The sequence below is a fragment of the Melanerpes formicivorus genome, unplaced genomic scaffold, assembly GCF_026170545.1.
Source record: "Melanerpes formicivorus ecotype bairdi unplaced genomic scaffold, bMelFor1.0.p_v2 SCAF_32, whole genome shotgun sequence".
Taxonomy (NCBI): Eukaryota; Metazoa; Chordata; class Aves; order Piciformes; family Picidae; genus Melanerpes; species Melanerpes formicivorus.
This window is the reverse complement of record NW_027142384.1, coordinates 8,772,781-8,844,191: the sequence shown is the minus strand read 5'-3', so window position 1 is coordinate 8,844,191 and position 71,411 is coordinate 8,772,781. Positions and strand designations below refer to the sequence as shown.

The 71,411-nt window shown below is 46.7% G+C and overlaps 1 protein-coding gene across 2 annotated transcripts; it reads right to left on the bottom strand.

Annotated features, from left to right (window-relative positions):
- Window positions 1-28,253: 28,253 nt before the first annotated feature.
- CRISPLD1 (cysteine rich secretory protein LCCL domain containing 1) lies at window positions 28,254-65,156 on the bottom strand. Of its 2 annotated transcripts, XM_068155587.1 has the most exons (15): window positions 64,954-65,156; window positions 63,715-64,037; window positions 47,321-47,439; window positions 46,893-47,025; window positions 44,359-44,474; window positions 43,064-43,164; window positions 40,227-40,409; window positions 40,072-40,132; window positions 39,880-39,946; window positions 38,713-38,843; window positions 36,752-36,795; window positions 36,590-36,662; window positions 32,692-32,767; window positions 29,422-29,552; window positions 28,254-28,385 (listed from the first exon to the last, which is right to left on the bottom strand). In XM_068155587.1, exons 2-15 carry the CDS (start codon window positions 63,970-63,972, stop codon window positions 28,334-28,336), a joined length of 1,545 nt encoding a protein of 514 aa, XP_068011688.1. In that variant the 5' UTR covers window positions 63,973-64,037; window positions 64,954-65,156; the 3' UTR covers window positions 28,254-28,333. The 2 variants fall into 2 exon arrangements, with proteins under 2 accessions (XP_068011688.1, XP_068011689.1); XM_068155588.1 differs by lacking the exon at window positions 64,954-65,156 and having other exon boundaries at window positions 63,843-63,916.
- Between the last annotated feature and the right edge of the window lie 6,255 nt (window positions 65,157-71,411).

Here is a 71,411-nt window from a genome sequence, read left to right as displayed (position 1 = left end):
CCTCATCTCCAGTCTCAATCTCCCCTCTTCCAGCTCAAAACCATTGCTCCATATCTTGTCACTACAAGCCCTTGCAAAAGTCCCTCCCCAGAATTCTTATAGGCCCCTTTGAGGTACTAAAAGACTGCTCTAATGTCTCCCCTGAGCCTTCTCTAGGCTGAACAGCCCTAACTCTCTCAGCCTGTTCCCATAGGGGGGGTTCACCAGCTCCCTGATCATCTTTGTGGCCTCCTCTGGACTCTCTCCAACAGTTCCCTGTCCTTCTTGTATTGGGGGTCCCAGAATTGGATGCAGCACTCCAGGTGGAGTCTCACAAGAGCAGAAACCCTTTCTGTCCTGCTGCTCTCCCTGCTTTGGATGCAGCCCAGCACACAGCTGCCTGCTGGCTGCTATTGACCATTGCTGCATCCTGGGGAGTTTGTCACCAATTGGCACCTCCAAGGCCTTCTCCTCCAGGCTCCTCTCAAGCCACTCCCAACCCAGGTGCAGGACCTTGCACTTGGCAATAGCAGGATGTTTGTCTGATAGAAAATGGAGACTAAAGGAGTGAAACAAAACCAATTGAAAGTCAACTGCTTTGAGATAAAACAACCTCTGTGTCCTTTCAAGTCATAGTGATCCCTCTGCAAGCAAAGTCCCAGCCAGTTTTGCACGAGCCAGTCTGGTTTCAGTTTGGAGTCAGCTATGTAAACAGCAATTCTTCATCAGAGTATTTACTTGTTCTTGAGTAATCCAGCCAGCTTAAACACTGCACGTCTGTTTTCTTGTTACAATTGTGTCTCTTTGTTTGATAATTTCGTTTTTCTGGGAAGAGCTAATTTAAAAACAAACCAAAACACAAAGAAAACAAAACCCCAACAAACCAAAAAAAAACCACAAACAAATCCCACAAAGCAGATGGCAGGGAAGAAAACACCTCCAAGACCCTGTGCATGGAAAAAGTTTCTTGCTTTATTATTAGCTCCCCTAAAATTAGCAACCTGCATTTTTCAGTCTGGCTTCTCAGAAAAAAACCAATTGCTCTGAACAGCTAAAATATTAAACTGAAATGGGGATATGGGAATATATTTTACCTTTTGCAAAAGCTTGGTTCAGAGAACTTGACCATTCAAAAATCAGTGATGAAATAGCGCAGATTTGGGGCAGGTTCTTCTTTTCCATGTCAAGCAGTGAGGCAGAAAAATGAAACTGGAATGTGGGTTTGGACGTTGGGTCTACTGATTGCTTCCAAAAAGGAAAGAGGAAGCAGAGTGTCTTGAATATCAGTTTAAGTAAGAAAACACATTCTATACATTCCTCTCCTGATCACCATTCTTAACTTTGTGCCACAGCTAAGAACTATGGCTTGAAATGGTTAAAAAAAAGAGAAAAAATCATCAGTTTTGGGGCTTGCAAACTGAAGTTTTGACCCTTAAGATAATTTCCAGGTTAACTTTCTTCAAAGGCCATTTGCATTCCAAAGTCAACATTCTCACTTGAAGGCTCCTCTAACAGTTTGCAGAACTGTCTAGACTTCCATTTCAAACACCCTTCTTATGTTCCAGCTACATGAATAAGCACTTTTTTATCTCTTTTTTTTTTTTTTTCTTTTCTTCTTTTTGTTTCTTGCTTCAATCTGGCATTTTCCAGCAGATTAGGCACGTAGGAATGTTGTTAAACTTTCTACACTGTCAGTAAATATTCTTAAGTTTGCAAACCTGCAATAGTAACACTCCTAAAGTACAGCAGAAATGTCTTTTTGGTTTTTTATTCTTCCAGCAAAGAGGCAGAAGAGAAAGCCACAGCAGGTCTGACCCCTTCACACAGCAGCAGGATGTTCCAGGGTTCCAGCACCCTCACAGTAAAGAAGTCTTTCCTCATGTTGAGGTGGAATCTTCTGGGTTCCAGCTTGTGCCTCTTGTTCCTTGTCCTGTCACTGGGCACCACCAAACAGAGCCTGGCACCTTCATCCTGACACCCACCACTCAGATATTTATAGACATTGATCAGATCCCCTCTCAGCTTTCTCTTCTCCACACCAAACAGCCCCAGGGCTCTCAACCTTTCTTCACAGGAGAGATGCTCCCAGCCCTTCATCATCCTTGTAGCTCTCCACTGGACTCTCTCCAGCAGATCCCTGTCTCTCTTGAAATGAGGAGCTCAAAACTGGCACAGTATTTCAAGTTTGGCCTCAGCAGGGCAAAACAGAGGGATAGGAGAACCTCCCTAGACCTGCTGGATACACAGTCAGTAGTGGAGGAGTAGTAACAAGAATAGTTGAGTATGTTATTAAACCACCAATTCTGAAACCAGATCTGCAAAGTTCAAAAGCCTGACAGCACTGCTCTGTTTTATGTGAAATGTGGGAATAAAAGGAAATTATTCTTCACACACTAATAGTGAAATAGTCCTCTTCTGGAATTTAAGTCTCAAACAAGCTCCAGGTCTGAGGGGAGTCACTCTGCACGGGAAATATCCCTGTTTACCAAGATTGTCTTTCAATCAAAGTTCTACTTACACACCAGGATGGTAAAGGACACAAATACCTGCTTGAAGATGGGAGAATCTTTCCATCATGACTGCAGGCACCCACACCCCCTTCTATCTCCACAGGGCTGGGAAAGGTTTTGCCAAAGTTTATTCATGGTAATTCTAGACTTGCCATTTTTTTCCTGAGGTTTCTGTGGTTCTTGTTGTCAGAGGTACCAACAGAGCAACCAAGTGAAGGAGCACATATCTTCTATTTGCTGTGTACAGCATGAACAAAATCCAGACTTCAGCACATTTTTCAAGCATTTGTTGCTTCATAATTTCCTTCCTCCTCTTCCATTCCCAGCCTTTGTATAGGTTGTATGCATGCCAGGTGTAATTTTCAACAAAGAAACACTGAAATAGGAAATTCTCCACTGTGTGGTCTTAATGTTGAGTCTGCAAATTCTGTAGTGCAAGTCTTGCACATAAAAGATATGCCCAAATGGCAGAAGTCAGTAGGGAGAACAGGCATACTGCAGTCTGCAAGCAGAACTCACATCAGTCACTTCATGTATTAGGATCAAAAGGCAACCCTGAGAAACTACAAGATGCACAAAACCAACCCAAATGAGAAACAAGAGTGGTCTGATGTTCGGAAATGGTAAAAAGAAGGAGCATGAAAGAAACTGGGGTGTTCCTAGGTGATTTAGTCTGGCTGACTCTGCTCTACCAGGGGCATTGGACTAGATGATCTTCGGATGTCCCTTCCAGCCCTTACCATTCTGTCAGGTCCAACCCCCCTGCCAGAGCAGGAGCACCCAGGGCAGCTGCCTCAGGAACGCATCCAGGTGGGTTTGGAATGTCCCCAAAGAAGGAGACTCCACAACCTCTCTGGGCAGCCTGCTTCAGGCCTCCAGCACCCTCAGAGGGACAAAGGTTTCCCTTCTGTTCCCATGTCACCTCCTCTGATCCAGATTTCCCCCAGTGCCCCCCCATCCTTGGACATCCCTGAGCAGAGCCTGGCTCTGTCCATTCACCAGGAGTGAGGGCAGCCCTCAGGATCCTCTGCTCCAAGCTCCAAGTCCCAGCTCCCTCAGCCTGTCCTCACAGGGAGATGCTCCACTGCCTGCAGCAGCTCTGTGGCTCTGTGCTGGACTCTCTCAGGCAGTTTCCTGAGGTCCTTCTTGGAGCGACAGGCCCAGAACTGGACAGAATATTCCAGATGTGGCCTCACCAGGGCAGAGTAGAGGGGCAGGACAAAATCCCTTGACCTAATGACCACAGCCCTTCTAATTGACCCCACAATGCCATTGACCCTCTTGGCCACAGGGGCACATTGCTGCTGGTAGTAAGTCTAAAGCCCTAACCCTCCCTCAAGCCGAATTCAGCCTTATCACTTTGTTCCAAAGAGGCACCTACCAAAATGCCCAATGACAGGGCAAGGGCCAGCAAACTAGAACACAGGGGGTTTCATTTAAACACAAGGAAAAGGTTTTTCACTGTGAGGGTGCTGCAGCCCTGGAGCAGGCTGCCCAGAGAGGCTGTGGAGCCTCCTTCTCTGGAGATTTTCAGAACCCACCTGAATGCAATCCAGGACAACCTGATCTAGGTGAACCTGCTCTAGCAGCAGGCTTGACTAGATGATGTCTGGAGGTCCCTTCCAACCCCCCACCTTTCCCCTCCATGCTGGCATTTTAGGATCTTTTCCTTCCCTCTTCTGTCTATCACAACACTCAGAAGCAATAACTGCTGTTACAACATTGAAAAATACAGAAGTAAAATTAATTGGGAAGCAGAATTTGGAGAAGAAAGCAAAAGCTGTCTGTTGGAATTTCTTGTAGATGTTGTTCTCATTTTTTATTTTCCAGATTTCTCATTGACATTTCTGGTATCATTGAGTTTTATTGCATAGTTCTAAGAGACACCTGTAAACTATGGACTCCCAGAATCATTTCCCAGGGATGTCCAAGGACAGGACAAGAGGCACTGGGTGCAGCTGGAACAGAGGAGGCTCCACAGGAACAGAGGGAAAATATTTTCACTGTGTGGGTGCTGGAGGCCTGGAGCAGGCTGTCCAGAGAGGTTGTGGAGTCTCTTTCTCTGAAGACATTCAAAACCTATCTGGATGTGTTCCTGTGTGACCTGCTTCAGGTGATCCTGCTCTGGCAGGGAGGTTTGGACTGGATGATCTCCAGAGCTCCCTTCCAATCCCTGACATTCTGTGATTTCAGCTGGAAAAAGACCTTCAAGCTCATCCAGTCCAACCATTCTCTGACTCTACCAAGGCTGGAGCTAAGCCATGTCCCTCAGCACCACATCCCTGCCCCTTTGAAACACCTCCAGGGATGGGGATTCAACCACCTCACTGGGCAGGCTGTGCTAGTGATAGAGAACCTTTTCAGTGAAGGAGTTTTTTCTGTTGTCCAACCTAAACCTCCTCTGGGGCAACCTGAGACAATTTCCTTCCATCCTATCACTTGTTCCTTGGGAAGAGAACACTTACCTTGCTCCAGCTTCCTATCAGGGAGTTGTAGAGCACAATGAAGTTTCCCCTCAGCCACCTTTTCTCCAGAGAAAAGAACCACAGCTCCCTCAGCTGCTCCTCAGAACCACATTACCAACACTCAGTGCAGCACTTCTGTCACTGTCCATCTGTATTCTGTTCAAGGCTTTACTCTTGCCAGAATTATATGGCCACAGGAAAGGATTTAAGGATGAAAGGTGTGAGTGGGGCATTCATCTGAGAAGTAAGACTGGACTTTCATTTCTTCTTCCAAGCAGTGGTTCTGAATTTTAAGCAGTGAGCAGAATTTCAAGGCAGGAAACCTTTTATAAGGAATATATTTAGAGATGCAGTTAAAAGACTTTAGGATTTCAGGTTAATAAACCTGATCCTAAACCTAATGTGAAATATTACATCCTTGTGTATATATATATATATATATATATATATATATATATATAACACCCTAATATATACATATACACACATATACCTATCCTAATATATATATATAAAACAAAACAAGCCACCCCCCCCACCAAAGCCCCAATCCCCTGCCCAAAAAAATCAAACCAAACCTGCCAACCCCCTCCAAAGATCTAATTTAAAGTTTCACTGCTATTTCAATTGTTCTGTACTCCAGAATTCTGCATAGGTTTTTGCTGTCCCCATATTGTAAAACCAGCTCAAGGTTCCTACTGCAAATTTCATTATCCCTCTAGCCATGAAAATTTAATCTCACGGTCAACAATAGGAACCACAGAAGAGAATTTAACGCAGCCTGAGCATTAATCTTCAAGGTATTAAAACATTCCTCAGGTAGAAAAGGAAATATTTTTATCTCCTAAAGTCACACTGAGTATTGGCAAAGAGAATGTTCATGTTTTCTTTTTCCCTTTGACTTCAGCAAGAGTTGTTGGGCATACTGTAAAGAACCGCATCTGAAGTCGCCAAAGAAGTGTTTCCAAAGACTTAGCAGAAGCTCTTCTGCTCCTGTTCTGCCTAAGAATTTCTTATAACAAATGATGGAAACGCAGCTCAAGCAAAAGGACTTTTCCATAACTGAGACTTTTCTACAAGTCTGGGGGTTGTTGAAAGTTAAGACAGAGGTAAATAAATTCATCACCAAGCATCACTTCCTTTGCCTATGATTTTTTTGTTTCATAAAAGAAAGAGGAATAGAGGGATAAAAAACCCAAGAAGAATAACTAATCAGGTTGTAATAAAAGGACACCAAAGAAGTGGCATTTTTCCTTCCCAGGCCACTTTTCTTAATTCAAAATTAAGCCAAGCCAAACCAAGCACTCCCAAGCAAAACAACCCAAATCAACCAAACTAAAAACCAAACCAAACCAAACCAAAGCCAACCATCAAATATACAACAAAACACAATAAAAACAACCAAACAAAAAGCCAGCAAAAAAACCCACAACCAACCAACCAAAGTCAATCAAAACTGCTTTAATAGTCCCTAATGTAAAGATACAAATGAAGTATCAGAGATGTTGAACAAAATATTTAATGCTGAAAGAAAAAGGAGAGAGGGAATGTAGGTGCCCAGGGTAGAATATTTCTGCATCTAAAAGTTTTTTGGTAATCACTTGGAACATTGCAGAAAGGAGAAGTCTGCAAGGATTCAGTCTCCTCCCTTCTGTTATCTTCCCAGAAAAACCTGATGTACCACTCTTGTTCTCATCATTGGCCTTTCCCAAGCAGAGTTGCAAGCTGGCTTGGAAAATCCAGATGGTCATCATGGTGTGCCATTGTTGGTTCCTCTAAAAATTGGTCTGGAAGGGACACATATCAATCCATCTGTTTAGCATAGAATCATTTCAGCTGGAAAAGACCTTTAAAATCATTGAGTCCAGCCATTATCTAACTCTATCAGATCTGGTGCTAAGCCATGTCCTTCAGCACCACATCTCAAACTGGCTGAGTTACTATGCTGAAGCTCCCCAGGCAGGTGGCTGAATCCCTATCCCTGGAGGTGTTTCAAAGAGGCAGAGCTGTGGTGCTGAGGGCCATGGTTTAGCCCCAGCCTTGGCAGAGTTGGACTGGATGAGCTTCAAGGTGTTTTCCAGTCAAAACCATTCTATGATACTGTTGTTTAGGACACGATGCAAGGTATGGGCAGAGGATTTATTGTGGTTTGTGTTGAAAAGATACAATCTTCATGACAGAACTGAGGTAAAGCCACAATAGAATGTGGCAGCTGTGCACATCTGCAGCAGTGATGTGATTTTATTTTCCATGTCTGATGAATCTTTACACAGCAGCACCTGCTGTTTGCAGCTGCCACTTGAGATGGGGTTTGTAGGGAAAGTCCATACTGTTTCCCACCTCACCTCCCTCAAGCCCTAGTCCTAATTCCATGTTTATTTTTCATCATCTGAGGCAAAAGAAGCTATGAGAACATACCTCTCCCAGACCAATAGGGAGGAGAATGCTTTGTGTATCTATTAATTCTTACTAGCTCAAAGGGAGAGTTCATAGATTCATAGCATTCATGGAATGGTTTGGGTTGGAGGGGACCTTAAAGATCATCCAACCTGGCCTTGAACCTCCAACAAGGGGGCAGCTACAGCCTTCCTGGGCAACCTGTTCCTGTGTCTCACCACCCTCACTGGAAAGAACTCCAGTCTCTATCTCCCCTCCTCAAGCTTAAAGCCACTCCCAAAGTTGTAGGTGTTGTCACCACAGCACCTTGCCCTGTCCTCACAACCCTGCAGATTTGCTTCCCTCCAGAAGGTGCAGTATTTTTCCGTAGAATCCAGTTGGTTTAAGGCTTCAACCTCACCCCATTAGTGTGGGATGCAAGGTGTGGAACTGCTCTATGGCATTACTGTGTCCAGTGAAACAGGTCTTGGTTTTCCACTCACTTCAGAGAGCTCTAAAGAGGCACCTCTGTGTTAGGTTCTGCAAAGCCCCCTCGCTGATATTCCATCAGTCTCATATTATTTTAAAGCCCTCTAACACTGGAGCCCAGAGGGATGAATACAGTTTTGGTTTGGTTTTGTTTTTATGTTATTATTTTTTTTTCATTTTCAGTGGAAAAGAAACTGCAGCTGAAAATAAAACACAGTTCCTGGATAGTTCACCTACTGTGTACCGAGGATGGCAAAACTAAATGGAAGCCATTCAGAGCAGGTTAAAGTTGGCCACAGGAGCAGCTGATATTGGAACACTCGCAGAGAGCCCATGTTGTTGTGTAGTTTATGGACTGCTTCACGAAGAGCAGAAATAAACACAGCTCTGCACTTTAATTCTAGGGTAGATTTGTACCCTACTAAACTAAAGACCCCAATGACGTCGGTCCCAAGGAGCTGGCACCACCTCTGTTTTTGTTTGAACAGGCATCGATGAAAGATGATTCAGCACAGAAGAGCTGCACCATACAGCATGCTTGTTTGTTGTCTACATGGGAGTTATCAGCAAGCACTGGTTTCAAGGACTGAAGTTATTTTGTATTTCCCTATTTTCACTGTGTTTCAAATAATTCAGCTTTGAAAATAAGAAGTCCTCAGTTATGGTGCTATGGAGCATGTCCAGAGAAGGGCAATGAAGCTGGTGAAGAAGTGTTTGGAGAACAGAGCTGGTGAGGAGCAGCTGAGGAACGTGGAACTGTTTAGTCTGGAGAAAAGGAGGCTGAGAGGAGACCTCATTGCTCTCCACAACTCTCCAAAAGGAGGTTGCAGTGAGGTGGGCAGTAATCGCTTCTCCCTAATAGCAAGAAACAGGGTGAGAGGAAATGGCCTCAAGTTACACCAGGGGAGGTTAAGTTTGGATATTAAAAGAAACTTCTTGACTGAAAAGATTCTCAACCACTGGCACAGGCTGCCCAGGGAGGTGGTTGAATCTCCATCCCTGGAGGTGTTTGAAAGAGGCAGAACTGTGGTGCTGAGGACCATGGTTTAGCCCCAGCCTTGGCAGAGCTAGAGAGTGTTTGGACTCAATGATGTAAAAAGGGCTTTTCCAAACAAAACCATTCATTGATTCTGCCATTCTCTTACATTCAGTTTTGGGGCCCTCACTACTAAGACATTGAATGGCTGTCCAGAGAAGGGCAACAACCTGCAAAGGGTCTGGAGAACAGGTCTAGTGGGGGAACTGAGGTTGTTTAGCCTGGAGAAAAGGAGGCTGAGAAGAGAACTCATTGCTTTCTACAATTTCCTGGAAGGAGATTGGAGCCAGGTGGGAGTTGGTCTCTTCTCCCAAGTAACAAATGATGTGACAAAAGGAAATTGCTTCAAGTTGCACTAGGCAAAATTTAGGGTGGAAATCTCTTAATTGCAAGGGTTCTCCATCACTGGGACAGGCTCCCCGGGGAGGTGGTTGAATCCCCGTCACTGGAGATGCTTAAAAGAGGCAGAACTGTGGTGCTGAGGGCCATGGTTTAGCCCTAGCCCTGGTAGAGTTATAGAATTGTTGGACTCAAGGATCTTAAAGGTCTTTTCCTAGAAAAACAATCTGTGATCTGATGGTGACAATCTAAAGATTGCTTCCTCATCACTGTGCCCCTGCAAGGGGACTGCATAGCTCTGGTGAAAACTTGGTGCATGGTTAAAGCATTTTTTACCTCAAAAAAGCAGAGAATGAATGGTTTAGACACAAAAGCATTCTAGGAATGGCAGCTTTATTTCTTTTTCCCTGGAAGTGCTGACCTTCCTTGGATGCTACAAGAAGCCAGGACAAGGACTTCAGAAGCAAGGACTGAGCTGGATTTAAGAGTTGTATTCAAGTAAATGTCCTTTGCAAGTGTTTGCACGCTCCAATGTATTTCAATCTTTAATTTGAGGAGTAACTCGGAAGCAGTCACTCTCATGTAGTTTCTCTCATAATGATAATGTACAACAGGAGCCTGTCTCATGCAAATTCTTTCTGTCTTTGTTTTCTTCTGTGAACCTAAGTGAAGAGACAAGAATGGTGTGGTCTTCACCCTGCCCTGGACATATAACTTGACATATGACTGATCATTCAAAGAGTATTTGGATGCCTGACATAAATACATTCGTAGCTATTCTTCCATGGGAACAACCAATGATCCTTCACACTGGTCTGCCCAAGACCTCATCCAGCCTGGCCTTGAACACCTCCAGGGAGGGGATATCCACAGCCTCCCTGGACAACCTGTTCCAGTGTCTCACTACCTTCACTCTGAAGAATTTCTTCCTCACCTCCAGTCTCAATCTCTCCTCATCCAGTCTCCTCCCAGCCTTCTTGAAGCCCCTTCAGGTACTGGAAGGCTGCTCTAAGGTCTCCCCTGAGCCTTCTCTTCTTCAGAATTGTGGTGGGTTGAAATTACCCCCAAAATAAAATTGCCAGACCAGCTCAGTTGGAAGCAAATGAAGCTGCATTTACAAGCAATACTACAATCTAGAAACATGAAATGCAATGAATGTGTACAAAATATACCACATTTACAGATGTTTACAATTTAGAAACAACATAAGGACCTCCCTGGACAAAACCAGGGGGCTACCAACAGCTTCCCTCTCTCTGCTCCCTTCCCCCCACCCTCTACAAGGGAAAAGAGAGAGAGAGAAGACCAGATGGTAGCTTGTTAGTACTTAGACACAACAAGAATACAGCCAAGGTCTGCAACAGCCAAGCAAAAGCCACCAGATGGTATCAGCTAGCGTGAAGAAGCCAAAAAGTGACAAAGTGAGTTTATACAACTCACTTTATATTAGTTATCAGACCAAGAAGATTATCTAGACTTTATTGTTGTTTTTCTTTTGCATCCAATGGTAATTTCTTTACACTCTACCATGTTTTGCTCAAGATCTGTGGAAAATTTCCTAGGCATCAGCCTAAAACTACCACAAGGATGAACAGCCCCAACTCTCACAAACTGGATCTAGCTGGATCTGCTTGCTGCAGAGAGGGTTGGACTAGATGATGTTTGGGGGTCCCTTCCAACCCAGACCATTCTGTGGTTCTGTGACAACATACCCCCAGATGGCAGATCTCCATGCCTCAAGGAAAGTCTGTCCTGCCTACACCCATATACATGACTGCTTTTGTCTTGACCCATACAATGTGGCTGTGCCAGTTCTGTTCACAGATTGCAGCAGGTTGGAAGGCACCCTCAAAAGTCATCTTGTCCAACTCCCTTGCAGACAGCAGGGACACCTCCAACTACATCAGGCTGCCCAGGGCCACATCAAGTCTGGTCTTGAATGTCTCCAGGGACACCAACTAGATCAGGCTGCCCAGGGCCACATCAAGTCTGATCTTGAATGGTAAAAGTACAGCTATTTTAAACACCCAGAGCAATGCTTTCAGGACCAGATGTAAGCAGGCGAAGACGTTTGTTATGTTATACAGCAAAGTTATATAGTCTGTCAGAGGGCACAGGTGTCACATCTCAATTGGTTATTTTCTGCTGGCATGCATGTAATTAAGGCATACAATAGGTGAAAATAACAAAACAATATTTTAACACATCCAACCACATTCTGCCAAGCTTCTCTCCTTCAGTTACAAGGTGTTTACATTACTCTCAGAGTCAAAGGCAAAACATAGCTTTCTCTAACTGAAGCAAAGGCAAATCTTCCCTATAGTCCTACAAAGCTATCTGAAAACAACCTCTATTACAACTTCCAATAGTCTTCTAAAGCTATACAAAAACCTCTTCCAACATTGAATGTCTCCAGGGACACCGACTAGATCAGGCTGCCCAGGGCCACATCAAGTGAGGTCTTGAACGTCTCCAGGGATGGGGCCTCAACCTCATCCCTGAGCCACCTGTTCCAGTATTTCACCACTCTCATTGTACAGGACTGTGCTGCATTTCTTGGCTTGAGCAGAAGTGAATTCTTAACTTTAAGCAAATTTTGTTGGGGGATAGAACATTCAAGCTACTTGGTCTAACTGGGGCTTTTTGTAACACAAAAGACTGCTAAGAATACTTATGAGCAATTTCTAAGTGTAAATAAGCAGTGCATAGCTAGCGGGAGTCAGCACTAATTATGTCCAAAAGCTGGTGGCAATGACAGGAGCAAAATTCCCGTTCCATGATGAATTCCTCAGTGTTATGAACTCAGAAATAAAATAAACAATTGGTGGCCAGTGGAATGACCTAAAGCCAAAGTGACCTATTTCTGACTGTGGGAACCACATGAACTTCTGAGACAGGCTGAGGCTTACAGGGTTTTTTTGGGGGGTTGTTTTTCCTTTTATTTGTTTTGTTGTTGTGATCTTGTGGGAGAGCATTTCCACAGACACAAATGATGGGACCTGATGATCTCTAAAGGTCTTTTCCAACTGCAATGGTTCTAGGATTCTATGAATGCAATGAACTCAATGCATGCAAGAGGACAAAGCAGTATTACTGCCTGGAAGTATGAACTTGCTATTCCACAAACACAAGAGACTATCTCACATCTTTTGTACCAGATCTTCTAACAGGAAAAGAATATTTCAGTCTTTAGCATTTTTAGGCTCAAACTGCCACACTGAATTTGCTCAGATGAAAAGATTTCCCCTACCCAACTTATTCAGAGCTTTGCCATGTAAATTGTCTGGTCAGACTAAATAAAGGCACTCAGCTTTATTAGCTAGAATAGAGTCTAAATGGACTGAAAATTGTTTCAAGGAAGGAATGCGCTAAATTATTGCTTTAGAGATGGAATCTTCTAAAGAGGCCCAGGCAGGACAGTGTTTGTGGTTGTAAATATTCAGATATCTTTAAACATCTGTTTTCCCCAATCAATTATTTGCTGTCTCACACTCTGCACATATTTCTCTGTGCAGCATGTGTTCATCTGGGAAGTGGAATTTCCTTCACTTACTCTTTAGTCAGCTATCCTTCACACTTGCTTGATGAGCTTTTCCCCACCAGGGATTGATCATTCATTTGGTATTTCAGCCTTAGGCAATTCAAATTAAAGCTGTGTTCATTAATTGTAATTATTCTCCTATGTCACATGCTATTTGCCCTGAATGAATGAATTTAGTGATTACAATCTGGACAATGGCTTAAAGAGGTCACTAGAGTTTGAGTTTCCCAGGAACAGGCATTCATTTAATGAGCAGTAAAAGATGAAAACTGCATCCTGAGGGTGCTGGCAGCACTATCACAGAATCCCAGCAGGGTGGGGGTTGGAAGGGACACCTCTGATGATCATCTTGCCCAACCTCCCTGCTAGAGCAGGGTCACCTGGAGTAAAACACACAGGATCACATCCAGGTGGGTTTGGAATCCCTCCAGAGGTAGAGACTCCACAGCTTCTCTGGGCAGCCTGCTCAGTCATAAGGGGCCATGTGGGATGAGGCTGGTGTGTTTCTGTCACAGTGTCACAGTATCACAGTATAACTAAGCTTGGAAAGGACCTCGAGGATCATCGAGTCCAACCTATCAACACAGCCCCCATGACTAGACCATGGCACCAAGTGCCACGTCCAATCCCCTCTTGAACGCCTCCAGGGATGGTGACTCAACCACCTCCCTGGGCAACCCATTCCAATGACGAATGACTCGGTCAGTGAAGAACTTCCTCCTCACCTCGAGTCTAAACCTCCCCTGGCGCAGCTTGAGACTGTGTCCTCTTGTTCTGGTGCTGGTTGCCTGGGAGAAGAGACCAACCCCTTCCTGGCTACAACCACCCTTCAGGTAGTTGTAGAGGGCAATAAGGTCACCCCTGAGCCTCCTCTTCTCCAGGCTAAACAATCCCAGCTCCCTCAGCCTCTCCTCACAGGGCTGTGTTCAAGGCCTCTCCCCAGCCTTGTTGCCCTTCTCTGGACACCTTCAAGTGTCTCAATGTTCTTCTTAAACTGAGGGGCCCAGAAATGGACACAGGACTCAAGGTGTGGCCTAACCAATGCAGAGTACAGGGGCACAATGATTTCCCTGCTCCTGCTGGCCACACTATTCCTAATGCAGGCCAGGATGCCATTGGCCCTCCTGGCCACCTGGGCACACTGCTGGCTCATATTCAGGTGGCTGTCGATCAGCACCCCCAGGTCCCTCTCTGTTTGGGAGCTCTCCAGCCACTCCGACCCCAGCCTGTAGCTCTGCATGGGATTGCCGTAGCCAAAGTGCAGCACTCAGCACTTGGACTTGTTGAATGCCATCCCATTGGACTCTGCCCATCTGTCCAGTCTGTCTAGGTCCTTGGAGGACAAAACCTCATCCTCAGCAGGTCATGGCTAATATGCATGGACCTTGAAGCAGGTGGCCTAAGGGACACCCTTTTCTTTTTTTTCTTTTTTTAGAGTTAAATTTACACTGGCACTGAGTGGTTTGATAGGTGACATCTCTTCTTGGTACCTTGGCCTGCAACAGAGAGGTTCAAACTGGCAGTTAACTACTATTGCTTTGTGCACAAATCTGTGGGGTTTGGATTTGTAATGAATATCTTTTTTTTTTCATAGGGATTATGTGCTGGTTTGGTTTTGGTTTGCTTTGCTTTTCCATTCATGTGCAGTGTCTTCTCCATCCCCATCTCATGCTTTTTGGCTGCAGAGCTGAGCAGGAGGCTGGAAGTGAAGGCAGCCAAGCCCTCCTGCAGTCCTGGGCTGGGAGACTGAAGGTGGGCAGCCCTTTGCTTTCACCCTTCCATTGTTTTTTCTCAGTCCCTTGGGTAGGAAACAACATCCCTACAGATGGGAACAAAGAGGTTTGGGATGAAATGATAACCACACTTTTCCCAAGAAGGTTTGGACCAGAGGATCCTTGGGGTCCTTTTCCACTGGTGTTCAATGATTCAATAAGCAAAGCAAATAACTGCATAAGGCAGCTTGGAGACATGGTATCACAAATGCAAGGTTATCAAACAGGCTAGTTGTATAATTTTACATAATTTGACTAACTGAGGTGATTGAGTTCTGAGCTGCATGTGATAACTTGGATATAACTGGTGTCCCCATCATAAGAAGGGCACAGAGCTGTTTGAGCAGATCCAGAGGAGGCCACAAAGATCAGGCTACATAGAGAGGTGGTAGAGTCTCCATCTCTGGAGATATTCCAAAGCCACCTGGGCATGTTCCTATGTGATCTTCTCTGGGCGATCCTGCCTTGGCAGGGGGGTTGGACTTGATGATGTCCAGAGGACCCTTAGAGCCCCTATCAGTCTGTGAGTCTGTGATTCAACTAATCAGACAACTAATACCATTCTCTTATAGCTTTATTTTAACATCTTTAGGTGGCACAATGCCTCAGCTTCTGAAATAAGTGGTCTTCAAATTAATTATGGCCTAGAGTCATTGGGGAAAGCCCCTGGACCACAAGTGGTCCAAGAAAGGTAACTAAGGAAAACACACCTACTGAAAGCCTGCATCCATTATCCATAGACCTGCTCCCTCTAAGGGAAAAATATCAGGCTGTGCTTCTTGTAAACATCAAACTCCTCATCTATGCAACCTAGAATTGTAGAGTGGTTTGGGTCAGAAGGGACCTTAAAGATCGTTTTGTTTCAGCCCCCTGCCACAGGCAGGGACATCTTCCACTAGATCACATTGATGAAGCCTCATCAAACCTGGCCTTCAACACCTCCAGGGAGGGGGTATCCACAACCTTCCTGGGCAACTTGTGCCAGTATCTCACCACCATGTAAATGTTGTGTGGTAAAAAATTTCTTCCTCGTCTCCAGTCTCAACCTCCCCTCTTTCAGCTCAAAGCCATTGTCCCTCATCCTGCCATTCCCAGCCCATGTCAAAAGTTCCTCCCCAGCTTTCCTGTAGCCCTTTCAGGTACTGGAAGTTTGCTTTAAAGTCCACTCGGAGCCTTCTGTTCTCCAGGATGAACAGCCCCAACTTTCCCATCCTGTCCCCATAGCAGAGGTTCTCCAGTCCTCTGATCATCTTTGCGGCCTCCTCTAGACCTGCTCCAGCAGCTCCAGGTCTTTCTTGTGTTGGGGATCCCAGAACTGGACACAGTGCTGCAGGTGGAGTCTCAGCAGAGCAGTGCAGAACAGAGGGGAAGAATCCTCTCCTGTCCTGCTGCTCTCACTGCTTTGGATGCAGCCCAGGATGCAACCTAAATTGTTTTAACCAAGGTCTTGACATGAAACATTTTTTTATTGCACCAGGTCTGCGTCTAACTGTCACTAGTGGAAGTACAGGCTGAGCAAGATGACAGATGGGTTAGAACAAACTAAATAGAATGTGAAGGGAAAATGCATTAAACTTCTGTTTAAAAGTGGAATGAGCCTCACAGGTCAATGCTTATAATCCTGATCTATGGAGGTAATGAATTCCAAGATGGTCTTTGGAGAATACCTTTGTTGAACTAAGTGCAAAGCTTAAGGTCATTTGACCAATAACTGGCTAAGCTAAAGGAAAAGTTTGGATCTGGAAGAAAGACTTCATGTCCAGGGATTAATCTGCAGAGAGTTTCCTAATTTAAAGGCATGTGGGGAGAACTTTTACATTACAAAAAGAAAATGACTCCCATTTCATAGCCAGTACTATGAAGAAGTCCACTCCCTACCCACTGTATTGCAGTTATTATGATGCCTCCAGAAGTTCCTCTGAGTGCCTCCAGAAAGTCACTTCCTGAATCTTCATCATGAATGAACTTAGTGTTTGCCATCCCTTGGCATGGTTACCACAGAGATAATTTGTCTGAATCAGTGCAGTCTGAACAATGGAGTAAATGGAAAATTCTTCCCAGCGAGAAACATTCCATTTCATTCCAGGGCAAAGATAACTCAGATGGTCTCTTCTGCCTGCCAAGCAAGATGGTTCCATTGTTCAGCACTTAATAGGCACTGTAGTAAAGGACATGAAGGCTCCAGTTCTGGGCCACTCAGTTTAGGAAAGATGTTGAGTTGCTGGAATGTGTCCAGAGAAGGGCAACAAAGTTGGTGAGGGGTTTGGAGCACAAGCCCTATGAGAAGAGGCTGAGGGAGCTGGAGTTGAGGTTATTTAGCCTGGAGAAGAGGAGGCGCAGAGGAGATGTTATTGTTGTCTACAAATACCTGAAGGGAGGTTGTAGCCAGGTGGGGGTTGGTCTCTTCTCCCAGGCAACCAGCACCAGAACAAGAGGACACAGTCTCAAGCTTTGCCAGGGGAGATTTAGGCTGGATGTTAGGAAGAAATTCTTCATAGAGAGAGTGATTGGCCATTGGAACGTGCTGCCCAGGGAGGTGGTGGAGTCGCTGTCACTGGAGGTGTTTAGGAAGAGACTGGATGGGGTGCTTGGTGCCATGGAGGAGATTGGACGTGGCACTTGGTGCCATGGAAGAGATTGGATGTGGCACTTGGTGCCATGGTCTAGTCATGAGGTCTGTGGTGACAGATTGGACCTAATGATCCTCGAGGTCTCTTCTAACCTTAGTGATACTGTGATACTGTGATATGGTTTAGTTGATTAGATGGTGTTGGATGATGGGTTGGACACGATGATCTCAAAGGTCTCTTCCAACCTGGATAATTCTATTCTATTCTATTCTATTCTATTCTATTCTATTCTATTCTATTCTATTCTATTCTATTCTAACTCCAGGGAGGGGGCATCCACAACCTCCTTGGGCTACCTGTTCCATTGTCTCACTCTAAAGACTTTCTTCCTCATCTCCAGTCTCAGTCTCCTCTCTGCCAACTTAAAGCCGTTGCCCCTCATCCTATCACTACAAGCCCTTGCCAAAAGTCCCTCCCTAACTTTCTCATAGGCCCCTTTCAGGTGCTGGAAGCTTTATGGTAGAATATTCACCATCGATATTAAAGCACCTAGCACTGAAAGACCTGAACTTTAGCAGAGCAACATTTTTGTGGGGAGGAAGTCTTTTCCTTTTGAAAAACAAATATTTCTTTACTCACACATTACAGACAGTTTAACCACGGGTCTCTGAACAGCACATCTGTTCCTGCACCTATGGTGACGCACCGTGTGGTGACAGGTCCCATCTATTTATGTCAGGTAGGCCACGTGACAGCAGTGGGACACCAGGCTGAAGAGAAGGGGGAATTCTTCTCCATGTAATAGAGAGGAATATATACATCACTGGGAATATGCATGTTTGGAGGTGTCTGCCAAGAAGAAATGGATGCCTTCACATGAAACAGAAAGATCTTGGATCCAGTGCTGATTTCAGTGGCACTTTTGGCCAGTTGAGCTCAGGATGTGGACTCATGAAGGAAAAAATGTGTGGATGTGGTATGAATGCAAAGAGTTTACTCTTACCTAAATAGGGTATTGATGTCTTCCTGGCTACCTTTAATACCACAGTCCCATTAGATATTTGATTCTGATATCTAAATTCTTCTTGTCTTATTCCAAGGTAACAGCAGCTTCTGAGAGGTTTTTAAATGTGATCTGCTGCTACTTGTTTCCCATTAGGGATACTGGAATTTTAAGTGTCTGGTGTTTCTGATCTCTTGAAATGTTTCCAAAATGTTTCTGGCTCAAAACCAAATAACTTGGCCTACAAATATCACATTCTTTTGAGTTCAGTCAGCAGTACTGACTGCTAGGATCATCAGAAGGTCTTTAGTAATGTGCTGGTTTGTTCACTGGAAGTAAGAGACTGAAAAAAATCACAATTCCGATTAAAATCACAGAAGCAGACAGAAACTTTAACCATAGAGAAAAGAGAAATTAAAGTCAGGTCCACAGCTAAACCTAGTTTATTCACTATGCACCATTTGGAATGGAAGATCAGTTATCCACGTCTAAAATCACAGAATCATTAAGGTTGGAAAAGACCTCTTAATATCATTGAGTACAACCGTCAACCCATCACCACCATGGCCATAAACCATGTCCCCAAGTGCCATGGCCACACATTTGTTGAACACCTTCAGGGATGGGGACTCCACCACCTTCCTGGGCAGCCTGTGCCAATCCCTGACCACTCTTGCAGCTAACACATTTTCCTTAATCTCCAACCTAAACCTCCCCTGGCACAATTTCAGGCCATTTCTTCTCATCCTGTCACTAGCTACTTGGGCAAGAAACTTCTCAACATATAAATGAGTGACCAAGAAAAGAAAAACAGTCTTACAACCTCTAAAATTTCACCCCTCAGTGTTTTGTACATGTCCTAAACAACAACCTCAAATAATTCTGTGAATGTTTTCAGACAGGCATGGCATGACAAGGGCAGCCCAAAAGTGAAGTAATAAGAGGCTTTGTTACATGCCACTATGCGGCGTCAAACTGGAAGAGGCTAAGTTTAGATGAGACATTAGGAAGAAACTCTTCTCTGTAAAGGTGGTGAGGCACTAGAACAGGTTGCCCAGAGAAGTTGTGGAGGCTCCAAGCCTGGCAGTGCTCAAATGCAGGCTGGCTGGAGCCTTGATCAACCTTGCCTACTAGGTGCTGCCCCTGCATGTGGCAGGGGGCTTAGAACTAGATGATCTTTAAGCTCCCTTCCAACCCAAATCATTCTGATTCTATGCTCTAATCTTCCTTTCAAACTCTAATAAATTTCTCATGCTTGGAACCAAAAATGTTTCATACTCTCCTTTAAAGAGACTACATGTGGAAGAAGACAACCTAGGTATGCAGAAATGTAATACAATAAATTCTTGGCACACTCCAGATGAAGCTCAGGGACATCCGCTCGCTGTTCTGCTTGCTCTCTTGATGCCAGATGACCTTACTGGAAACACATCCGGCCTTTTGAGAGTTCAAGAGCAAATTTTGCAAGCATCTATGCAGTAACTGAAGGACATAAAATTTGCCCTGTTTAAGACCCTCAAAGTAAACAGAAATATTTGGAGTTTACATGCAAGCTTGCCAGCATAAACACAGCTAACATTAGCAAATTCCCTCTCTGCTTTTGCACAGGCTTCCCTCCCTGCAGCAAGGTGCCTTATGATACTCACTTTCTTCATTGCAAAAAGCCTATGAAACACTGCTTCTGAGGTAGTTTCATGCATGAACTTAATGCAAAACAAATAGTGAGGCCACACCTTGAGTACTGGGTTCAGTTTTGGGGTCCTCACTACAAGAAAGACATTGAGGTGCTGGAGTGTGTCCAGAGAGGGACAAAAAAAATGGTAAAGGATCTGCAGAACAGGTCTGGTGAGGAGCAGCTGAGGAAACTGGGGTTGTTTGCTCTGGAGAAGAGGAGGCTGAGGACCTTCTCACTCTCCACAGTTCCCTGAAAGTTGGAGTTGTACAGGTTGGAGCTAGGTGGGTGTGGTGGGTTAACGCCTTTTTCTGAAAACAAAAGAAGAAAGCAGGGTGGAGGGCTTGCGGGTACTTTACACTCCCTGAAGGGCGTTTCCCCCTGGGAAAGCTGAGTCTGTTCCACTCCCCCCTCCCTGCCCAGCTAGTGTATAAAAAGCAGGACATCATAGCTGTTGGATCTCCTTTTTGGCTCCTGCCTCTGCTGGATGAGAGCTACTGCAGCTGCCCTCATGCTCCTCAGCCACCTGGCCAGACCTGATCCTTTTCCCTGCTGCCTCTGCACCTCCTCAGAGAAAGACTGGTTTTGTATTATTCTTTTCTGTCCCCCTCCCATCCATTCTTGTTCCTTGCCCTTGTGAACCTTTTTTTTCCCCTGTTATTGTCATATATATAATTTGAAGAAAAAATTATCCGCCTCTCTACTTCCAAGCTGACTCCAGATTGTTGTTTAGTGGATTTGCTCCTTATCCTTTTTGTTTTCCCTCTCCCTGTTTGGAGGGAGGAGGGGGGGGGAGTGGGGAAGAGATTCTCAGCCTTTTCCCCATTTGAGCTTTTAACTCTCAGTTAAGGCTCAAACCACTACAGTAGGTGTTGGCCACTTCTCCCTAGTAAGAAATGATAGGAGGAGAGGAAATGGCCTCAAGTTGCACCAGGGGTGCTTAAGGTTGGATGTTAGAAGAAATTTCTTCACTGAAAGGGCTCTCAACTGCAGGAACAGGCTGCCCTGAGAGGTGGCTGAATCCCCATCCCTGGAGGTGTTTCAAGGAGGCAGAGGCGTGGTACTGAGGGACATGGATTAGCCCCAGCTTTGGTATAATTAGAGAATGGTTTGACTTGATGACCTTAGAGATCTTTTCCATCCTAAATGATTCTATGATTATTTGAATAAAGAATGTATTTCCAGAGGTGCAACCTTTTTCTTCTTAAAATACAAATTCACCTATTAAAGTCAGGCACAGTGCTCTGTTCCAGCCTTCTCTTGAGTGGCACCGATGTGTTCAATTCAAATTCAAAGGTAATTGCATCTTGCATTTTATAACTCACTTGTCAGTCAGTCAGTGGTGCTAGATTTTGAGCTTCTCATTTTTGTCACAGGGTGGCACATCTCCAAGGAAGAATAGTCTACTCTCTCATTTCCTTAACTTCTCCATCTGCCATTTACATTCTCTGTTCTTTTCAAAATTCTAAAGAGGTGTTAAGCTGCCCTTTGTGCTTTTGCAGCCAGCAAGAAAACATCCACTGCCAGTCATAGCCTTGAGGATCTGCAGTATAGCACAAAACCCTGAGAGTTAAGTAGTCACTTCAGAATTTTAAGGCTTGGCATCTATTCCACAACTGGGGCCCAATTATTTCTGCTTTTACCAAATTATCCTCAAGCTTTGCTTAAATATTCTTCAGCTCCTGCCTCATTCCTCCACAAGTGATGTTAGAATAGAATAGAATAGAATAGAATAGAATAGAATAGAATAGAATAGAATAGAATAGAATAGACCAGACCAGACCAGGTTGGAAGAGACCTTCAAGATCATCGTGTCCAACCCATCATCCAATACCATCTAATCAACTAAACCATGGCACCAAGCACCCCATCAAGTCTTCTCCTAAACACCTCCAGTGACAGTGACTCCACCACCTCCCCGGGTAGCCCATTCCTAATGGGCAATCACGCTCTCTATGAAGAATTTCTTCCTAACAACCATGAAGCCAGCTGAATTAGCAGTGGCCTGTCTGAATATATCATCATTGAACTTTCAACAAATCTGTTGTCTACAGAAAAATTCCAACCCATATCCAAATTTACCACCATATATTCCAGAAGAGATCCCAGAATTATTTTCTCCCATGAAACACCAACATGGAAGAAAGGGCAAAGGCACTTTAGAGTCAACAGGCAGTCTGCTACTCTTCATGAAATCAAGAACATCAAGCAAGTCACACCCATTTATATGAAAGTCATCTGAAGCTTTGATGGCAAGAATGAATGCAGCTAGCCTTGCCTCTCTACCAGACAGAGACTGTCCCACCTGGGTATGTTCATAGATTCACAGATTCATAGAATAGTTTGGATTGGAAGGGACCTCAAAAGACATCCAGTTCCAACCCCTCTAGCATTGGCAGGGATACCTCCCACCAGCCCAGGTTGCTCAGGGCCTCATCCAACCTGTGCACTGGAGCAGCCTTCTTGGGAAGGAGAGGGTGGAAGGTGGAAGGAGGGAAGGGGCTAAATCCTACCAGCTTCCTTGTTAAATCCATGCCTGGGAGTTTCTGAAAGGGCTGAAAGAAATCATAATGCAATTGCATCCGCTGCTCACAGCTATTTGCTCAACAGCTGCTGACAAGTTCAGATGATGTCATGCTCCCAGCATCTGCATTGTTGCTGGAGTGAGTTGCTAATTAAATCCCATGCTGAAGGAGCAGTGGTTGGGTATCAAGCTACTCAGAGATGGTCTCTGCACCTTAGGGAACCTTTCTGCTTCAGATCTCTGTGTCCTTACTGAATGCACAAAGTCCTTTGTAAGCAAGTCTTCTCTTTCAGGATTGGGTTGGGTTTTGATTCCCCTCAGTCACCTAGGGCATTTAATGGCCACCTACATAGAATCACAGAATCAACCAGGTAGGAAAAGACCTGAGAAATCATCATGTCCGACCTATTACCTAATACCTAACAGCTCATGACAACTAAACCATGGCTCCAAGTATATAGGACGTGACGAATGCTGCTCCTCTGGCAAAATGTGTCCTGGCAAAGTCTCATTAATTTATTGACACTAGGAAATCATTCTGGCAGTACTTTGCTGGGGCAGGACCTGGATTGTAAGAAAAAAAAAGAAAAGAAAAAATACCAGGGGTGGAAAAGCTGCTTGAGAATGCTGCTCCCAAAATCATCCTGAGAAAGCAGGGAGCACACATCATCTGCTCAAGGCCTGCACAGGAACTCTTTGGCCATGCAGATGTTTTTTTTTTCACTGCCTGGTGTCTAAAGAAGTTGTAGTGATTAACTCATAGGCTAAGAATAAAATCCATAGGCAGGGTCTGCAGTGAGCTTGCTGGATACATTAGAAAAGTCCTTCAACCTCAGCAACGTTTAGAGGTCCAATACCTGTGCATGGTGCCTGTTTGCAACTGAACCCACAGAAGAGAAACAGTTCCCTAAGATCTGATTACAGATCCATAGAATAGGTTGGTTGGAAAGGACCTGAAAGCTCATTCAGTTCCAACCCCCTGCCATGGGCAGAGACACCTCCCACCAGCCCAGGTTGCTCAGGGCTTCATCCAACCTGGCCTTGAACACCTCCAGGGAGGGGGCAGCCACAACCTCCCTGGGCAACCTGTGCCGGTGGCACCCACCTTGCAAGGAAAAGCTGAAAGTCTTGGAGCTGTTTGGCCTGGAGAAGGGCACTCTGAGAGGTGACCTCATTAATGCTGATCAACAGTTAAAGGATAAGTGTCAGGAGGATGGAGACAGACACTTTTCAGTGGTGTCCAGTGACAGGAAAAGGGCAACGGATACAAACTAGAACACAGCAGGCTCCGTGTAAACATAAGGGGAAAAAAATCTTCACTGTGAGGGTGCTGGAGCCCTGGAGCAGGCTGTCCAGAGAGGTTTCTAGAGTCTCCTTCTCTGGAGACATTCAAAACCTTCCTGGAGGTTTTCCTGTGTGAATTCCTCCAGGTGATACTCCTTTGGTAGTGGGGCCGGACTAGATGATCTCCAGGGGTCCCTTCCAACCCCTGCTGTTACAGTATCACTAAGGTTGGAAGAGACCTCAAAGATCATCAAGTCCAACCTGTCACCACAGACCTCATGACTAGACCACGGCACCAAGTGCCACGTCCAATCCCCTCTTCAACACCTCCAGGGACGGTGACTTGACCACCTCCCTGGGCAGCACATTCCAGTGATGAATGATTCTCCCCATGAAGAACTTTCTCCTCACCTCGAGCCTGTTCTGTGATTGTGTGTCTGTAGACTGCCCCCACCTAAAGAATGAGAAACATCAACTAATCCCTACTAATCCCTGCACTGAACTCACTGACCCTGTAGCCAAGCTCTGCTCAGTTTGAGGCCTGGATCAGCAATGGCATGACCAGCAGGATCAGGGCAGTGACTAATTCCCTGGACTGGGCACTGGGGAGGCCACACTTTGAGTCCTGGGTTCAGTTTTGGGGCCATCACTCCAAGGGCAAGGAAGCTGGTGAAGGGTATGGAGAACAGGGTTGGTGAGGAGAAGCTGAGGGTTGTTTAATCCAGAGAACAGGAGGCTGAGGGGAGACCTCATTGCTTTCTACAGCTACTGAAAGGAGGTTGCAGTAAGGTGAAGGTTGGCCTCTTCCCCCTAATAACAAGTGAGGAAATGGCCTCAAGTTGCACCAGGGACAGTTTAGGTTAGCTGTTAGAAGAAAATTCTTCACTGAAAAGGTTCTTACCCGCTGCCACAGGCTGCCCAGGGAGGTGTGGCTGAATCCCCATCCCTGGAGATGTTTGAAAGAGGCAGAGATGTGGTGCTGAGGGCCATGGATTAACCCCAGCCTTGACAGAGAATGGATGGACTGGATGATGTTTCAGGGCTTTTGCACTTGAGCTGATGCTGTGACTCATTGGTGGTGGACTGTGTGACATGACTGACACCATTTCACTGGGGCAAACCCCACGTTCCCATGTGTCTCATTTGCACTACTGTGCTTCACAATTCCCACCCTGACTGCTTCAGAACGCAGTCTGCTGCCTTTCTGAGGACACAAACCCTCTATACTGTTAGCACTTGGACTGTGCTAAAGATGCCTTTGTTCCCACACCTGCCTGTCCATGCTCCTGGTACAGCAGGGCTGTTCCCCTCCTCCCCTCCCTCCCTTGCCTCTCTGTGACTGCACAGGAACAGTTTCAGAAGCAGAGCCCTGCCAGGAACGTGCCATCCCTCCAGCCCTGCTGTGCACTGCCACCACTCTCAGCCTCTCAAGATTTTATCTTTCTTTGTACCTCCCACCTTTGACTAGGAAGGAAAAGAGGCCTTTGTGCTCTTGCTGAGACTCAAAGCAGCTGGCTTAGGTGGAGGAGACATTATACCTGTGTTTCAGTCACTTCTGTCGTTAGGCTTGAGTCAGGAGACTGAGTGTTGAGGAGTAACTTCAACTCTACAGATACTTGAGTAGCTCCAGGGTGGAGCCCAGTTGTGTCTCTCAGCCACTGCATACCATGGAATCAGTAGGGTGAAAGAAGCTAGGTGCTTTATGGCAGCTTTTTGGGGACACAAACTGCACTCAGAGATTCATAGAATGGTTTGAAGGAACTTAAAAGATCATCCACTTGCAACACACACCTCCAACACCTCCCACCAGCCCAGGTTGCTCAAGGCCTCATCCAGCCTGGCCTTGAACACCTCCAGGGGACATTCACAGCCTCCCTGGGCAACCTGTTCCAGCATCTCACCACCCTCACTGGAAAGAATTTCTTCCTAATCTCCAGTCTCCATCTCCCCTCTTCCAGCTCAAAGCCATTGCCCCTTCTCCTGTCACTACAAGCCCTTGTCAAAAGTTCCTCCCCAGCCTTCATGTAGATCCCTGTCAGAGTAAGGAAACAAATCACTGCACCTGCACAAGCAGCAGATCAGCAGATCTCCATCAGTGCCTTTATCAGCAAACCACCAAACCCATCCATCTCACTGTTTCTTCCATTTAAAAATGTAAGTTGCTCTCATTTCCCCCCCAGTTGTTGCTGGATAGGAGAGGGCCTCAGAGCTCCTCACAAACCCACCTCCTCAGCTCAGCAATAGCTGTGCTGGAGCAGGACCTTCACCTCCAGTCCAGCAAGCGCTCAATCAGTTCATACAATGCACTGCTTTGTCTGCTGGACTGGGCTGAATCCCAAATCTGATATTAAGTCCTTTGGCATGTGATGACCTCTGTCCCTGAGCTCACAGCTCTTGGGAACCTTCTAACACAGAAACAGAAATCCTTATTCAGAAAACATGATCTTTCTGAAGGGAAAAAGAAACACCTACCTACCAGCACCCTGAAACAGATGGACCTCAACAGATCTAAGGAGTGAAGATGGAACTGGCTACAGAGAGATTAATACAGTGATGGTTTCAAACTTGACTCTGGGCTCTGCAGTAGCAGCACTTTCTGAGAAGCCAAGGCCAGCTTGCTCCTTTCATTGCACATAAACAATCCCAAGGGAGTGATTAAGCCACTGCAGGACTCACCACTTGGCCCTGCTGAACCTCATCCCATTGGCCTCAGCCCATTTAGCCAGTCTATCCAGGACCCCCTGCAGAGCCTTCCTACCCTCAAACAGATCAACTCTCCCTCCCAATTTAGTGTCATCTGCAAACTTACTGATGTGGTAGAGGTTTTGGAGAAGGCTTTGGCCTTATGGGGTTCTGTGTTAAGCCCAGACTATGGATTTTTGGGTATTCCATCTGCCTTTGCACTGCTTTGCATTGTAGCTTGTAGTTATTAATAGCAGCTTGCATTTAACCTTCCACTATATTCTGTATTTCTGTCCCAACCCTTTGTGGAGTCTTTTTTAATTACTTGGAGAATACTTTTAGAGCCTGTCCTCCTCCACTGCTACTTAAACTCCTTTTAAACTGAAGACACTAAGAAAATGTTTAATGTAACTATTCATTATTTATTTACTGTCTTCCAAAGAAAGGAAACATTTACCTTGCAGAACAAGTCAATATTGGGTAGCTGTTCTTCTCTTTTTCTTCTTGAGTCAGGACAAAGAGTTCCAAAAGAAAGGCTGTCAAAGGTCCTTTTACTATGTAAATTAATTTTATTCAAAACAAGATTAAAAAACCCCTAGGAGAGCTGGCCTAACTACATGAGGTAGTACCTGTAGCACAACAGAGGACAGCATTCTGAAGGAAGGAGGCTACCAGGGACTTCACAAGTTGGATGGAAATCAAGTCAAGGTGAGAAATGAAACCTAGCAAACAAAGTGGAACAGCTGTTCAGTGTTAAAGCACCAATACACTTCTCATAGAAAGAGACGTGGGATCTCCACTGCATGTTCTTCCAGACTTCTGCCAGAAGATGGTAGAGTTAAAGCACAAGGCTGAGCACCACAAATACATTTTTTATCCATGGGGAAGCAACAGATGACATTCCTGTCACTGGGCTCCATACCATGATACCTCCTGGCCTGCAGGAGTATTTGACAGATCATGAGGAGCAGGGTGAGCCTTTGCTACCATGTTCTGGAAGTGTTTTGGGGACATTTGCCCTCATATTAATGGACACAATGGATACCATGCACAGCTTAAGGCCTCCAGCTTGCAGGTTTGAATGCATGCCCACATTTCCACACCTCTGCTGAAACCCAGTTTGGGTGAACTGAAGAAGCCACATGGCAGAAATAAAGCACTTCTGTTTGTGGGACTGATGGTTTAGTCCTTAATTACAGATCCTTCTTGGACCCTTCACAGCTACCTGTGTCTGGCTCCACTCCTCAGACCTTTTACAGTTACCTGGGTCTGCCTCCACTCCTCAGACCCTTCCTGGTTCTGTCCATCTGTCACTCACTCACCCATCTCCAGCTGGCTGTGGCTGTGAAGGGCTGGGCTACAATGACTTGGTTGTTGCAACAAAAAGAGCTCGGCAGCGTCCGGTAAACTTTTTGGTCACATATTCAAGAAATAAACACAAATGGCCCAGACTCAAACATGCTGAGACAAGCCAGGACTTCCCTGTATTTTCTATCTCCCCTTTGCTTTCAAAGTGTGAAACTGAAACCAGCCCAACTCTTCCTTTGTGCTTGTGTGGACAATGCTGCTGTAAACCCCCAGTTAGATACTTTTAGCTCACCTGAAGGCATGATTTACAATACTGAATCACTGCGATGTCTCCTTTGCTGTACAGTGGAAATAAACCCCTCAGGCCTCCCTCTGGTACAGTTGTGAAGGTTACTGTTAGTGGCATACAGAAAGCACCATAATATACTCAGATAAAGAAAACAAAGAAGACTGAGGAGCTTGGAATTAACTGGAGAGGAGTAACTGCTAAGAAAATATAGCAAGATTTAACACAGGATTCCAAGCGCTGCTGTGGAGCATTGGAGAGTTTCAAATCCACTGTTCTCCCATGTTTACTTTTACAGGTTGGTTTTGGGTTGGGTGTTTTTTGTCATTAAGATATAGAAGTAATCTAAACTTTTTGGTGGAAAGCAGTATACATCTTCTGTACAGTAATGTTACAGCTTTATACAACTTTTAGGAAGGATAGGAAATGGTCTTTCTTCTTCTTCTCTTCCAAGCGCTCTGGTTTCACTTGACTGCTGGACAAGTTACCTGCTGGACTCACACGACAGCAAACACTCTGAAGGCCTTGCTGCCTGGAGGGTTCTGTAAACTGAAACACAAAAACCAGGCCTGGGGGTTACTTTTAAGACTGTAACACCTTAATGCTGATTTGCTGATGACACAAAGCCACTCCTAACCCCACTGAACTCTTTAAAACAATTGGCACAGAAAGAATTGAGTAGACATCTCCACTTAGTTACAGGCAAGGGGCCTGGTGCTTGGTGAAGGCTGAACAACCCCTTCAATCACCACTGTTTAAAAACACAAGTTGTTTCTTTACATAAAAAAGGGTGACTGTGGCTCTTGACATATAGGTCATAATCAGGATTGGCAGGCTACATCGAGTCAACACCACCATGACCATTAAACCATGTCCCCAAGTGCCATAGCCACACATTTCTTGAACACCTCCAGGGATGGTGACTCCACCACCTCTCTGGGCAGCCTGTTCCAATCCCTGACCACTCTTGAGGTGAAGAAATTATTTCCTGATCTCCAACCTAACCCTCCCCTGGCACCATTTCAAGCCATTTCCTCTCATTCTATCACCTCAGACTGGGGAGAAGAGAACAACTCCCACCTGGCTCCAGCCTCCTTTCAGGGAGTTGTAGAGAGCAATGAGGTTGACTCAGGCTCACCTCTCCAGCCTGTTCAAGACCCTCTGGATGGACCCCATCCCTTCAGCATGTCAGCTGGGCCACACAGTTTGGTGCCACCTTCAGACTTGCTGAGGGTGCCTCAGTCCCACTGTCCATGTCACTGATAGAGACAGTCCTCCAAGCTGGCCACAACAAAGCACTGGATTTAACAGGATCCCAAAGAAAGCCAAGGCCATATTCTTTCCAAGCCTTGTGGCAGCTGGAAAAGACCCAGCCAAGTAAACCAGAGGGTTCTTGAATGTCCTAAGGAGCTTTTTAGAGTAGTGATTTATGAGCTTAGAGGAGGCAGGCGGCTCTGGTACCACCACTTCTCCAAAGTCAGTGTTAGACAAACTCTGGACATTACCCAGCGTGGCCTGCTGGTTGATTTGCAGCCTTGCCCCAGGTCCAGACAGACAGAGAGCAGGCTGCAAGCAGGGTCCCTACCTTTCTGAGGATATCCCGTTCTGAAAGGAGGCCACATAGACTTTCCTCTTGTCTACTGGCATGACGTCAACATAGCCACCCTGGTTGGGGACCACACCGGCATGCACGGCTGCCCGGCAGATACTGGAGAGCTACAACAGTAGAAGGAGAAGGTTAGTTTGTGGTCAGCCTTCTGCTTTGAAATCACTGATAAGAAAACTAATGAAGACTTGAACCCATGTTCTAGGAGACATAAAACCATTGTAGTTATTGCATAGCAGTGAGGGGGGATGCCCCTCCCTGGAGGTGTTCAAGGCCAGGTTGGATGAGGCCCTGAGCAACGTGGGCTGGTGGGAGGTGTTGGAACTAGATGACCCTCAAGGTCCATTCCAACCCAAACCATTCTGTGAGTCTATGAATGTAGGATCCCCATCTTCAACAGAGAGCACAGCAAAGCAGTTCCAGTAAAACCCCACTTCAGGCCAAGTTATTTTGTAGGAGAAGCTTTCACTGCAGTAGGTCTCTCCACAACCAACCCGACAAACTTGGCCAATATGATTCAGAATGCCCAGGGAGGTGGCTGGGGCCCCATCCCTGCTGATACTCAAGGTTAGGCTCAACAAGGCTCTGGACAACCTGATCTAGTTGAGGATGTCCCTGCTGACTACAGGGGGGTTGGACTGGATGACCTTTGGAGGTCCCTTCCAACCCAAACCATTCTGTGATTATCAATAGTTTTGAACATGGCAAAGGGGGTGCCATTTATGGTCCTCTGTACTTCTCCTCCCAAGGCTGCAAGAGTTTTGTTATACACTGAAGGCCACCAGCAGTGGATGACAACATCTTTATGTACTCCTGCTATGGCCTTCCAATCTAGTGAGGAGGGCTTTAAACTAGGGTTGCTGGAGGAAGGGGTCCTCAATCCATTCCACGTCAAACACAACGACACAAATAGGCACCCTGGGCCTGGAGTTGGACAGCAGGCTGCGAAGAGAGCACCTGAAGAGCAAGATAAGGGCACCCTAGTCAGTAAATCAGCTTCAGTGAAACCCCAGCTGAAATGCCTCTGAACACCAAGGCAAGCAGGAAGAGCTGCAGATGTGTGCATGACTGCAGAGCTGCGATGTCATTGGCATCACTGAGACATGCTGAGATAGCTCCTATGACTGGAGTGTAGGATTAGATGGTTACAAGCTCTTTAGGGAAGACAGGAAAGGCAGCAAGGGGTATTGCCCTCTACATCAAAGACAACTGGAGTCCATGGAGCTCCACCTGGGGATAGATGAAGAGCTGACAGAAAGCTTATGTGTGAGGGTTAAAGGGAAAGAGACATCATAGTGGAAGTCTGCTACAAGCCACCTGACCAGGAAAACCAAGGGGATAAAGCCCCCAGAAGCAGATAGGAGCAGCTTCATGTGCACAAGCCCTGGTTCTCATGAGAAATTTCAACCACCAGGATATCTGTTGAAGGGCAACACAGCAGGGCACCAGCAATCTAAGAGGTTTCTGGGGTGCAGCTGGTAATTTCCTCTCCCATGTGGTAAAGGAGCCCACAAGAAAAGGTGCTATGCTGGACTGTGTCCTCTCCAACATGGAGAGGATGGTGAGTGATGTGAAACCTAAGGGCAGCCTTGGCTGCAGAAACCATGACATGATAGAGGTTAAGATCCTCAGGGCACCAAAGAGCACCCTCTTTGTGTCAGGTGTCATGGGGTAAAGCCCTGGAGGGAAGAGAGGCCTAGGAAAGCTGGTCAAGATTCGAGGCCCATCTCCTCCAAGCCCACAAGTAGTGCATCCCAAGAAGGAAGAAGGCAGGCAAGAGTGTCAGGAGGCCAGCATGGATGGACAAGGTGCTGCTGGACTTACTTGGGCACAAAAAGAGAGTCTACAAGCAATGGAAGTGAGAACAGGCCACATGGGAGCAGCCAGGGATCAGCTTAGGAAAGCAAAAGAGCAAAGAATTAAACTTGGCCAGAGGCAGAAAGGGGAACAAGAAGAACTTCTGCAGGTACACCAGTGACAAAAAGAAGGCTGGGGAAGATGTGGGGCATCTCCAAAAAGAAAATGGAGACCTGGTCACAACAGATACAGAGAAGGCTGAGGTGCTCCATGACTGCTTTGCCTCAGTATTCACCAGTAAGGGCTCCAGCTGTACCACCCAAGCTCCAGAAGGCAAAGGTGGGGAGTGGGAAAAGGAAGATCTGCCTACTGTAAGCAAAGATCAGGTTCAACACCATGTAAAGAACCTGAGGATGCACAAGTTCATGGAGCCTGATGACATCCACTTCCCAGGCCTGAGGGAGCTGTCAATGAAGTTGCCAAGCCACTGCCCATATTTGGAAGGCTGCCTGATGAAGTCCCTGCTGACTGAAAAAGGGGAAACAACTCCCATCTCAAGGGAAAGAAAGAAAGAAAACTCCAGAAACTCTAGACCAGCCAGTCTGACCTCTGAGCTTGGCAAGATCATGGCACAGATCCTCCTGAAGGCCTTGCTAAGCTATATGGAAAATGAAGAAGAGATGATTGGTGGCAACCAGCATGGCTTCAGCAAGGGCAAATCCTGCCTGATGAACTTGGTGGCTTTCTGTGATGGGAGTTACAGCATCAGTGGATAAGGGAAGAGCAACTCATGATGTCATCTGGGCTTATATAAAGTGTTTGATGCTGTCCTGCAAGACATCCTGGTCACCAAGCTGGAAAAACATTGCAATGACAAAGGAAAAGAAGAATGGGAGGGAGAGAGGGCAAAAATTCTGTGGGGCATGAGTGCTAAACCAGAGAACAACCTTTCACATGAGCAGGGAGGGGAAAAAATTACTGTGAAATATGAAAGGAGTCTTAAGAATGAATGAGCAGAGCAAAGCCAAAAGAGGAAAGGTTTAACTAGATTCTCCTGAAGGCTACAAAATGGGTTTGTAAACAGAGCTTTTTGTATTGGAATCACAGAATTGTTAAGGTTGGAAAAAGCCTCTAAGATCAAGTCCAATCTTCCACCCAACAGCTCCATCACTACTAGAGTGTGTCCTGAAGTGCCACATCTACTTGTTTTTTGAACACCCCCAGGGATGGGGACCCTACCACCTCCCTGGGCAGCCTGTTCCAACCCCTGACCACTCTTACAGCAAAGAAATGGCAGCCTCTGAAAAAAAAGAGCTCCTGGGAAGACCTTGGGAAAAGCCAGCATCTGGAAGGAAAGTGGATATCTAGATTCTGTCTTCTTCCCTTTGAACTCCATCTCTTCCCAGAGTTGCACATTTCCTTTCCCAGTGCACTGTCACTCACTGAACTTACATCAGAGTAAATCTGGGTTCCAATGACACGAGCGTAGTGGGAATTTGCTTGCAGACAGTTGTGAGGACAATACACCCTGAAACATCAACACAGACAGTTAGGGGAAAGGGCAGCAGAGCATCACTACATCACAATCATACAAATCACAGAATGGTAGGAGTTGGTAGGGACCTCCAGAGATCCTCCAGTCCAACCCCCCTGCCAGAGGAGGATCACCCAGGGCAGGTCACACAGGAACACATCTCCAGAGAAGGAGACTCCACAACCTCTCAGGGCAGCCTGCTCCAGGCCTCCGGCACCCTCACAGGGACAAAGCTTTGCCTTCTGTTCTTGTGGTACCTCCTTTGCTCCAGCTTGCCCCCAGTGCCCCTTGTCCTGTCCTTGGACATCCCTGAGCAGTGCCTGGTTCTGTTGTCCCCACACTGCCCTGGACATCTTTATTAACAGCAATGAAGGCAGCCCTCAGGCTGCTCTTTTCCAAGCTCCAGAGCCCCAGCTCCCTCAGCCTGTCCTCACAGGAAGATGTTCCACGGCTTTCAGCAGCTTTGTGGCTCCACTCTGGACTCTTTCAATCAGTGCCCTGAGGTCCTTCTTGAACAGAGGGGCCCAGCAGAGCCTGTAGAGGACAATGACCATGTACAGGGGGGACCAAGGATAAATCCTTGTGGCAGGTTCAAATGGGCCAACCTGTGCTGGTCAAACTGCCTCCTACAGGGGTTGTGCCCATGACACTGACTAAGCCCTGAGGCTTATGTGCCTGGGAAGCCCTGGATGCCAATGGGAAGATGCACCGCATCAGTGCACGGTGGACTGTCCCCAGCTACTGACTGCTATCACATGCCAAGGACCTGGCTCCAGAACCAGCACCTGAGAGAGAAGCAGAACCAGCTACACAGGGGACAGAGGCACATCACCAGAGTGGCCAATGGATGACTGCATCATCACCGTGAGCGTGTGACCTCCAGTCATGCACTCAGAGCAGCTAAGGCTCCACCATGAACGTTATTAATGCTCTGCCATGGACTCCATATATACAGAGCAATCAATCACTTGCTTATCTGACTGTGTGGCATTGTTAAGTACTGTTGTTGCTATTGTTATTGTTTGGTATATGGGAAATGCTAGCTTACAAATAGCACACATTTCCTAGACAAATCTGGACAGGCCAGGCTGCTGGTGGCCTTCTTGGCCATCTAAGCACATTGCTGGCTCATCTTCAGCTGGCTGCCAACCAACACCCCCAGGTCTTCCTCTGCTGGGCAGTTTGCAGCCACTCTGCCCCAAACCTGGAGCATTCATGACCCCACACTGTGATCCAAGGGTAGGACCCAGAACTTGACCTTGTTAAACCTCATTCTATTGGCCACAGCCCTTTGATCCAGCATGTTCAGATCACTCTGCAGAGCCTTCCTACCCTCCAGCAGATCAACACTGCCTCCCAGCTTAGTGTCATCTGCAAACTTCCTGAGGGTGCCTTGTTCTCCTCATCCAAATCATTGATAGAGACATTAAAGAGAACCAGCCCTAGCACCGACCTCTGGGGAATACCACTGGTGACTGGCCACCAACTGGATATAACACTCAGCCAGTCCTTAACCTAGCAAAGTGTCCACCCATCCAAGCCATGAGCAGCCAGCTTCTCCAGGAGGGTTCTGAGGGACACAGTGTCAAAGTCCAGGTAAACAACACCCACAGCCTTGCCCTCATCCATTGGGTGGGTCACCTTGTTACAGAAGCAGATCAGGTTCAGCAAGCAGGACCTGCTCTTCATGAACCCATGCTGACTGGGTCTGATCACCTGGCTGTCTTTTAGATCTGCCCTGAGCTATTTCATTTTAAAAGTGGATCATGACCTAATGACTTTGGAGCCACTCTACTTCAGGCAGCCTTGGGCAAGCATTCTTCTCTGGGATGCTACCCACATTGCAATCAATACTGGGCATGTCACAGCACCTGGGCATGTCACAGTCTTACCAGATGGGTGACCTAAATAGGCTGATGCAGCTAGGAAAGAGACTTTTATCTGAAGGAAGATGGATGTCAAAGAAGCCTTTTGGGAACCTGCTGACTGATGACTATGGTAGGAGGTTGTGTGATCAGTGCCAGAGCTGGTAGCTGCCTTGAACTCCTCAGATTGCATCTTCAGAATTAAGTGAAGAGCATGCACAGAATCTTGGATAAATCACTGCTGTTGTTAAGATCACTTTTGACCTTAGACCCTGTCTTTTCCTTAATGAAGCTAGTTTTAGTTTTTAATAAAGAAGAAAAAATGAAAAAGCCAGAAGTATGAGATTGTGCCCATCTGCTCCTGCATTCCACTTCACTTCTTCCTCCACATCTACCTAGAAAGCCAAGAGTCTCAGCCAAATCCCAAACAATTCCAGAAACCCAAGTGCTACATGAAGGGATGTCTTCCCAGCACTTCTGGCTTTGTTCTTCCTCCTTGTACTGGCTGTAAGACTGCTACACAGGTGCCCCTGTGAATATCTCCTGTGGATAGCTTGTGGTAAAAGTAAAAACCCAAAAGTTAAAAGAAGTCCTTAAAAGGGACTTGTGACAAGGGCTTGCAGTGACAGGGTGAGAGGGAATGGATTGAAGCTTGAGGAGGGCAGATTTAGACTGGAGATGAGGAAGAAATTCTTGACAGCAACTGGAACAGGTTGCCCAGGGAGGTTGTGGATGCCCCTTCCCTCGAGGTGTTCAAGGCCAGGTTGGATGAGGCCTTGAGCAACCTGGGCTGGTGGGAGGTGTCCCTGCCCATGGTAGGGGGGTTGGAACTGGATGATCTTTAAGGTCCTTTCAAACCCAAACTATGCTGTGAATCTCTGAATGTATGAAACCATGCTGCAGTGCATTAACCTTTGACTCATCTGTGGTTTTAAGAACTGCTACTGATTTCCTCCCTCAAATTAGTGTGTCACAAACCCCTCTAAGAGTTCAGAGGTAGGCTTCAGAGGAATGGTGCCTGTAGCTAAAGCTGTTGACTGACCTGCAGTTTACACCCAACATTAACCATAGCTATCTCAATTGTTTTGCAAACAGATTTGCTCACTCTAAACATGGGGGATCACCTCTATGACAAGTATTTGCATCACATTCTTCTATGGTACTTGCTTCACAGGCAAAAAAGCTGCAATAAAGTGTAGTTTGCCCAAGGTATTCACTGCAAAGGGGTTATCTAGATAACCTTTGGAGGTCCCTTCCAACCTACACCATTCTATGATTATAGTGGGCAATGAGAAACAAAAATGCATTTTGCTTTTCAGCTTTTGGTCTAATCAATGATGACTTCACTAAGATTTGCCAAAGGGCCACAGACAGATTCATGGATTCATAGAATGATTTTGGTTTGGAAAGGACCTTGAAGATCATCTACTGCCATGAGCAGAGACACCTCCCACCAGCCCAGGTTGCTCAAGGCCTCATCCAACCTGGCCTTGAACACCTCCAGGGAGAAGGCATCCACAACCTCCCTGGGCAGCCTGTTCCAGTGTCTCATCACACTCACTCTAAAGAATTTCTTCCTCATGTCCAGTCTCAATCTCCCCTATTCCAGCTCAAAGCCACTGCCCCTCATCCTGTCACTTCCAACTCTTGTCAAAAGTCCCTCCCCAGCTCTCCTGGAGCCCTTTCAGGTACTGGAAGACTGCTCTAAGATCTCCCTGGAGCCTTCTGTTCTCCATTCTAATCTTCATGGGCAAAAGAAAGTGAGATACATCTCATGGAAACTCCTGCAGATTGTCTATACCTGGACTCATACTTACACCAGAGACTAAAATTCCAGTAAAACCTTTATGGCTTCACTTTCCCAGCTGCTGTTGTCACTTTTGTCAATGGAACTGCAGGGAATTAGTAACTGGCAGGACTCTCAAATAGTGCAGGAACAGAAGAATTTTACCTTGGACAGTGTGAGGCTGGTTTCTGAAATGGGCACAGCTGCTCCACTGTCGTTTCGCAGGTGATAGCTTGAACTGAAGAAAGCAAAAGAGAAACAAATGAATCTGTGCCCTGGAGAATAAACCATGAAGTGCTACTGAATGTGTAAGAAAGAAATGCTAACCTGTCACTTTAGAGACAGTGAAGGAATTGGCAGACTGGTATTTTCTGAGGAAGAAACAAGACAAACAGTCAATAAACAAACACATCTCAGGGACTTCTTTTAGCTACAATCATTTTTATCAGAGAATATAGAAATTAATTCAAAGTATTTTCCCCAGTCAATTTTTATTCATAGATTCATAGAATGGTTTAGGTTGGAAGGGACCTTGAAGATCATCCAGTTCCAACCCACCTGCCATGGGCAGGGACACCTCCCACTAGCCCAGGTTGATCAAGGCCTCATCCAACCTGGACTTCAACACCTCCAGGGAAAGGGCATCCACAGCCTCGCTGGGCAACCTGTTCCAGTGTCTCTCCACCCTTACTGGAAAGGTTTTCTTCCTAATTTCCAGTCTCAATCTACCCTCCCTCAATCAATTGCCCCATGTCCTGTCACCTCAAGCCCTCCCAGCTTTCTTGTAGGCCCCCTTCAAATACTGCAAGGCCACTCTAAAGTCTCCCCAGAGCTTTCTTTCCCGTTCTGAATCTCCTTATGGAAATGGCACAACTCACTTGGTGCTCCCAGTGAATATGTTTGAATGCCCTTTAAACTCATTCAGTAAATTAATTTGCTAGGACTGTAAGTGTGCTAGGAACAAAGGATGAAATCTCTTTGTCCCTCAAAATGTAGCACCCAAAATCTCTGCTTGCTCAGAAGAATCCATCTACCAGAAGGTTCTGCTCCTACAAACAGCTCCAGCACTGAAAAGGGATTCTCCTGGCAGGCTTTTTGTCAAATTTCATTATGTTCTACTTTTGGCTCTTGTGTCTAGGATGAATTATTACCAGTATCACTAAACTCTCAGAGTCTTTCTCAGTAATGATGTGGTATCGAGATGTACCTGTTTAGTGCTATCAAAGAATCACAGAATGGCTCAGGTTGGAAGGGACCTCAGAGATCATCTACTCTAGTGTCCTTCTGCCATGGGCAGGGACACCTCTCAACTAGTCTCGGCTGCTCAAGGCCTCATCCAGCCTGGCCTTGAACACCTCCAGGGACAAGGCATCCAGGACCTCCCTGGGAAGCCTGTTCCAGAGTCTCACCACCCTCATGTTGAAGAGCTTCTTCCTCAGCTCCAGTCTAATCTTGCTCTCCCTCAGCTTCAAACCATACCCCCTTGTCCTGTCTCCAGACTCCCTCATGAAAAGTCCGTTTTGAAAAGTTCCTGGAGGATCCCTTCAGGTACTGGAAGGCAGCTCTAAGGCATCTGCAGAGTATTCTGTTCTCCAGGCTGAACCACCCCAGCTCCCTCAGCCTGTCCTCATAGCAGAGGTGCTCCAGCTCTTGGATCATCTTTGTGGCCTCCTCTGGACTCACTCTAGCAGCTCTATGTCCTTCTTCTGCTGGGGACAGCCGAACTGGAGGCAGGATTGGAGGTGAGGTCTCAGCAGAGCAGAGTCAAGGGGCAGAATCCCCTCTTTTGCCTTGCTGGCCACACTGCTCTGGCTGTAGCCCAGCACACAGCTGTCTTCTGGGCTGCATGAGGGCACTTCTGGCTCCTGGGAAGCTTCTCAGCAATCAACACCCCCAGGGCTTTTTCTTGATGCAAAATAGGATTAAATAATTTGAAAAAATATTGCACTCATTTAGTATTCATAGTTCAATAATCTGAATACTTGGAGCATTCAATTAATTCACTTGTAAGTGAAAGGATTTACTGCAGACAGGTAGAGCATAGTGACAGAAGGAGACTGGGTCCCTTCCAACCTAAGCCATACTGTGATTGTTGTGTCACTTTTCCATCCCCCATTAGACACCAGCAGAGTTTCAAGAGTGGATATCCACAGATCTTTGTACATAATTTTCCCCTTCCTTAGCAGAAAAAGTATGAACAAAAAGTTAGGGCTGTGAAGTATTTGGTATGAGATCAACAGAAAGGGGTGAAGAACTCGTCAGACCTTTCAAGCGTTGAGGACACTCACCCGATTGACTGAATGCCGTTTCTGTACGACTTGATGAAGTAATTCTTCCGTCCTTGCCTAGTGACATCCACCCAGCCACCTTCATTGTCCAGGATGCCATAATGTATGGCAGCTTTACAGATACTGGATTGCTGAAAAGCAGAGCAGGACAAGCAAATCCACCTCAGACAAAGGCACTCCTTCATGCTGCAATGCATTTGCGGAGAACCCCACAAGTTTTTATTACAGCGGGCGATGGAAAGCTTGGTAGATACTCTCAGAGTTTGATGTGGCCTCAGAGGTATCACTGCCAAGAAAGCAAGCACCACTTTGTCTCCCTCAGAGGTAAACTGGACTCACTTCCAGCTTATGTGTTCACAGTGGCTGTTCTTTCTTCCACTGTTTTTCAGCTGCGCAGAGTAAATTATCTATTTGCAGCTAATTAAGCTTAGACCAGCAGGCCTCTCTGCCTGAAACAATTGATTAATGTATCCCTGAGCTGGGGCTCTTTAGTCTGGAGAGAAGGCTGAGAGGGGATCTGATCAAAGTCTATCAGTATCTGAGGTCTGGGGGTCAGGAAGGAAGGGACAGGGACAGCCTCCACTCTCTTGTGCCCTGTGACAGGACAAGGGGCAATGGATGGAAACTACAGCACAGGAGATTCCACCTCAACATGAGGAGAAACTTCTTTACTCTAAGGGTCACAGAGCACTGACAGGCTGCCCAGAGAGGTTGTGGAATCTCCTTCTCTGGAGACGTTCCAGCCCTGTCTGGATGTGTTCCTGTGCCATCTGTGCTATATTCTATAGTCCTGCTCTGGCAGGGACATTAGACTGGAAGATCTCCAGAGGTCCCTTCCAGCCCCTAACATCCTGGAATCCTGTGATCCCCAGACTGCTGTGTTTTCATTCAGTTGCACCTTCCCACATCTACACAAAAATTCTACTTCTGTGTATGTACAAAAAGTTTGAAGCACACTCAGACAGTCCAGGCAGGCTATCAGATGCAAACTTAGGAGCTCTCAAAGCTACCTTAAAATATCTGGTGCAGGTTTTTTTTATCTTTGGTGGATGCTGATTTCTAACAACTCCAAGCTTCAAATGATTTTAATTAAGATCCCAACAGAAAAAAAAATCCATCCCATTAAACATGCTGCTGGTGCAAAAAATCACACATAAACATATTTACCATTTCATAATGTACACTTCCAATAACTTTGGCTTTGCTATCCAAACAGCCAGCAGGACATTCATACCTAGGAAAACAAAGCACAGCTTCATCTTAAATGCTGGCATTACAAGAAGGGAAAACATTTCATCTCACACACAAACACAGCCTTTTAGAATGATCTCAGAAGGACAACTGTAAAATTTGCCATACCTATTGCAAGTTGTTCCTTTGCACTGATCCCTTAGCCTGACTTCACATGAAACAATCTGAGCTAAAACAAGCAAAAAGCAATTTCACTCCAAGGAATTTGATACTGCAGGAATTCAAATTTGCTGACCACTTGCAAGTCAGGGAAAATTCCTTACACATTTGCTGTGTGCTTATGACTTCATTTTTCTCACTGTCCTCAGTGCCTGTGGAGCCTGAAGAAGGTGGATGAGCTCTTGGCCGGCTTTGCGCCGCTGCGTCCTGGGCTTTGGATCGCTGCCGTTCGATCTCATTGGTTTCTTCTTCTGGTTCATGGGGAGAGTAAGGTCTTTCTGAGTCCTCTGTTTCAAAAACAAGGGGCAAAAAGTAATCTTTCAGGGGAGAAAAACAAAAAAGGCATTTGCGAAATGTAAATCCCTGACCATGTTTGGGTAGTGTGACTTTGCTGTCCTGAGCCAGGACAGCTTCCCACTGCTTCTTTAAAACGAGGACTTCACCCTGAACAACACATCTCCAGGATGTTTCTGGTGCTGACAAAAGGTAGGTTTTTGCTAGCACAGGCAGCACAAGCAAGGTATGAAACTGCTCTTACTGTTCCTGCTGTAGTATCTTTATGTCATCAGAAAGCCAGAAGAACAAAGCTGATATTTCTGTGAAACATTAGAAGAGTTTCACCAAGCTCATAACAAAGAGTCATTAAGGCAGCTGATGTCATAAAGGCATGCACTTGAAAATGAGACCTTTCTATTCACACAGAATCACAGAATGGTAGGAGTTGGAAGGGACCTCAAAAGACCATCCAGTCCAACCCCCCTGCCAGAGGAGGATCACTTAAGAGCAGGTCACACAGAAACACATCCAGGAGGGTTTGGAATGTCTCCAGAGAAGGAGACTCCACAACCTCTCTGGGCAGCCTGCTCCAGGCCTCCAGCACCCTCACAGGGACAAAGTTCTGCCTTCTGTTCCTGTGGCACCTCCTCTGCTCCAGCTTGCCCGCAGTGCCTCTTGTCCTATCCTTGGACATCCCTGAGCAGAGCCTGGCTCTGTCCTCCCCACACTGCCCTGCACATCTGTATCACCAGCAGCCCTCAGGCTGCTCTGGTCTGTGGTGACAGGTTGGACTTGATGATCTTTGAGGTCTCTTCCAACCTTAGTGATACTGAATACTGAATCTCCAGAGCCTCAGCTCCCTCAGCCTGTCCTCACAGGGAGATGTTCCACTGCCTTCAGCAGCTTTGTGGCTCTGCTCTGGACTCTTTCAGTCAGTTACCCGAGGTCCTTCTTGAACTGAGAGGCCCAAAACTGGACACAATATTCCATATGTGGCCTCAGCAGGGCAGAGTATAGGGGAGGAGAACCTCTCTCAACCTACTAACCACACCCTAATGAACTGCAGGATGCAATTGGCCTTCTTGGCTACAACAGCACATTGCTGGCTTGTGGGCCACCAGGAACCCAAGGTTCTGTCCACCAGGAACCCATGGTTCTTTTCCCCTATGCTGCTCTATAGCACATCAGTCCCCAACTTCTCCTGGTCAGTAGGGCTGTTTATATGCTCTGACAATAGTTTGACTCAATCTACATTTCTTACTCAAGCAAGAACCATAAGGAGGATTTTGGGGGGGCACACTCATGCAGCTTTTATGGTTCACTTGAACCACAGTTGCTAAATTACATGTGAACAGAGTAAACCAAAAAGCAGATTCATCATATGCTGAGTTTCATGGGCAGCCTGCTCCATCTGGAGCTGTCCCTTCTGACTGCAGTGGCATTGGACAAGATGACCTTGGAGGGTCCCTTCCAACCTGCTGCAGTCTGTGCAAGCATTACAAAAAGCTAACAATTATCCTAGCTGACATTTTTGTTAACTGCCAATATCTTCTAGTCTTGCTCTTGGTTTTTCTTATAGCAATGCACATGGCAGCCACACTGAGAAGATGCTTCCCTGCAAAGAAATAACTGCACAACCCTCCCCTGCCATCACAGCAAGGCACACCAACAGCACCCAGCCACAGCTTTGCATGCTGAAAACCGTCAGCAGCACTCAAATCAGCAGCACTTCAGTGCACTCCACTCCCTCTGGTGTATCTGAAGTACATGATCTCATTTATCACAGTCAAGTAGGTCTCCACCAGGACTTCAGGCACATGGATTATATATTCTGTTCAACTAGGTTAATGCAGAATGAGAGCTGGAAGTCAAGGAGAGGTTGACACTTCGGACACAATAACCCCATGCAGCACTACAGACTGGGGGATGAGTGGCCGGAGAGTAGCCTGGCAGAGAGGGACCTGGGAGTGCTGGGTGACAGCAGCTGCACGAGCCAGCAGTGTGACCAGCTGGCACAGAAGGCCAATGGCATTTTGGCCTGTATCAGGAACAGTGTGGCCAGCAGGACCAGGGATAGAATTCTGCCCTGTACTGGGCACTGGTGAAGCCTCACCTCAAGCACTATGTGCAGCTCTGGGCCCCTCACTTCAAGAAAGATCTTGAGGTGCTGGAGCAGGTCCAGAGGAGAGTGACCAATCTGAGGAAGGGACTGGATGGAAAATCTGATGAGGAGAGGTTGAGGGAGCTGGGGGTGTTCAGCTGGGAGAAGAGGAGACTCAGGGAGGATCTTACTACTCTCTACAACTATCTGAAGGGAAGATGTAGTCAGGTGGGGGTCAGGCTCTTCTCCCAGGCAACTCATGATAGGATGAGAGGGCATGGCCTGAAGCTATGCCAGGGGAGCTTCAGGTTTGATACTAGAAAGCACTTCCTTACAGAAAGAGTAATCAGGCACTGGAATGGACTGCCCAGGGAGGTGGCAGAGTCACCATCCCTGGAGGTGTTTAAGGACAGATTGGATATGGCACTTAGTGACGTGGTCTGGTCAGTGTGGTGGTGTTAGGTCACAGGCTGAACTTGATGTTCTCAGAGGTCTATTCCAGCCTCAATAATTCTGTGACTTTGTGATTCTTTTCCCATGTGTAACTGGTGAAATGGTACCTACCTCTGTAACAAAGATTTTCTCTGCAACCTCCTCCAAAACTAGGGGGACAAGCGGAGCAAGGGCGGCCAGGTTTGTAAGGAGCATGACCCCACCAGTTACCCCTGCACAGGGAAAAGAAATAATCACTAGCAATACATGTCTTAATAAATGAACATATTGATATGAAACAGCATTGAATACCATGACAAATAACTGATGCAAACCAGCAGACATTTAGACTGAACAACTGAATTACTGCCGTAAGCTGCTGTAAGACCTTTATAGCTTGGCATAGACTAAATTTGTCATTACATGAGAACAGGCTCTGCCCTCCTAGAGGAAATCTTAGAATCATAGAATGGTTTGGGTTGGAATGGATGTTTAAGTTCATTTAGTCCAACCCCACTCCAGTGTGCAGTGACATCTTTAGCTAGACATAGAATCATTGAATGTTTGGGCTGGAAGGGTGCCATAGGCAGGGACACCTTCCACTAGACCAGACTGCTCAGGGCCTCATTCAGCCCGGCCTTGAACACCTTCAGGAAGGGGCATCCACAGCCTCCCTGGGCAACCTGTTCCAGTGTCTCACCACCCTCACTGTCAAGGATTTCTTCCTAATCTCCAGTCTCAATCTCCCCTCTTCCAGCACAAAACCATTGCCCCTCATCCTGTCACTCCCAGTCCTTGTCAAAAGTCCCTTCCCAGCTTGCTTGTAACCCCCTTCAGGTCCTGGAAGTCTGCTCTACGGTTCCCATGGAGCCTTCTCTTCTCCAGGCTGAACAGCCCCAACTCTCCCAGCCTGTCCCCACAGGGGAGGTTCTCCAGCCCTCTGATCATCTTCATGGCCTCCTCTGGACCTACTCCAACAGTTCCATGTTCTCCTTGTGTTTGGGGCCCCAGAATCAGGTATCAAATCTTGAACATTAACAATATCCAGCCAAACACCAAACCTCTCCTCTTCCTCCACCCAAGAGCTTTTAAAGGGCATGTGGGATATCCTGTAGATTTTGCCCTTAACCATGTGCTTCTTGTGACACATTCTTTAAGGTCAGGATGGGGAGATCCAGTTGTTTTTACAGACAGCTATTATTCTGCTCCACAGATCTCTGATGTTGCATGCTAAGACACAGATCTCCAGACTGCAGCTCCAGAAAATCAAGAGCCTTTGTGCAGCCCAAGTCTGCCTTGAGAACAATGCTCCACTTTGTAACAGCACAACAACCACAAACCCAGCCTCATTTCCTTTCAGATTAGTTCCTGGATTATCATAAAGTACCTTGCCCCCTCAAGATATTTTTGGGTGTCAGCCTACTTACTTAGGAGAATAATTGCACACCAGATAGACTGCTTTGGGCCAAACCTGCCCCCAGATGTTCATGTTATGACACAAATTAATTGCACAACCAATTCTGCTACTTGTAGCCCACACCACCTGTGAAAATGGAAAGAGAAAGGCAGGTGAAAACCAGAGCTGAGTGACATCAAATCAAAACTCTCTGCAAACTTCAACATCTAATTACTTGAGCCACAACAGTGCTGTTCTGTTCCCCTGTGTTATCAGTGAGTGGAAGGGACCCAATTATAAGTGGCAAAAGGCTATTCAGTTATCTTTAGATGTATTTTATTATGGGGTTAGTTTTATTATCTTTTCCTTATAAGAACCAAAAGCTTCACCTTGGTACAAAAGATCTGGCTCTGATTTTAGATGCATGGCCTGAGCAAGCATTTGAAAGCATAGCAAAATATTTACAGAACATGACCTGAAGAACCAGTTCTTGGTATTCAATGTAACAGATAAAGCTCAGGAGAAATCAGGTTCCTCTGCCTGCAGTTCCCAGCACAACCTCATGACCCAGGGGGGTTTAGATTGGTCAGAGTGAGAGAAAAGATATTTGGTAACAGAAAGAATAAGACTATTCACAAAAATCTCATACACCACAAAGACTCAAGGCACAGATTTGAAATTAAGACACTCTCATGTCACTGCAATGCAGGGTGGCTGTGCTTCTCTCTTCCTCTGCTGAAACAATTTTCACTGCAGATCTCAAAATAAACTGAACCACACAGGCTGGAACATTCAGATTAGACAAATATGACCCTGCTCTACCCTGGTGAGGCCACACCTGGAATACTGTGGCCAGCTCTGGGCCCCTCAGTTCAAGAAGGACCTCAGGGAACTGATTGAAAGAGTCCAGAGCAGAGTCACAGAGCTGCTGCAGGCAGTGGAACATCTCCCTGTGAGGACAGGCTGAGGGAGCTGGGGCTTTGGAGCTTGGAGCAGAGCAGCCTGAAGGCTGCCCTCATTGTTGGTGATAAAGATGTGCAGGGCAGTGTGGGGAGGACAGAGCCAGGCTCTGCTCAGGGATGTCCAAGGATAGGACAAGGGGCACTGGGGGCAAGCTGGAGCAGAGGAGGTGCCACAGGAACAAAAGGCAAAACTTTGTCCGTGTGAGGGTGCTGGAGGCCTGGAGCAGGCTGCCCAGAGAGGCTGCGGAGTCTCCTTCTCCGGAGACTTTCAAAACCCTCATGTGTGACCTGCCCTGGGTGATCCTGCTCTGGCAGGGGGATTGGGCTGGATGATCTCTGAAGATCCCTTTCAACCCCTACCATTTTGTGATTCTGTGATGCAAGATGCTAACTTTGTATTCATTCATAATAGGCCAACAGTGTAGTTCCTGTAAGATTCAGAAGTTGCAAGAGATAAGTAGTGTGGAAAATTATCACCACAAAGAGCTCTATGTGTGTATTGGAGGTCTAAGATGGAGTGGAGAAGTGTAACTAGTGAGGTATTCTCTCAGGAATGGGAATTAACAATCTGGAGGTGACTCAGTCTTCAAATTAGAATCATTGAATAGAATCAATTAGGTACAACTGGAAATTGTTGAGCAGAAAAAGTAAATGTTTACAAATGAACCCATTTGGATTTGTTTTCTGTTGAACAATTCCATGTGGATTTTAGGACACTCTGACGATTACCTATTTCCCACTCCCTTCAGACCTGACTGGTGCCTCTTTGGAATAATTCAGGCCAGATACCAAAGAAATTAGTTCTTAAGAAGTTTCCAAATCTTGCTGAAGTGAAAGCAAAAGGTTTTGATAAGAGGAATTCACCCAGGAAAATCTCATGTAATTTGTTCCCAATGTGCTGTTTCTTCAGCGTACTACAGCACGGATTCTGCCAAATGCAGTGAGCAGCAGTGCTCAGTTCCACACTGCTCTGGGACCTTTTCTCCTCACTCCTGTTCAAGAAGTTGTATTTGTGAGGAGGGAACCTACAGATTTGTGTGGCAACCTTGCTCTGTGCTCAATGTTCGTAACTATGCAGTCTAACACCAAGCAGATCCATCGGTGCTTTGGTGCTGTGGTGTTGACTGCAAGATTCATCTGGTCTGCGCATCACAGAATCACAGAATGGTAGGGGTTGGAAGGGATCTCCAGAGATCATCCAGTCCAACCCCACTGCTAAAGCAGGGTCACCAGGGCAGGTCACAAAGGAATACATCCAGGTGGGTTCTGACAGTCTCCAAAGAAGGAGACTCCACAACCTCTCTGGGCAGCCTGCTCCAGGGCTCCAGCATCCTCACACCAAAGAAGTTTCTACTCATGTTGAGGTGGAACCTCTTGTGTTCCAGCTTGTGCCTGTTGTTCCTTGACCTATCACTGGGCACCACTGAATATAGCCTGGCACCTTCATCTTGACACCCCTCTGAGCCTTCTCCTCTCCAGCCACACATATCTCAGTCTTTCTTCACAGGAGAGATGTTCAGGTCCCTTCATCATACAGCAACCTAACTGAAGGTCTTGACCATTCCTTTTCCTAGCTGACAAAACCCCAAAGCCACCTACATACCTGTGTGTAATGTGTGCAAACTGGACCAGAGCATTTGTAAGGACAATATGGGTTGCACTCATGAGGATGGGGATAGGTGAAATCTCTCACTTCATCATACCATGCTTGGACATGAAATGTTGGAGGTCTGTACCTATGAAAGCCAGTAGTGGTCTATTAGATCATTCAAAAGTTGGAGCTTGTATCATTCTTCCTTTAAATAACAAGCAGATTTTTGTAAGATTACAAAGAAACCCAGATAGCATAGATTCATAGAATGGTTTGGGTTGGAAGGGACCTGAAAGATCATCCAGTTCCAATCCCCCTGCCTTGGGCAGGAACACCTTCCACTAGATCAGGCTGCTCAAGGCCTCATTCAAGCTGACCTTGAACACCTCCAGGGAGGGGGTTACATAGTATAGTTTAAAAAAAAATTCCTCTTTGACTACCTTCCCCAGTGTGCCCCCAGATTCTGTCCAATTGATGGAAGAAGGCTTGCAGGGCCGTGCTCCCAGAGGCAGGTTTCAGCCCATGACTCTGCGGATCTCTCCAGTTCTGTGTCCCACGTCTGAAACGAGAAGAGAAAGGGAGATCTAAGAACCACTCGGCGTGTAGCTCAGACTTACAAACAAACAAACACAGGATTGCCCATTGTAAAGCTTCTGTTACCAGGCTCCTAGAATGAAGAGACTTGACACCTGTGTGCCCCATTTGTGTTACATGAGGAAGAAAAGTTTTTCATCAAGGCAAAAAACCACCCACAACAAGTTGTGATCCCTTCAGGGCATTCCCTGTGGAAGGCAGGGCCAGCCACACTGCAATGAATAAAGTACAAGCCTGCTGAAAGGCTCAGCCCAGCTCCCCACCCTAAATTATGTCAATTTTCTACCTTCTGAGATGTTTTATTCATACACACTTCTTTTAGCATAAACACTATTGTCCAGCACACTCTCACCATAAGGCTTTATCTCCTCAGAAGTATCAGTTAGCTGAAATGAAAGCTATGTTCTTTCCCTTTTCACAGAATCACAGAATGCTAGGGGTTGGAAGGCACCTCCAGAGATCATCCAGTTCATCCTCTGTACCAAAGCAGGATCACCCAGGGCAGCTCACACAGGAACACATCCAGATGGGTCTTGAAAGTCTCCAGAGAAGGAGACTCCACAACCTCTCTGGGCAGCCTGCTCCAGGCCTCCAGCAACCTCACACTAAAGAAGTTTCTCCTCATGTTGAGATGGAATTTCCTGGGACTGATTTTCTATCCATTGCTTCTCATCCTATCCCTGGGTATCACTGAAAAGAGCCTGGCTGCATCCTCCTGACAGCCACCCTTCAGACAGTTGTACACGTTGATATGGTCCTCTCTCAGCCTTCTCCAGATTAAACAGCCCCAGGTCTCTCAGTCTTTCCTCATTAGGGAAACTCTAGGGCCTTCACCATGCTCACAGCTCTCTGTTGACCTCTCTCCAGAAGTTGCCTGACCCTCTTGAACTGGGGAGCCCAGATCTGTACACAATACTCCAGATGTGGCCTCACCAGGGCAGAGTAGAGGGGCAGGAGAGCCTCCCTTAACCTGCTGGCCGAAGTTGGCTCTGGTCGGTGCCCCTATCACTGGGTACCACTGAGAAGAGCCCAGCCCCATCCTGTTGACCTCCACCCTTTGGGAAGATCCCAATGCTGATCTTTCAGACTAGTTGCAATACCACCATGACTGAAGTCAAAGTGGAATAGGGTGGGGTTTTCTAAATTTAGATTTAGAACATAGTTTTGAAACCCAGGTCCTGCTCATTGCCACTCACTGCCTATTGCAGAACACTCCTGCAGTACAAGCTGGACCCTTCACAGCTAAAATACCAGAAGCTGTGCTTCAGGAGTGTATCCAACACTTTGCAGTTGTTCCTGGGTATACAGTGCACACAGAGCAGACCTAGTGCAAAATAATTCCCTTGAAATGCAGGCAGCATAAAGGGGTGGTCCTCAGCACCAATTCCTTTGCCCTATCAACGTCCTCCTGCTGCACCACAAAACTTGACAACACAGGCACTGCCTTCCGGATCCTGACAGGGCACTACCAGCAATTCACACATGTTCCAAACACACCAGACCAGCTGAAGCTAAAATCCAATTGGCAGATTGAAGCCAAGGGCAGGAGCAGTTACTGACTCCAGCAGCTGACTCACAGGGCTGGCAGCCCTGACATGTGAGGAAGGACTGACAGACCTAGGGTTGTTCAGTCTGGAGAAGGCTCAGGGGAGGCCTTATTGCCATGGACCAGTACAGAAAGGGTGGCTCCTAGGAGGATGGAAGACTCCCCTTGTAACAAGAAGTCCCATGGACAAGACAAGGGGTGATGGGAACAAGTTGCTGCTGGGTACACTCCCATTGCACTCCAGAAGACAATGTTTCCCCACAAAGAACAGGTAGCTGGACTTAGGAACCATCTCCCATGGGAAGTGGTGGATTGCCCCACACTGGACAGTTTAAAGACTCAGCATGCCAGGGTGCTGGGCCAGCTCATTTCAAACACACCATCACATAGAAAGGTTGGGGCAGATGATCCTTGGGATCCCTCCCAACCTGGCATTCTGGGATTCAGTGATTCTAGCCCAGAAGCTTACAAGTTTTGCTGCAGGGACGTTGCATGCAACACGGACCGTCTGAAAGCCTCTGGTGTACAAGATACCACCTTAAACCAAACCACAACTAACACCACTTTAGCTTCACCGACTGGACCAGGAGCTGTGGGATTTAACCTCTGTCAACATGGGCTTCAGGTAGCATGCAGACTGAAACCAGTGTTCTGCTTGTGGAGGAGAGGATGATTCACGGAGGATACCACAGCTCCAATTACAATCCCTTACCAGCCAAACTAATCAGATGGGATGGGATTAACCTCCTTTGAATTTAAACAGCTTCAAGGCAGATACCTACCTCTGAGCTAATTATCTAAATTACCTCTGCAGCTACACAGACAAAAAAGCATCTATAGAGGGAGGTAATTTTAGCTACTCATCATTAATTATGATAAACTGTATCTTAGAAAGTCTAATTTTTCTCTACTAATTAGAAAGGAGGCAGGCTTGGACACAGCCATCTACACCAAAGACATCAAAAGCTTGCTGAGATGAATCCCACCATTTGTGTTGTGTGAATGGTAAAGCAAAAGAGCACCAGAATAAGTGAGACATAGCATGATAGAATGGTTTGGGTTGGAAGGGACCTCCAAAAGTCATCTAGCCCAACGCCCCTGCAGTAAGCAGGGACATCTTCCACTAGATCAGGTTACTCAGAGCCTTTTTAAGCCTGACCTTGAGTATCTGCAGGGATAGGGCCCCAACCACCTCCCCAGGCAACCTGTTCCAGTGTTCCACCACCCTCATGGTGCAGAACTTGTTCCTAACATCCAATGTATATCTGCTCTTCTCTCATTTCAAAGCCTTGGCCCTTGTCCTGTCACTGCAGGCCTTTGTAAACAGTCCCTCTGTAGCTGCCTTGTACTGGAAGGTCGCTATTAGATCTGCCTGGAGCCTTCTCTTCTCCAGGCTGAACAACCTCAGCTCCCTCAGCCTGTTCTCATAGCAGAGGTACTCCAGTCCCCTGGTCATCTTCATGGCTTTCTCTGGACCCACTCTGTCAGGTCCACATACTTCCAGAGCTGAGGGCTCCAGAGCTGGACACAGCACAGCAGGTGAGATCCTCCAATTATATCAAGCAGCGCTGCAAGCAAACTGGTAGGGGCAGCAGCTCAAAAAATGTTTTCCAGTAATTAAAAATAAAATAAAATCCAGTAATAACATTTTAATTGGGGAAGGCAGGAAAACCCCAGGTGGAATGGGACTCCATGGAAAGGAAAAAAAAAAAGAGCACAAATGCAAGCTCAGTAGAGCTGGAAAAGTCAGTCCAGTGGGGAGCACTGAAAGCAAACATTTACCATGGCATGGTATCAATACCTCACTGCTGTATGCACTCTAAATATATGGGGAGAGTGGCAGAGCAAACACCACAGCACAGTGTGGGCATTTATTTACTTGGGGACACAATACACTGTATTCTTTAAGACCAATGACAGTAAGGAGGAAAAAAAGGAAGTATGAAACACAGAGTGAGAAATTCCAGCAGCAAATAAGCCAGAAAGACAGCTGACTACTAGCAATCTTTCCTCTGCTGAGAAATGCATCCAGTTCCAATTCCCCCAAAAGAAGAAGATCAAATTGTTGGAGCACATCCAGGAGGCCACAAAGATGATCAGAGAGAGGCTGCAGAACCTCCCCTGTGGGGACAGGCTGGGAGAGTTGGGGCTGTTCAGCCTGGAGAAGTGAAGGCTCCAGGGAGACTTTACAGCAGCCTTCCAGAACCTGAAGGGGCTCCAGGAGAGCTGGGGAGGGACTTTTGGCAATGGCTGGGAGTGGCAGGACAAGAGGTGATGGCTTTGAGCTGGAAGAGGGGAGATTGAGACTGGAGATGAGGAAGAAACTCTTTAGTGAGCGTGGTGAGCCTCTGGAACAGGTTGCCCAGAGAGGTTGTGGATGTCCCCTTCCTGGTGTTCAAGGCCAGGCTGCATGAGCCCTTGAGCAACTTGGGCTGGTGGGAGGCGTCCCTGCAATGGCAGGGGGCTTGGAACTGATCATCTTTAAGGTCCCTTCTGACCCAAACCATTCTGTGAATCTATGAAATCAGCTACACAGAAGCAGCACAGAACACCAGAAAGGTACAGCCAGAAATAACTTCAAGAGACTGATCTCAGTGGTTCCTCTCTGGCACTGAGAGGGAATCCAATCTATTATTACCATTTTAAAAGATAAACCCAGCCCTTTCAGCAGAGTATTTACTGTCAGAAGGATATTTACTTCTGGAGCTCTCTGATTGTAAGAAAGAGCACCTCCTTAGTGTACAACCTAAAACTCCTGCCCATGCAGTTCAATTTCATCCTGTTGATTCCTAGTCATTACTTCTACTTGTCAAGTTCTTGTAATTTTGATCATGTCCATGGATTCATCAATTCCCAGAATGGTTTGGACTGGAAGGGAGCCTGAAGATCATTTAGTTCCAATCCCCCTGCCATAGGCAGGGACGCCTCCCACTGGACCAGGTTGACCAAAATGTCCAAAAAGAGAGTTGGGAAAATGTCTGAGAGGGGTTCTTGACTATTTGGAGATCCAACAGGAATCTCAGAACAAACAATTAGATGTCTCAGGACTTCAAAAGTGAAGCAGCCTCATTTTAAGAAACTGTTATCTTCCTTTATGTCCAAGTTTAAAATGTCATAGAATCATTAAGGTTAGAGAAGACTTCAAAGATCAAGCCCAACCTTCTACCCAACATCTCCATGACCACTGTACCATGTCCCAGAGTGCCATGTTCACACATATGTTGAACACCTCCAGGGATGGTGACTCCACCAGCTCTCTAGGCAGCCTGTTCCAATCCCTGACCACACTTGCAGGAAAGAAATTTTTCCTAATCTCCAACCTAACCCTTCCCTAGCACAATTTCAGGCCATTTCCTCTCCTTTCATCACCTGATACTAGGCAGAAGAGACCAGTCCTCACCTCACTCCAACCTCCTTTCAGGGAGTTGTGGAGAGCAATGAGGTCTCCCCTCAGCCTCCTTTTCTCAAGACTAAGCATCCCCAGTTCCCTCAGCTGCTCCTCACCAGCCCTGTTCTTCAGACCCTTCTCCAGCTTTGTTGCTCTTCTCCAGCTTTGTTCTCTTCTCTGTACTTGAGGTACAGCCTCACCAGTGTTCAGTTACAAGGGCATGTTCACTGTGCCACTCTCGCTGGCCACACCATTGCTGCCCCAGGCCAGGATGCTGGTGGCCTTCCTGGCCACATGGGCACACCCTGGCTCATCTTCAGCTGCTGTCAACCAGCAACCCCTGGTCTTTCTCTGCTGGGCAGTGTCCAGCCTGGAGCATTTGGGGGATTGTTGTGATCCAGGTGCAGGACCCATTACTTGGGATTGCTGAACCTCAGCCCACTGGCCGCCAATCCAGCATGTTCAGGTCCCTCTGCAAAGCCTTCCTACCCTCCTGCACATCAACACTCCCTCCCAGGTTGTTGTCATCTGGAAACTTACTCAGGGTGCATCTATCCCCTCACCCAGATCATTGTTAAAGACATTAAAGAGAACTGGCCCAAATATGTCCTTCTCCATGTGGACAGAAGATAACCTTCTCAATGAATCACACTCTCCTGACAGTCACTGTACTTACATTCAATTTTGTGGCCTACATTTAGAGATAAGAGGATAAATTCCTATCTAGCACATGTTAAGAAACAAATAATGTTTCTCAGTCAAAAAAATCTTCAGTTAAGGAAGATTTCCAGGCAGGTATCAGACAGACAACGAGCTACATGGTGTCGCTTTTGTGAATCTCCTTGATTGATTTTTTTTCTATGGTCAGCTCACATTTTGCTTTTGAACTCTGATTCTGCTGCTACTGATTAATATTTAATGATCTTTTTGATATGGGGGACGAAGGAGTTCTCTGACAGCACAAACAAAAGATGAAGAGTGTCTGTGTTCCTGTTTCCTTTTGGGAAGGCTCCCCTTAGCTCTCAGGCAGACACTGAGCCTTTTCTGCTGCTTTCCACTTTCAGTTTCTGTACTTGGAGTTGCTTGGTTGTTGCTGTTGGCATCACATCAATAGAAGTCATACTGAGGACTTATCCACTTGCTTTCTTGGCCACTTCACATTGCAGAATCCTTTGCTAAAGCTGCCAGGGAGAATAAGAGGATAAGTCAACGTCACCATGCTCTTTGATGCAGTGTCAGCGGCCTCTGCACACAGGCAAAGGAGCTGAAGCACTTCCACCAATCTTTGAAGTGGAGCAGAAAAGTGGAAAAAGCAGAGGGAAAGCAGGCAGGTTCCCTCTCACAAGAGCTGCTCTGTTCTTGGCACCCAAAGTGCTCTCCAGCCACTTCAGGGATTCCACAAACCAAAGTCCTCTGCTTGAAAGGAACAGGAATTGTTTTTAACCAAGCATCCCTGGAGAGTTTTGGCAAAAGGGAAACACTAAACAGAGATATGAAGAAGTTTTGTCAGAAAGGTTGTGACAGTCTAATAAGTTTGTCTCTCTCTATGTGAGTCAACAAAGATAAAAGTGATAGCAGAGCCACTGGAAAGAAGGTGGAAAGAATCCTGTCCACCAATCCTGGATGCAAATCAGCTTGTGATTGCATCGTGATAACACGGGACTACAACAATGGACCCAAGGACCCAGCCATCACACCTTTAGGGCAAGATAATCACCACCTGTTTCCTGAGCTTTGTCTGGATGGAGACAGGGTAGACGGAGATTCCCCCCTCCTCCAGCCAGGGTCTTGCCTAAACACACAGATTTCCTGCCACTGGAATTCCTGAGGGACAATATTTGACTACATACCTAAGGACTAAAAAACTGTATAAAAGACTTGAGCAACTACTGGTTTGTAGAGAGAAACACAGGAGAGAAACAGAGGAGAGAAACAGAGGAGAAAAACGGGGAGAAAAACGGAGATGCAGGAAAACACAGGAGACGGGCCAGGCCGCTGAGAAGAGAAAGCCGGGACGATGCTGCTCTGGAGAAAAGAAGCTGCCCGGAGAACCACAGCTCCAGCCAAATCCTCAGCACCCCTGCTCTACAGACCCAGGCTGCCCAGAGGAGCCTCAGCACTGTTCCTGTATCAACCCAACATCTCCCCAGAGGACCACAGCTGTTCTCCAGCAAAAGCCTCACCACGGTGTCTCTACAAACCCAACATCTCCTGCAGCACCTTTCCTCCACAGACTTTTAACTGTCTTGGGGGGGGATGAGGGGTGTGGTAATACAATTCCTTTCCTTTTCTATCTCTCGTTCTCTCTCTCTCTCTATTTTCTCCCTCTCCCTTTCTTATGTCCACTTTCTCTATTTTCTCCCTCTTCCTTTCTTATGTCCACTTTCTCTATTTTCTCCCTCTCCCTTTCTTATTTATCTAATAAATAGTCTAGCTGTTGATACTTTGGCCTCGTTTGTGCCTTTAATTTCACAACACGGGAATATTTAAAAGAACTGTGTCTCCGGACCGAGACATCTAATGTCTCCGGACCGTGACATTTAAATGGCGTAGTCGGCAGGATTCCCGTGCAGTGAAAAGTATCACAGCAAAATTATTGCATTTCTGAGAACCCCAAAATGTGTGTGTGTGCCTGAGACGTACTTTTAGTACGAAGCGAGAGTGGAGTCCAGATTCGCGTTTCCACTCGCCCGCGAGGGAAGTGGCCGGAGAAGGACGAAGCGAAATTTTCAGAGAGACTGTGTGGGAGTTCTCAAAAGCTTTAAATGTGTGTGCTTTCTCGGGGAAGATTATCCGGGGTACAACTGTTGGTTTTATAGTGTGACCTCCTCGAGAATCCTCTGTACCCTGCTTTAAATTTGTGTGTGCATTCCCGGGGAAAATTATCTGGGGTACAACTGTTGACTTTATAGTGTGACCTCCCCGAGAATTCTCAGTACCCTCTTTTAGGAAACCCAGTGTTGGTGATATTTGTAAAGTGTGGCTTTCCCGAGAAGCCCAGTACTGAAGCAAAAGTTGAGAAACTTCTGCCGGTGTGTGTTCGCTCAGGGAAACAGAGTAACTCTTCCCTAAGAATCACAAGGTTGTTGTCCTAGTGTAACAAAAAAAATTGAGGTACAAAAGCTAAGAAGCTTTTGCAAGTGTGGGTTCTCTCAGGGAAATAGTGTGACTTCCTTGAGAAGCCCAGGTTGTTGTTGTTTTTTCTTGTGTGTGACCTCTCCTGAGAAATCTATTGTGCATTTTTCCTGGAGAAGATTATTTTGGAGTAAGCCTTTTAAAAGTGTACGTTTTTCCAGGGAAGATTTTGCTGGTACAAACAGTGTTTTGATCTGACTTCCCCGTGAAACTTAGTGCCCTATTAAGAAATGCTTTCTGAAACAAAAGAGATGGCCGGGAGTGAGAAGCTTTTTAACCTTTTAGAAGTTCACGGTGCCCGCCCATCTGTACAGGTACTTGACTGGGCCCGTGAAAATTGGCATAATTTCCAGAGTGTGGCTGATAGAATTGTGGCCCTGCAGAAAGATGCACGAGCAAAAGCCGGGAAAGGCAAAGGTTTTATTTGTGCGGTTTTAGGTGCCTGTTTAGCCGCCTCAGTGAAGGAGAAAGAGGAATGGCATGAACAGGAAAATATAACTATTTCCTCTTTGCAGGACTTAGTTTCGTCACTACAAAGCCATGTTGCCACTTTGAAAGACGTAGTGGCAGATCTTAAAATTCAATTGGAAAAGGAGAGGGGGCAAAATTCGTATTTGGACTCAAAAGAGGGTGTGAATTACTTGGAGTCTGCCCCTATGTGCCCTCGGGCAGAACTGACAGTGGCTAAGGAAGCTGCTGCGCATATCAGACCTCTCATTAAAACTGAAGTTTTATATGAGGATGGGGAGGTTACCCCCACTATCACAACCAAAGAAACGCCTTTCTCCTACACTGAATTGGCCAAAATTCGTGCAGAATTTGCACGCTCTGCTGAGGAATCTGAGGTGGAATATGTCTGGAGAGTTTCAAAAACTGGAGGTGATCAGATTCTGTTAACAGAAGCTGAAGCCATGGGCTATTGGGGTGATAATGTTTTTCTAACTACAAAAAACAGAAGTGGACCCTGGAGTCTTACGCAAAGAGCTGCCTATTGGGCAGGGGGGTTTGATCCAAAAGAGAGGGGTGAACCCCTAATTCTGCGGGGAGGGATGAATCAGATAATGGAGAATGTGCAAAAAGCTGCATGCCTGCAGATGATATATGAAAGGGAACTAAAACATCATTTTGAATCCCCTCTTTCTATCCTGGTGGATGCAAACAGAATGACTCCTTTGATCAGGGGCCTCTCTGACTTGCTTAAAATAAGAGGTATCCAGCTTCAAAAAGAAATAGCTAATACCCCACTTTCTTCCAGGACATGGCAAGATGTGGGGAGGGAATTATTAGATTATGCTAGGCAGTATAGTGTACCTGAGGAAATGAAAAAACCTCAAACTAGAGGCTTGAGACATGTGAAAATGACTCACCCACCAAGCCCCCAGGGCCAGATGCGCCGTATTCCTAGTAGGCACCTGGCTGGGGGCAGGGAACACTTGAATACCCGGCAATATTGGTGGGGGGTGGGTCGGGAGAAAGGTATTCCAAAAGAAGTGGTTGATGGGGTAGCCACGAGACAATTACGAATCATTGTGCAATGTTGGCCCGAGCCTAAAAAGAGGGCTGAGGTCACTGCTCCCCTCTTGGTGGGACCATTTGATGAGGGGAGGGATATGGCCCCCAGGGCAACTAAGGGCTTCACTTCCCAGCGGTGAATTGGGGGGTGAAGCATGAGTCAGGAGATCACCAAAAAATTGTACTTGGTTTGGAAAAAGGCCTTTGTTTGTGTTTAGCTTGGCTTTGAGAGAACCTGAAACAATCAACGATACTTACAGGCCCATTCAAAGTAATTATCACCTGAGAGGGTGGCTCTGAATGGTAACCTGGAAATACCAGTTTTGTATGTTTCAAGGTTGTGTTTCTTATTTGTGTTTCTTATTTAAGTTCTAATGCTAAATTTAAGCTCTAATGCTGAAGACTACTGATGTATTGTCAGAAGGACTTGTCTTGCTACAATATGGAAGACTTCTCAAGTTTTGCATCACAGAAGACATCTCTTCAAGGACTGTACTTTCCATAACCCCGCAGACATTCAGATCTGGACTGAAGCTCTCACTTCAATTCCAAACTGAAGGACTGACGGGGTGGGGGGGTATGGGTTTGTTTGTTCTCCTGGCTTCCAGGAGGAACAAGGATGCTTTCACCTTGTGTAATTACCTGGTTTAATTTTGTTATATTTTCTTAGCATTGTCAATCTTGTATAAATCCCTGTTGTATACAGTGATTCAACATGTAGTGTCCAACATGCAGTTTTTGTCTAATGATGGTGTACAACAGATTTGTGCTGTTAGCCAATCAAAACTTATGTCTATTGCAAAAATTGTTTAAAACTTCTTTCCTTCCTTTTCCACTTCTTTCCTTTCTTTCTTCCTTTTATCTTTGATTGACGGGGTGGTGTGACAGTCTAATAAGTTTGTCTCTCTCTATGTGAGTCAACAAAGATAAAAGTGATAGCAGAGCCACTGGAAAGAAGGTGGAAAGAATCCTGTCCACCAATCCTGGATGCAAATCAGCTTGTGATTGCATCGTGATAACACGGGACTACAACAATGGACCCAAGGACCCAGCCATCACACCTTTAGGGCAAGATAATCACCACCTGTTTCCTGAGCTTTGTCTGGATGGAGACAGGGTAGACGGAGATTCCCCCCTCCTCCAGCCAGGGTCTTGCCTAAACACACAGATTTCCTGCCACTGGAATTCCTGAGGGACAATATTTGACTACATACCTAAGGACTAAAAAACTGTATAAAAGACTTGAGCAACTACTGGTTTGTAGAGAGAAACACAGGAGAGAAACAGAGGAGAGAAACAGAGGAGAAAAACGGGGAGAAAAACGGAGATGCAGGAAAACACAGGAGACGGGCCAGGCCGCTGAGAAGAGAAAGCCGGGACGATGCTGCTCTGGAGAAAAGAAGCTGCCCGGAGAACCACAGCTCCAGCCAAATCCTCAGCACCCCTGCTCTACAGACCCAGGCTGCCCAGAGGAGCCTCAGCACTGTTCCTGTATCAACCCAACATCTCCCCAGAGGACCACAGCTGTTCTCCAGCAAAAGCCTCACCACGGTGTCTCTACAAACCCAACATCTCCTGCAGCACCTTTCCTCCACAGACTTTTAACTGTCTTGGGGGGGGATGAGGGGTGTGGTAATACAATTCCTTTCCTTTTCTATCTCTCGTTCTCTCTCTCTCTCTATTTTCTCCCTCTCCCTTTCTTATGTCCACTTTCTCTATTTTCTCCCTCTTCCTTTCTTATGTCCACTTTCTCTATTTTCTCCCTCTCCCTTTCTTATTTATCTAATAAATAGTCTAGCTGTTGATACTTTGGCCTCGTTTGTGCCTTTAATTTCACAACACGGGAATATTTAAAAGAACTGTGTCTCCGGACCGAGACATCTAATGTCTCCGGACCGTGACAAAGGTCTAGGATGCTTCTGTTCAGCCCAGAAAAAAACTCCCCACAATGTGGAAGGCCACTACAAGATCTTGCCTGAAGTTTCCCAATGCTCTTTCAATTCTCCTAAGTATAGTACAGATAAAGTTCAGCAGGGAGCTGACAGAGCAAGAAGCTGCTCTGTGGCTTCCAGGCTTGTGCAGATCAGAGGATCTAAAAGCATCACAAAAGAGCAAGAAGAGTCTTTCAGTCCTTCCTCAGTCACTCTGATGACATGAGCACTTCACATCCACGAACTCAAATGACTGCTGCTTCCACACAATCCAACGCCCAATGGATTAAACACATCAGGAATTCGCCTGAGGAAAACTAACAGGAATAAAGCTAAATGAGAAACGTTTGCAGTTGTCTTCATTTCTTTCTCCTGAAGCCTTTTTGAAGTTACTGAAAGGACAGGCAAAGCTTCAAGCCCCTCAAAATCAAGAGCTACACAGAAGCAACCAAACAGTCATGCTTTGGAAAGAAACTGTACAGGATCAGGACTCTCAACAGCATAGAACCACAGCATCATTTTGGTTGGAAAAGCCCTTTAAGACCATTGAGTCCAACCCCCTAGGCCAGTCTATGATTCTGTGATAAGATTCTTTGCCAAAGGAGGCTGGGCAGGCACAGATAGCTCCAGAGCAGTGGAGAAAGACGCTAGGACACCAGAGCAGCCTCAGTGCTGCAGAGCCCCAGTACACTGCTCCCATCAGACTGACTGCTGCCAGCAGCAGCTGGCTTCAGAAATCTTTTCCACACAGAGGTACTCTGATTCAGACGTGGTGTGAAGGCCATGCTGGTGTCAGGGGCCCAGCGTGGGAAATGTTGATTCACAGAATTATCACAAAATGCCTTAGGTTGGAAGGAACATCAGAGATCATCTACTCCAACTGCCCTGCCATGTGCAGGGAAGGGACAACTCTCAACTAGACTTTGTTGCTCAAGGCCTCATCCAACTCCCCTGCCAGAGCAGGATTACCCAGGGCAAGTCACACAGGAACACATGCAGGAAGGTTTTCAAAGTCTCCAGAGGAGACTTCACAACCTCTCTGGGCAGCCTGTTCTAGGGCTCCAGCACCCTCACAGTAAAGAAGTGTCTCCCTGTGTTGAGGTGGAACCTCCTTTGTCCTACCTTGTACCCACTGTGCTATCACAGGGCACCTTCAAAAAGAGCCTGGCACCTTCATCCTGACACCCACCCCACAGATATTTATCGACATTGATAAGGTCCCCTCCCAGCCTTCTATTCTCCAGACTGAACAGCCCCAGGGCTCTCAGTTTCTCTTAAGAGAGATGTTCAATGTCCCTCTAAGACCACTGAACACCAAAAGTACAACAGCAGGTTGGGGAAGCCCCTAAGCTATGTGCTGGAAGCAGGAATTTCTCTGTTCACATGCTCTTTTCCTGCCCTCTAACCCTAGGAATGCATCACTGCTCAGCACCAGAGCTGCAGGACTTGGGAAGATGAACTTTTCCATCTGTGAAGTTCAGCCAGCCAGGAAAACATGCTGTCATTAGAGAATCACTGGGGATTTGACTGCAGCTGGGAAATGTAAGTCTCTGAACTGTGACAGTCCAGGACCTTTCTCTTTATCAAGGCATGAGGGGATGGTGTCCATCTGTACAGAAATGAATTAATCCTTTTGGGGTTCCTTTGGTTTTTTCCATCCTCAAAAGCTTTTTGCATATGCACAGCTTAACCCAAAATGTAGCATTGCCCTCTGATCCTCCCCAACCTAAGGCTGGACATCACAGGCATGGCATGGAACAATAGCTCCCACCCAAAGTGTCGTTCTTAATCACTCCCACTCCTCACCTTCTTTTACCATCACTGGCACTCACCTGGCTTAGCCAGTTTCATGACTCAGACTGGAGCAAAAAATAATGAGATGTGAAAGAATCAAATTGGATTCTTCAAATACTTGGATCAGTGTCATCATCAACTCAGACATATAGCACGTTATTCAGAATCACAGAATTGCTTTGGTTGGAAAAGACCTCCAAGATCATTGAGTCCAGCCATTAACCCAACACCATTATGGCCACCAAACCACATCCCCAAGTGCCATGTCCAGAGATTTCTGGAACACCTCCAGGGATGGTGACTCCACCACATCTCTGGGCAGCCTGTTCCAATCTCTAACCCCTCTGGCAGCAAAGAAGTTTTTCCTAATCTCCAACCTAAGCCTTCCCTGGCACAATTTCAGGCCATTTCCTCTCCTTCTATCACCTGGGACTAGGGAGAAGAGACCAACCCCTACCTCACTGCAACCTCCTTTCAGGGAGCTTTCAGGGAGCAATGAGGTCTTCCTACACCTTCCTTTTCTCCAGACTAAACACCCCCAGGTCCCTCAGCTGCTCCTCACCAGCCCTGTTCTCCAGACCCTTCACCAGCTTCTTTGCCCTTCTCTAGACCTGCTCTAGCCCCTTAATGTCCTTCCTGGAGTGAGGGCCCCAAAACCAAACCCAGGATTCAAGGTGCACTCTCTGTATTGAGTACAAGGGCATGGTCAGTTCCCTGCTCCTGCTGGTCACACTATTTCTTTTCCAGGCCTTTACACAGATCCTTTTGCATTTACAAATCCCAAATTCTTGCCCATCTAAGACCCTAATTTCCTTAGATGTATGCCAAAATGGAATCTCATCCCCTTGAAAGCTGCTGTCCTGTTCTGACTAATGGGAATAATTTGGGTTGGAAAAGCCTTTTAAGATCATCCAGATCTATCATTCTTTAACTCTACCAAGGCTGGGGCTAAACCATGGCCCTCAGCACCACATCTCTGCCTCTCTGAAACACCTCCAGGGATGGGGTCTCAACCACCTCCCTGAAAAGCCTGTTTCAATGGCTGGGAACTTTATCAGTCAAGGAGCTTCTTCTAATGGCAAATTTAAACCTCTCCTGCTGCAACTTGAGGCCTTTTCATCTTGACCTATCACTTGCTACTAGGGAGAACAGACCAACCCCCTGTTTTCAGGGAGTTGTAGAGAGCCAGAAGGCCTCCCATCAGTCTTCTCCAAACTGAAAAACTCAGTTCCCTCATCTGCTCCTCACAAGACCTCTCCTCCAGACCCTTCACCTTTAAGGTCTGAAAAAGCCAGAACAGTAAAGTTTAAGCATGTGCAGACAATTGTAACTGGAAGGGTTAAAGGAGTTTCAGATATTATTATCCCTTTCAATTTTTTTGGAGGGGAAACGTGGGAATTAATTATCTGATGGCTCTTAGCCTAATATAGTAAAACTTCAATGGGCAAACTTAAGCTAAGCAACCTTTATTGCTGGTTTAAGCAAGTGTGGTTTCTCTGGGACACATGTACAGAATTATACAACAGTTTGGGTCAGAAGGGATAGAATCATAGAATCATAGAATCAATAAGGTTGGAAAAGACCTCAGAGATCATCAAGTCCAACCTGTCACCCAACACCTCATGACTACTAAACCATGGCACCAACTGCCACATCCAATCCCCATCTTAAACACCATCCAGTTCAAACCAAACCCTCTGCCTTGGGCAGGGAGACCTTCCACTAGACCAGGCTTCTCAAAGCCCCAGCCAACTTGGCTTTCAACACTTCAAGGCTTGGAGCCTCCACAACTACCTCCACGGGCAACCTGTTCCAGTGCCTCAACGCCCTCATGGGGAAGAGCCTCTTCCTAATGTCTCATTTAAATACAGCTTCTTCTGGTTTGAAGCTATCACCCCTCATCCTATCACTCCATGCCTTTGTAAAAGGTTCCTCTCCAGCTCTCCTGCAGCCCCCTTCAAACACTGGAAGGCTGCTCTAGGGTCTCCCCAGAGCCTTCTCTTCTCTAGGCTGACCAATCCAACTCTTGGAGCCTGTCTTCATGCTCAGTTCAATCAGATCTCCAAGCTGAGAGACATCACTCCAAGCTGGGCACGATCTCTACCTCTTGAACTACACAACCCTGTAGTGGAAAGTATACCAAATCCAACACAGATTTCCTGGTAAACAACTTCCTGGGTTGACTGGACAGATAAAAAACTGCTTGGACAGATAAACAACACACAGCATGGACACAGGAAACAAATGTTGAACTCTGCTGCAGAAACTGCAATACAGAAGAAAAACTGCCCATTCCTGTCAGATTTCTGGACTTCTTAAGAGCTCTCATGACCTGATTTGATCTAATTAGCAGGGAGTGAGAGAGTCAGCCTTGAACTATGGCACAAAATCAAAGTCCAAACCATGGAAGATTTAAGTCTACCAAATATAGAAATTTTTAAGAAAGGAAAAAAACCCATTAAATTATGTATTACATTATTCATCTATTAAACATGCCAAGATAAATAGAAGACTTTCTTGTTATAGGAGCCTCATTTTGCTCAGGAATTCCATCCAACCTAGAAGCACAGGAGAGAATCCATGTTATTTGGAAACTTCAGAGCTCAGTACTCTTCTTAGATGGCAACTTCTTAGGCCACAATCAGCTACCCTGAGTAATGCATCCTGCAAAACCCTAACGCTGAGGAATTGTCACTTAAATTTGGGAGCGCTATGAGAGGTGAAAGCCATTAACATCAGCAGAACATGGCACTCCATCCACAAACGGCATTTTTATCTTCCAGTTGACCCCTGTACACACAAAATTCAGACAAGTAACAAGTGCTTTAAATGGGAAAACAAGCAAGCCAAGACTGACAGTCTGCTGGTTTACAAAGTGACAGTAACTATTCTAAGCACATTTCTTTCTGCATGTCACTATCAGGTTTTCCTTACCATATATTCCATATTGGAAGCTGGTGGATACACCTGACCCCGTAATTTATTATGAAGATCCAAGATACTCTGCATATCACTGTCTGTGATAGCCCTTTTCCCTCTCTGCTTGGCGATCCACCACTCACCATCTTCATCCATGTACTTTTCCAACAGTTCCTCTAAGAGCGTGGCATTGGGAAGAACCATGGCAGAAACTGCTTGAGTTAGGAATAGCAAGGTGGTTACTCTGAGCCATTCCTCTACTACATACTTCATGATGAATGATCTCAAAATGCTCAGGAGTTAGCTCCAAGGCAAAGTCTTTCTTCCAGGTCTGTTGGCTGTAAATGGAGAAGAGAGAGTAATGTAACTTGGGAGGCTGAAATGCTGGTTTGAAATACTGGTCCGGATGAATCTTACTAAGCAACCAACTGAAGTTTGCCACTGTCATTTTAGGGGCTAAACCAGGATGTTACTTATTTCTCGCTCTCAGGTTACACTGTTGATTTAGAGAGAGCTCATTTTCAACCTTAGGAACTTCGGCTTGTTCCAGGGGTTTTCTAGAGCGGGCTGGCATGCATGTTTCACTGCCTGCATGCAAGCAAGCAAGAATGCTTCGCAGAGCTACTTAAAAGCAGCCGGCCAGCAGTGAAGATTAGGCTGTAGATAAGGTCTTGCAGTACTGGAATTTAAGAACAAACAAAAAAAGTTAAAAGGCTTGCATTCTTTGCCCAAAAGTGAAATGCAAACCACGATGAAGTTGGTATGAAATCTCCCTTTGTGGCACGTCGCAAAACTTGGATTCGAGCTTTTGGGTTGAGATTTGCAAAGAAATCTAATCAAGCTACAGGTTTTCAACCCGGGAGAAGAAAATGGGAGGCGATGGAGTTATTCTCTTCACCGAACAAAGGAAAGCACATACAACTCCCAGGGAAAGCGGCACCACTTCCAAGAACACTGTATTCCAGCATCGCTTCACACTGGAAAGAAACGCTACCTCCTTCCCTCCCTCACCCCGCTGGATCCCGCCACACCGACCGCGCTGGACCCAGCCTCCGGCAGGGACATGAAACGATCGCGACGAGTCAGAACCGGGCTCCCTTTCAGCCCTCCGTCACCACCCCGGGCCGGCGACCCAGCCTCGGCCCCTCTCCCCGTGGGGTGTCGGCCCCGAATAGCCCCCTCAGGGGCCTCCAAGCCGCTGACCTCCCTCCACCCCCTGCCACGGGGCACGGCCGGGCCCCACCTTGCCCTTACCCCCTCCGGCGGCGGCTGCTCGCTCCTCTTTCCGCAGCCAGCTTCGCTCCGCCGCCCACCTCCTCGCCAGGCCCGCGGCGGTGGAGGGGGGGAGCGGCGCTTGCAGACGTGTCCAGCCGGTCGAGGGGCTGCGGCGCCAGGAGGCTGCCTGCCACACTGATCTCCGGCTACCGCCACGAGCAGCACCCCACTTCTCCTCTCGGCTACCGCGCCTCCGGGCATTTATCGCGGGCGGCGGTGACGCTCCTCGGCCACCCCTCCCGGCAGCCGCACCGCCCCCGCCCCCCGCAGTGGCTGCGGCGCCCCCACCTCGCCTGGGACGCAGCGGCAGGAGCCGCTGGCGGCGGGGCTCGCACCGTGCCGCGGACCCCGCGCCGCCCCCCGGACCTTCTGCGGGTCTAAAGGGCCTGTGGGGGGAAAGAGGATGGGGCTGGACTATTTTCAGTGGTGCCCAGCCATAGGACAAGGGGCACAACCTGGAATTCAGGAGGTTCCATCTGAACTGCTTTGGTGTAAGGGTGCTGGAGCCCTGGAGCAGGCTGCCCAGAGAGGTTGTGGAGTCGTCTTCCCTGCAGTGATCCCAAACCCACTTGGACGTTGTGACCCTGGGCAAGCTGCTGTGGCTGACCCTGGTTTAGCAGTGGAGTTGGAGTGGATGACCTGCAGCGGTCCCTTCCAACCCCCACGATGCTGGGATTGTGTGGCTGGAATGCTATTGTGGATTCACACCAGCCACATGACATTTCTCTTCATGAAGTAGAATTCAAAAGCTTGTAAATATTCTTTTCTGTTTCCACCAAGCCTAGGTACCATAGAATTGTAGAGTTGTGTTGGTTGGAAAAGACCTTTAAGGTCATTGAGTCTAACTGTTATCTACTGAGTCTCTGGTGCTAAACCATGTCCCTCAGCACCACATCTCTGCTTCTCTTCAACCACCTCCCTGGGCAGCCTGTTTCAGTGGTTGAGAACCCTTGCAGTGAAAAAGTTTCTTGTAATATTCACCTAAACCTCTGCTCTGACTTGGGGCCACTTTTTCTTGTCATATATGCTTTTCTGTTGTTGTTGTATTTTCATAGAAGTTTTGTAGTCTGTTTTTTTTTAGGCATGCTGTTGGGGACAATCTTGCATTTATTTAGTACAAGTAGGTGCATTGAGCTAAGGGCAGGATTGACTGGGTTCCAGTCTTCACAGGACTGCTGTCCCTGCTTGCAAACCTTTTCATTTTCAGAGGCTGAGGTTAAAATTCATCAGAATCCATTTGGCTTCAGGCTGGCTCTATGAATGCTTCCAGTTTCATGGGCCCAAGAGAAACAATGCTGTGCACGTAACACACCGCTTCTTTCTGTGCACTCTCTTCCTCAGCTGGAATTACAGAGAATCCTAGAATCATGAAGGTTGGAAAAGACCTTTAAGATCATCAAGTCTAACTGTAATCCAACTACCATGACTACAAGAAGAGGCAAAGCACTGAAGAGCCATTATACACTACTATGGAAGATATGTTCTCCCATCCATTTGGAAGCTGCAACCCATGAAGGTGGCTCCTGTGGCAGCTGTGCTAAGCATCTACAAGCTACTTGGAGTGGCCCCTTAGAATCATAGACAAGACCATTGAGTTTGAGTCCAACTTTCAACCTAAGACCACCATGGCCATTAAACCATGAAAAGCTCTGCTGAAGTATCCCAGATGAAAGATACAACTCCCTGCTGTCTCCCCACAACCTCCCAGCAAACAAAAATCCCCCACTTACTGTCCTTCAAGACTTTGGAATTGGCCTGTCTTGCAGGATGCTGTAGGTACTTTGTCACTTAGGCACTGTGACATGCAAAACTTGTTGTGCTCTATATTGGCTGATCTTTATTTTCCTTTGCAACACTGGGAAGTGAGTTTCTGTTCCCAAGTGTCGAGCACTAGAACGACCTGACTGAGATAAATTGCCACCATACTTCTAGGTACTGATTCACACTCACAGATTGCATTGGATTGGAAGGGACCCTCAAAGGTTATCTTGTCCACCCCCACCCTGCAATCTGCAGGGAAATCTCTAGCTGAAGCAGATTGCCCAGGGCCACATCAAGTCTGATTGTGAATGTCTTTAGGGACAGAGCCTCAACCATATTCCTGGGCAACGTGTTCCAGTATTTTACCATCCTCTTTGTGAAGAACTTCCACCTGCTGTCTAAGCTAACTCTCCAGTTTCATACCATTGCCCCTTGTCCTACCCCCACAGGCCCTTCTGAAGAGTCCCTCCCCAGCCTTCCTGTCAGTCTCCTTCAAATACTGAAATGCAGCTCTAAGGTCTACCCAGAGTCTTCTCTTCTCCAGGCTGAACAGCCCCAATTCTTTCAGCTTGTCCCCGTAGCAGAGGTGCTCCAGTCCTCTGATCATCTTTGTGGCCTCCTCTGGACCCACTCCAGCAGGGCCATGTCTCTCTGTGTCCCATACATGGACACAGCACTGCAGGTAAGGTCTCACCAGAGCAGAGCAGATGGGCAGGATCCCCTCCATCTCTGAACACATCCCAGGCTGCCATTGGCCTTCTGGACTGCCAGTGCCCATCACTGCTCCTGTCCAGCTTCTCAGCTATCAGCACCCTGAAGTCCTTCTCTGCAGGGCTGTTCTCAGTCTCATCATCCCCCAGCCTGGATTGATATTGAAGGTTGCGCTGACTTAGGTACAGGACCTTGCAGTTTGCCTTATTGAACTTCATGAGGTTCTCCTCGGCCACCTCTCCAGCCTGTCCCTGTCCCACTGCATGGTAACCATCCTGTCCTTCAGTCTTATCAGCCACAGCATTTGGGTTGGTATCATCTGCACACTTGTTGAGGGTGCCTCATTCTCCCTGGTTATAGCATTGATGGAAATACTGAACAGCACTGGTTGCAGTACAGACCCTTGAGGGACACCACTTGTCACCTGTGAGACCCTAATTTAAATAAATGGACACCATTCCATCTCCTGACACTACAACTAACTGTCCTCCTTTCCCAGAGCCACTGTTATTTAGAATAAACCTTTATTTAGAATAAACCAAACCAGGTTGGAAGAGACCTTCAAGATCATTGCGTCCAACCCATCAACCAATCCAACCCACCCAAACAGCTAACCCATGGCACCAAGCACCCCATCAAGTCTCCTCCTGAACACCTCCAATGACGGCGACTCCACCACCTCCCTGGGCAGCCCATTCCAATGGGCAATCACTCTCTCTGTATAGAACTTCTTCCTAATATCCAACCTGAACCTCCCCTGGCGCAGCCTGAGACTGTGTCCTCTTGTTCTGGTACTGGGTGCCTGGGAGAAGAGACCATCATCAGCCTGTCTACAACCTCCCTTCAGGTAGTTGTAGAGAGTGATGAGGTCACCCCTGAGTCTCCTCTTCTCCAGGCTGAGCAACCCCAGCTCCCTCAGTCTTACCTCATAGGGCTTGTGTTCCAAGCCCCTCACCAACTTTGTTGCTCTTCTCTGGACTCGTTCCAGCAAGTCAACCTCCTTCCTAAACTGAGGGGCCCAGAACTGGACACAGTACTCGAGGTGTGGCCTAACCAGTGCAGTGTACAGGGGCAGAATGACCTCCCTGCTCCTGCTGGCCACACTGTTCCTGATGCAGGCCAGGATGCCATTGGCCCTCTTGGCTGCCTGGGCACACTGCAGGCTCATGTTCAGCCTGCCATCGACCAGTACCCCCAGGTCCCTCTCTGCCTGGCTGCCCTCCAGCCACTCTGACCCCAGCCTGTAGCACTGCATGGGGTTGTTGTGGCCAATGTGCAGGACCCGGCACTTGGATGTGTTAAATCTCATGTTCTGAATACCTGTAGCAGCAGCAAGGACAGCAACAACAAAGTTCCACTTAGAAATCCATAAGTGATCACCAGCCTTGCTGGAAAAGCTCTGAGAATCTGGCACAGAGAGCATCCTAGAAAAGAAGATGTTTAGCCTAAAATCTGGCTAAACAATTTAAAATTTGAGGGGGAAACTATCTTCTCTTTGTGTTTTCAACGAATCATAGAATTGTTTTAGTTGGAAAAGATCTTGAAAATCTTCAAGTCCAACCATTCTCTAGCTCTACCCTTAGCATCACGTCTGTGCATCTTTTCTGGGCATGATGAGAAGGATTCCAGCAATCACTGTTAAAAGAACAATGTCATGAAGGAAAGAATATTTACTTCAGAATCACAGAATCATGTTAGCAGTTGGAAGGGACCTCAAAAGCTCATCCAGTGCAACCCCCCTGCCAGAGGAGGATTACTTAGAGCAGGTCACACAGGAGCACCTCCAGGAGGGTTTGGAATGTTTTCAGAGAAAGAGACTCCACAATCTCTCTGGGCTGCCTGCTCCAGGCCTCCAGCACCCTCACACGGACAAAGTTTTGCCTTCTGTTCCTGTGGCACCTCCTCTGCTCCAGCTTGCCCCCAGTGCCCCTTGTCCTACCCTTGGACATCCCTGAGCAGAGCCTGGCTCTGTCCTCCTGACACTGCTCTGCACATCTTTATCACCAGCAATGAGGGCAGCCCTCAGGCTGCTCTGTTGCTAGCTCCAGAGCCCCAGCTCCCTCAGCCTGAACTCACAGGGAGATGTTTCACTGCCTGCAGCAGCTCTGTGGCTCCACTCTGGACTCTTTCAATCAGTTCCCTGAGGTCCTTCTTGAACTGAGGGGCCCAGAGCTGGCCACAATATTCTAGATGTGGCCTCACCAGGGCAGAGTAGAGGGGCAGAAGAACCTCTCTTGACTTACTAACCACAGCTTCTCTAACACACCCCTGGATGCTCAATCTGTTTTCATAATGGAAATAATTCACAGCGCCACCAGGCATGAAGAAATGAATTAAGAAAGAGTGACAGCAACCAAGTAAGAAGGACAGAGAGACAGACAGACATGTAAACATAACACTGGAACTTCCCCAGGGAGGTGATTGAATCCCCATCCCTGGCTGAAGTGGAGGAATTGTCTTCAGTGCCTGGTTTCAAGCTTTCCCCCAAACATCCTCTGCAGCTTTTTGCTTTTCTGCATGATCAGTTTTAAAAAACTGTTACAAAAGGTTTCTGGCAAGGATAAAAAATAAAATGATCATGGGGGCTGTGCTGGGTGTGGTGGAAACCTGTATCCAAAATAAAATTACTCTAATGTTGCAAAAGCTTTTATTGATGTACTCCTCCAGCTGAAGATGTCTTGGCCACATCTATTGTTGAGGACCTCATGAGCTGTTTTGCGCTCAAGGAGCACGGCAGTGTTGGTCAGTCAGAGACAGAACTCAACAAAACAAGCAGTGGGACCTGGCTTTCCTATGGCTCATTTACCAGAGTTAAAAAGATTAGTAAAGATCCCATGTTGTGTATCCAAAGTCCTAGAAATGGCTGGGAAATCTGCATGCCTCAGGTAGCCTGGCTTTTTATAAAGTCATGGAATGATTAAGATTGGAAAAGCCTTCTAAGATCAAGTCCAACTGTCAACCCAACACCTCCATGACCACTGATCTATGCCCCAGAGTGCCATGGCCACATGTTTTTTGAACACCTCCAGGGATGGTGACTCCACCACCTCCCTGGGCAGCCTGTTCCAATCTCTGGCCACTCCTGCAGCAAAGCAGTTCTTCCCAATATTCAACCTAAACTTCCCCAGTTTCAGGCCATAAACTCTCATCCTATCACTTGTTATTTGAGGGAATAGACTGACCCCACCTTGTTCCAACCTCCTGTCAGGGAGTTGTAGAGAGCAATGAGGTCTCCCCTCAGCCTCCTCTTCTCCAGATTAAATAATCAGTTGCTCATCCCCGGCCCTGTTCTCCAGACCCTTCCCCAGTTTTGTTGCCCTTCTTTGGACCCACTCCAGCCCATCAATGTCCTTCTTGGAGTGAGGGCCCCAAAACTGAACTGCATCTCAGCAGTGCTGTTATTAACAAGCACCATTATGCATTTTGTAGTGGTTTGTACAATGTGCAGTTTGTTCATGAGAACCTAAGAAGGACACAGAGCTGTTGGAGTGAGTTCAGAGGTGGCCACAAAGATGATCCAAGTGCTGGAGCACCTCTGCTGTGAGGATAAGCTGAGGGAGCTGGGGTTGGTGAGCCTGGAGAAGAGCTGGAGTGCCCTTAGAGCTGCCTTCCAATACCTGAAGGGATAGATAGGAAGGGTAGAGAGGGACTTTTGATAGGAACAGAACAAGGGCGAATGGTTTGAATCTGAGGAGAGCAAGTTTAGACTGGATCTTAGGAAGAAGCTCTTCAGTATGAGCATGGTGAAACTCTGGAACAGGTTGCCCAGAGAGGTTGTGGATGCTCCCTCCCTGGAGGTGTTCAAGGCCAGGTTGCATGAGGCCTTAGGCAATTTGATCTAGTAGAAGGTGTCCCTGCCCATGGCAGGGGGGTTGGAACTGGATGATCTTTCAGGTCCCTTCCAACCCAAACCATGATTCTATGATATGCTTCTCTCATTTATTTATTTTTTTGTTTTGGGGGGA

What these genes read in the sequence shown, in the direction of transcription:
- CRISPLD1 (XM_068155587.1), bottom strand. Translation starts at nt 63,972, where the DNA reads ATGAAGTATGTAGTAGAGGAATGGCTCAGAGTAACCACCTTGCTATTC. An exon ending in TTTGCACACATTACACACAG is followed by an intron (nt 44,475 to 46,892) that starts GTATGTAGGTGG and finishes CCATTTTCACAG; the next exon opens with GTGGTGTGGGCTACAAGTAG. An exon ending in AACGGCATTCAGTCAATCGG is followed by an intron (nt 36,796 to 38,712) that starts GTGAGTGTCCTC and finishes TTTCTTCCTCAG; the next exon opens with AAAATACCAGTCTGCCAATT.